This window comes from Squalius cephalus (assembly GCF_949319135.1).
Source record: "Squalius cephalus genome assembly, chromosome: 23".
In the NCBI taxonomy this organism is placed as follows: domain Eukaryota; kingdom Metazoa; phylum Chordata; class Actinopteri; order Cypriniformes; family Leuciscidae; genus Squalius; species Squalius cephalus.
In genome coordinates this window covers 17,664,458-17,725,405 of record NC_137144.1, presented here as the reverse complement: position 1 = coordinate 17,725,405, position 60,948 = coordinate 17,664,458, and the positions used below count along the sequence as shown (strand labels likewise).

The following is a 60,948-nucleotide window of genomic DNA, read 5'->3' as shown; positions in this document are numbered from 1 at the left end:
AGAAAAAAATAACCAAAATGGCTGCAGCCTCAACCGCTGATCCCGTTAGCCTCTGCTGGTAGATGTCGTAAATACACCATCTGACTCTAACAAGCATCTTTTTAGGATTGATGGTGTCATCATTAACAATTAGATCTAACCAGTAAGTCCACCTAAAACCCTTACGGTTAGCCCTTTGTAATGCCTGATCAAACAAAAATGTATGATACGTACAAAAAAGCTAGCGTACTAATTGGCAAGCGGTACACTTGCGTACTAATTGGTAGCTGTTTATGACGCCTGATCAAACAAAAAAGTAAAAGTAATACATATACAAATGAATAATTGAACATTTGCAAAGGATATAGGCTAAGCTAGCAGACTATTTGGCTTGCGGTATGCTAAGCTAGTTCACGGAAAAGTTGCTAGGATAGCGTTTTTTAACGCCTAATCAAACAAAATAGTATAATTTATAAAAATTTTACATTTGCGAAGCTAGCGGACTAATTGGTTAACAGCATGCTAAGATTGTTCAATTAAGGGGTTGCTTTGGTAGCCGTTTTAATGTCCGATCAAACAAAAATGTATAATTGAACTTTTGGGAAGGGTAACTGTTAAGCTAGCAGGCTAATTAGCTATTAGAATGTTAAAGTGCCATCCTGAATAGTTAGCTAGCTAAATTTAAGCTAAAAATAACAAGAAATGTTTGATTACACAATATATTGTTTTGGTTATATAGTATATTACAGAATATTCTATGTAAATGTAATTTAAAAGACTTTTGCCCAGGTTCACAGACAAGGCTTAAGACATGCATGTTTGAGCTGTTTTAACTGAAAGCAACTTGTATTGATATATCTTATAATATGTCAGTGCTATTGTGTTGTCTCAAAATACACTGGTAATGTTTGTACTCAAACCAAAAAAAAGGAAGTACAAAATCAGTAGAGGAAGTTAAAAAAGGCATACTTACAGCCATATACTCCATTTTATTGTAAGCAAGCTATATACCAGATAATATCTGTGAACAAAAGCAATACATGCCCTGCATGATTTACTCAACTGTTAATATAAAACAAAAACAAATCAAATAAAACATCAAATTAATAGTCAAGGGAGTTTTTCATTTGGCACTACAAAAAGCACAAAGACATTCATATTGACACAAACTACAAAAATGACACAGGTTTAAAACACAGAAGGCCATGTGGACAAAGAAAAGCATTCGCGCTTTTCGCTCAAACTGTGCGGCTACTACGAAAAGCCTGTGGCGGTCAGTAAAAAAATGATATTTCCAACACAGTGGTGATGGTCTGCACTATTAAGGCACAGATTCAGCCTTGAAAGGCACTGATGGACACAATCCGAGGCCAGAACTGCCTCTCAAAAACAAAAAACCTCACAACTGGGGAGACTGGAAGTGTGGAGGGAAAACAAAGGAAAGTCCCACAGGAAGACAAACTTTGAGGGGGGGAAAAGAAGTAGGGGCGCGCTAATGTAGGTCATGATGACAGTACAGCCACGCCTCGAATCTCCTCAATACCCCCTCCTCCTTGTCTTTGGCACGCTCAGTGGAACTCAGGCAGAGGAAATGCTGGCAGGCTACAAGCCCCCATCCCCCCTTTACTCTCCATAAAGTCAAAAATCAGCAACATCTGTGTAATGCAAGCCAGGCTCCACAGGGAAGAGACTATAAACCCCGCTAAATGTGCGTGAGACAATTTATTAAGCCTGGCTTTTCTTTTAACCCTGCACTTTCAGCAAGACCTCGACACAGAGTTTGCGGTTTCCTCCATTATTGAGGCTGGTTAGCAGAGGATGTGAAAGAAATGTGCTGATCTAAGCTTGTTTTCATACATCCAATGTTTCCCACAGTGTACAACCGAACAGTTCGGGCTCAACAGGAAAACGGAAACCTCGCAGACGGACGACTCACTTGCAACATCACACACAACCGTAAAATGACCACAAAACAATCAAAATACTATCAAAAGTGCAAATTCTATGTTGGGAAGAGGGTTTTTGATTGGATGAGCACCATAAACAATCGAATGACAAGGTGTGTGTGTGCAGAAATACTTGGCTATTGGGTAGCGAAAGTGTGCGAACTTTGTCAGACCCACTGCTGCAGGGACCTTTTGCAGTGAACTAACACTTTGGGCGTCTGTTTCCTCTGGAGTGTGGTGATTATGATGTATATCACTCCCAGAATGCACAGCACCAGAACCAGAGGCACAGTCACCAAGATGAGGGTCATGATGTGTTCATCAGTCTCATTCACTCTTAGAATAACATCTACTTCCTTTTTCTCGTCCTCTTTGTTATCATTTCTGTCCTCTGTATCTTCTTCATCACCATTTCTGTTGTCGTCAGGGTCTTGACTGTTGTTGGTTGTCTCTGGCGATCGCCGGTCTGGATTTACATTCGTTTCCACATCAAAGTGCACCCGGCAGCCCATGAAATCATTTAAAATTGATCTCGGGTATCCAGCGTCAACCTTCATTCGTTTGTTATCGAACCTCCAGTACTTGGTGTCTTTGTAGAAGTAAGTGTACGCTGTATGGAAAAGAGTTAAAATGGGAATTAGTGTAAATAAATACACTAGTGACTAATGACATGTCATGATCACCAAATGTTTGATCAAACGAGATTCTAGCCAATCGTAGGCAGGCTCCGAATTCCAAAGCTATAAAAAGATGTGCCAAAGACAATCATGAACAATGGCGTGAAATTAGAAGTGAGAGGAGAAAATTTCCAAGTCAAAGGTCTTGTTGCGCCCCAGTTTTTCAGCAATGAGGTCACATTTTCCCTCTCAGCTTTGGATTAATGGACTTGTTTCTCTTTTTTCTTGCATTCAGCTGTGACATTTTCTCGGGCAGCCGTCCCCCCAGCCTGACTCACCTCCATCATCGCTGAGGAAGGCCCCTTTCGGGGAGCCGGGAATGGAACCCCACACACTCACTGGTTTAGGGTAATCTTTATCCATGACGCGGGATTCTTCACTAAACCGCCAATATCTTCAAGAGAAAGCAATAATGGAAAACATTTACAACTTCTCATTTTGAATTCTCTAATATATGCTAATGCATAAAGCGTTAGTTCACCCAACAACAAAAAAATCATTAATGAACAAAATTTTAAATACAGCACTCAAGTCATAAAGACAACTTTTATGGTACTTTGTCTGTCCAGATCATATCTCATTCCATAATCAAAAGAAAGAAACTAGAAACAGAAAATCAAGCTTGCTTTTAGGAGCATTAATAAGTTTTGCATTGTGGTATTATTGTTTTGACAATCTTAATTTTTATCATCGTAAAGGAAAAAGCTCAAATGTATTAAATACATTTTATACATATATAATTATATATTATACAGCAGTGGCCAAAAGTAATGAACAGAGGGGATAGGTTTGGGGATTTGTTTTTAATGACCCAACAAGTCAGTTTTATTAGTTTTTTATTTTATATACAGTATTAAATTTGTCTTTAAGCTATGCTAATTCATATTAAAATAATACATTATTAAACCTTTTTTTCGCATTGCAGTAATGATAATCCCAGATCAAACTGCATTCTGAAGCAAGATTAAATTAAATATTATGTCGTTCTATTGACGGCTCTGTTGATATCTAACTCCCAACCACTTGACACATCTGGGATGTTTACCTGTCTCCTCTGAAGAAGTAAGTATAGCCAGATGGTTCCCACCACACTGCCGTGTCCACTCTGTCAGGCATGCCTTGACCATAACGAAACAAGTCCTGAGGGTATCCAGGTTCCACGTCTGCTTCTCTGAAAAGCCAGTATTTACTTCCTGCAGGATTGATACAAAACACAAAGAGCCATATTAGAGGGAAAGGGAGGGGTTGCATGGCTGAGAGATGATATCACAGTGCGCTCTATTCAACTGGTGAGATTGCACAAAAGATGTTTTGTGTTGCATGAAAGCAAATTTCCTTTCAAGCAAATGCACAAATGAAACATGAAGTCTCACAATCTGCATAAAAACAAGACAATAACTGTGGCTCTTTCCACTACACATTCCCCACTGCAACTTCTCAAGGTTTCTTCTCTCAGAATGACAACAGAGCAATCAGCATCTGGAGCTGAAGCTGACGCAATGCAGACGAAGTCTTGTGATGCTGCCAGACTTTCCTTCTCTTCTCTCTGAGTGTTTTACAAGTGACATAATTTGACTTCAAGATGCTGTTACAGCAAGAACAGATGTTTAAAGGAGAAGAGGATTGATATCTAGGAAATTTTTGAAGATGTCAGTCTATAATTCTCATTCAAACAAGATGCACATTCTCTGCTTTTTGGATCATAATCTGCAGCTTCACTTCAACTGTAAATCTGTAAATCTCCTTAAAAAAAATAAATACTTGAGAAGCAAAACTGCATAAGATAGTAGGACTTTTTTTTTTTTTTTTAAGAATAAACCTCACAAAAAATTAAGTTCTTAAATATTGAATTCATGACTCAGACCTTTAAAGAATACAAATTTCCCATCATGCCGTTCATAGGCAGCGTCTATGTTCTCTGGAAGCCCCATCCAGAAGAAGGAGATTGGCATTGGGTAATTATCCAAAACCCGGTTCCTTCTAACCCTCCAGAACCAGCGACCCTGAAAAAGCAAAACAACATTCATTTATTCATAACACCAAACAGAAAGATGTGTGGATTTGTATGCTTTGTTGGAAAAGTTCAACCATCTTCTTGCAGACACCTGATCCAAATTGCTATCAAAACCAAACAAAAGACATCGCTAGTGTTTTACAAATGTTCTTATGCAGTTGCTAAGGTGTTCAAAGTGGTTTTTAGCACTTTACTATGTAGTTGCTAATATGTTTTTTTATCAAGAACCACTATAACTGCATTTCCTGAAGATCACTCTTTCTAACCTTGAACACAAACATCTCCCCTCTCAGCATGGTGACCGTGTCAAAGTTCCCCTCGCAGATGTCAGGTGCATCCTGATCCGAGCGTGCCGTGGGCCGGGGTCTATGGGTGGGGTTGACCGGAGGCACCCAGGGCTTGGTGGGCTGCAGCGAGGGTCTGGTGGTTTTTGGTTGGGCCACTGTAGTGGTTGGCTCTGGCTCGGCAGTGGTTGTAAACAGGGTTGTGGTGGGAGTTGCTTGAGTGATGACAATCTCTGGAGGGCCTGTAAATACCAAACCATAATGCATTTTCACACTTAGCTAATCATACTCTTTTCCACACTGAATAGACTCAGAACGCGTCACACTTTTCCATCCAGCACCAGAAGGCCCATGAGGCTCATTCAGCCTGCAGTGGAAGGCTTTCAAATGGAGAAAACAGACTCAAACAAAGACACATACACTGAGAAATTCGTTGGTGCAGAACCCAATGCCACTGCACTCAAGCTCATAAAATAGAAAAACTAAATTATGATCCACGTTGTGAGAGCTGCAAAAAAATTTGACTGCAAAAGTGTCATTTGGACTTTTGCATAAAAGGGGTATTCACACTGACAGCAATTAAAGGAGAAGTTCACTTTTAAAATGAAAATTCTGTCATCATATACTCACCCTGATGTTGTTTCAAAGCTGTATGAGTTTCTTTCTTCTGCTGAACAGAAAGGAAGATATTTAGAAGAATATCAGTAACCAGACAGTTTTTGGGTCCCACTGACTTCCATAGTATATTTTTTTCCTACTATGGAAGTCAATGGGACCCAAAAACTGTCTGGTTACAGACATTCTTCTAAATATCTTCCTTTCTGTTCAGCAGAAGAAAGAAATTCATACAGCTTTGAAACAACATGAGGGTGAGTATATGATGACAGAATTTTCATTTTAAAAGTGAACTTCTCCTTTAAATCTTTTACTTTCTTTATCTTTCTTTACTTTCATTAATGTGGCGTTCCACATGTATCACTCTGGGTCGCTTGTCTGTGTTAGTGGTGGGGATTTTTCAGTGGCTCTTTTTGCAGGTTTCACTGTTACACCAGACAAACGACACTAAATCTTCACTCAAATGATTCATTCAGAATTACTGAACAAAACAAGTGACTTTCATCATGAGTAAAACATTGAATCATTCAGTTAACTAATTCATTCAACATTCTACAATTCAAGTAAATCACTCACATATGCGACCACATTTCATGCTAGGCAACAACAACAAAAAATCTTTAATTAGCCAACGGCTACTAAATTGTACGATTTGACTCGCCTGTGATTCATTTAGAGGCAAAAAAATTAATTTAGCGCAGATATCATTTCATTGCCTAATGTTCCGATCGGACCAGTGCCGCATTGTCATGAAAGTTTATCATTGGCAAGGCTTAAAAAAAACACATGCAAAAGTAATGAGAAAGGACTTGAAAGGACAATTTCAAACAAAATGATGTCAACATGCCTGTCTTAGCTAGCATCCTAGTAAACATAGTTGGTTATGTCTTAAGTGAATGAAAACAGTGGAGAAAGACCACGCATGTGTAACAGTATCAGTATATTCCGTGCATTGTCTTAAAGTGATTTAATGTTTTTAATGTTAGTCAAACAACATTAGACTCACTGCAACAACAAAAAAAATCACTCTTATAACTTTTGACTTAATAACTTTTGGGTGACTCAAGAAAACAATGGCGACTCAAGCTTCAGAGTGTCTGTAGAGGGTTGTCATTAAAAACACTGATACATTCAGGAACAAATCCCTTCATATCTCAGTAAACCAATTATTAAGAAAAAAAAAACATTGATTCACTCAAGTAGGAAACTGTCTTTTTGAGTAAAAGATTGAATCATTCACTTATTTATGAACAACGCACCACTACTGTGTGTTACTCGCAGACACACAACGTTTGTGTTGTTGCTTTGTTTGGAACTTATTTGTTGGCAGAACAAAGTAACTGTCAATATTGGTTCTCAATGTAAGTAACTCAATATTAACCTCTCGTTTCCCGAGCTGTTCTTTAAAACCAGTATCACACACACAAATGAATGTGAATTCATATCATGGTTCTAACTGGAAAAAAAAAACCTGAACTAACTATAATGGATAGTAAGATAAATGAATTGAAACAAGAAGTATATTAGACTAGCTTACCATAGATCTGGTGAATGCCATTTATATCATCTTCAGCTAATGAGAAGCTTTGTGTGTCCATCCACTGGTAGAAAGGCGACATGATGGCGGAAAGGTCGTTGGAGTGCTCCAACCCCAGTGCGTGACCCAACTCATGAACAGCGACCAGAAACAAGTCGACACCTACAACCACAAACAAAAACAGTGAACCAAATTACTACACCATATACTAAGAAAAAACAAAGGGTTAAATCTTTTGGTGAACATTTTAAGACATTTAAATGCTTCTAACATCTAGAGGTTCTGTGAGAAAATAAATGCTTAGCTAATATAAAGTAAATGTTCTTTGAAGTAGGAAATTGTTCAAACCTGAACCCTCCCGTTGGTTCAAGGTCCATGGCTCGTCTATGTCAAAATGTGTGTCTCCTCCCATTCCGGGACCAGGGAAAAAAGCATGTGCCAGAGACCCTCCTTCCCCATCGAAGAGAGACATATCGCCATGATACCCAGAGGCAAACAGTAGTATTATGTCAGGCCCCTCACTGCCATTCTTTATCTCATGATATGGGACCTCCTCGAACCGCAGAGGCGTTACTTTCTCCCATACCTGAAAGGCTTTGCGAATAGCCTCATAGGTCTGCTCCTGGCCAACTTTGGGTGAGTGGTTCTGAATACTTGAGCAGGAAATAAAGACGTTTTTTCTGGTCATTATTGACTTGATAAATGCAAGTTGAATTTGTTGTTGTGTTGATGTTTCATTCACCTGTAAGTCAGCTTGTCCTGATCCCACTTGTGGCCAGTAAGCGCGTACCGCTTACGCCGAGCACCTCGCTCCGTTGACTCCTCAAAACGATCAGGCACTCCACAGCGAGGTCTTTTCATGGCTCTGAAAAAAAGAAAAAAGAAATAAAAATAAATAATATATATATATGTATGTGTGTGTGTGTGTGTGTGTGTGTGTGTGTGTGTGTGTATATATATATATATATTAGGGCTGTCAAACGATTAATCGCGATTAATCGCATCCAAAATAAAAGTTTGTTTTTACATAATATGTGTGTGTACGGTGTATAATTATTTTCTATATATAAATACACACACATGCATGTATATATTTAAGAAATATTTGCATGTATATACTGTGTATATATATATTTATATTATATATAAATATTTTACATATAAATAACACATTTTTCTTAAATATATATGCATGTGTGTGTATTAATATATAGAAAATAATTATACTCCATACACACACATATATTATGTAAACACAAACTTTTATTTTGGATGCGGTTAATCGCGATTAATCGTTTGACAGCCCTAATATATATATATATATATATATATATATATATATGTGTGTGTGTATGTGTGTGTGTGTGTGTGTATATATATATATATACACATATATACATACACATATATACATACACACACATCCATACATACATATACATACACACACACACATATTTTAACATAAGTTACATATAATTCAAAAAATAAAAAATTATTTCTAATTATTATCTATATTATTTTAAAATAAGTATAAGCAGTGTTATTTTAGTATTAATTATATACTATCATGTACCATGTGCTTTTTTTTACCAAACATATTTTGAGTTTTCAATTTAATTTTAGTTTAAGTTTTAGTAATTATGTATGTGCTTTTGTCATTTTAATTAGTTTTTTGATATTTCTATTTAGATTTAATTTATATCGTGTCCAGTTTTAGTTTTAGAAATTTTAGTATTTGAACTTAAACTTATTTAAGTTTTTTGGTTGTTTTCTTTTTTCCATCTAACACTAATATTTTATTGGATTTAATTTCAGATTTCCATGAACACATTTTTTCTTAGTTTTTAGTTAGAGTTAACAATAACAACACTGGTATAAAATATTATTTTCTAAAAACAACAACAATAAATATAAATGCATTTTTAAAATAAAATTATTATTACTGTTGTTATTAAAAATATTCATTTTAATGATAATTATTAAGTATTATGGATAATCTACATGACCTAGTTACACTGTAGGACAGTAACTCATGAGACTTTCAATTTTCTCAGTTAACTCCACACAATTAAAACAGACTGAGCTCTTGTTGTTGTTCCATGAGCAGTTGAATAAGAGGAAATCATACTTCAGAGTGGCCAAGTCCATGTGTCCGGTAACCTCCAGGCCATAGAAGCGCTGCATATCCTTGATGGCGCTAGAAAGGATCTGGGCTGACTGCATGGTGGACATCTGTCTGCTAGCCTGGGACAGGTAGCCATATGTCCTCAGCCATGACTTTAGGAAACAACAGACACAGATAAAGTTGGAGAGTGAACAATGTATTGAAACAATTACTACCAAGTAGTGTGGTGAGGATGGGATTACACAGCAACTATCCATTAGAATCCAAACTCAAACCATATTTTAAAAATTCCACCAGAGACATGTTTTGAATGTTTGGTTAAGCGCTGGATATTAATAATCTGAATATGTTCACAGTTAAGACTTCTGCCACATGGTCAGGCTATGAGTGAGGACAGCTGTAAACATACTTAGGCACATCCTTACACACAGATGTTCACCAGGGGTTATATTGTATGGTTAGTAAACAGACAGGATAAGATTCTGAGTTGTTTCTGTAATACAGCCCTAGATTTACATGTAAACCAATAAAATCCTATATGATCCTATGAGGAGCGAAAAAACACTTTAAAATGTGCTTTTATTTTAAAAACTAATAAAAAAAGCGTATAAATTAAAATTCTAAGCTTAAAGAGAGATATATTGAGATTGCTTTTTTTTATGTCAGATACTGCTTATTTTTATGTATTGGTTATGTCCAATAACCAATACTTGGAACCATTTATTGATGCTTTCTGATGCAATTATAGAATGATCAATAAACTATGATAGAAAAAGCTATAATATTTTTAATAATAATAATAATAATTACTATTGTTATTTATACAATATAATTTTTATTCAGAGTTGTTCTCATTTATATGACCATACATATATTTCCATCTTTGTTTTGGGATGTCTAATTGTAAATTGTCTGCATTTCTCACTTTACAGTGAAAGGCTATTTAAGCCTGATATTAAAGATTGAGAAGTGAAAAGTAGGAATGTCATAAAAAAAACACCCATCTCTAATTGTAAAGTTTTCTTAAATGTGATGCTTTTCCCCCTAAACTGAACCTAAAACTCATTTTCTAATGCGGTCAAATCGATTAATCGCATCTAACATGAGTTTTTGTTTACATAATGTGTGTACATATTTATATAGTGTGCGCGTCTGTGTACATATGAATGTATAAATGTGTGTATATACACATACACACACACACATATATATAATATATATATATATATATATATATATATAGCAAAACTTTTTAGATGCGATTAATCGATTTGACAGCACTATCATTTTCCAATCCTGAGCACCGAAAAATACAGCCAAACAGAATTTCACATCTTAGCATGAACAAATAATAAAGCCAGTTTTTTTTTTCGTGTATTTTTTATACAACACTCAAAACGAGGTAGTCTACAAACCTCTGCGTTGAAAGCTTCTTCTTCTGCAGCTGTTTCAGCAATGTTGACAAACAGCAGGATGAAAATCATACTAATGGATCTCAGCGAGCGATGCGATCTACTCCTGCGGGCTGACATCTCTCCACTCCCGGGACAGCAATGAGAAATTAACACAATCTTCTCCCCGCTTAAATGGAAACCCGAGAGATTGTACAGTCTTTTACCACCAAAACAAGGTCATTGTTCTTCTTTGACTACAAAACCACCAATTTAGAGCACGTTTCTCTTCTCCGGTCAAGTTTTCCCTCGTGCAAACAGTTAGTAAAGGTCTCCAGTGGCGCGCGCACGCTTGTAAACTACATTAGCATGAGCAGCAGCTATACCCATTAAATATTGAATAAAAGAGTACTTCTTGATATTTGCATTGTCTATGTTGATGTAAGTGCCGCCTGGAAACCCATCCAGAAATGTCGAGGACCAGGCGGCGCGTCCTCGGAGTGATCCTCAATTGTTTTTTGCAGGACACCAAATATGAGCATGAAATCTCACCAGGATCTCATGCTGATCTGCAGCACGCAGCCGCACCCGATTCCCTGCCCACTTTCTCGGTTTACCCCTGTGATGTTTTTGCTTTTATAATACACAAACCACATATTTTAAAAGACAATCTAGATGAAGGGAACAGTACAGAAATCGGTTTATTTACAGAACGAAAAAATTAAGCAAATTTGTTTCAATTTTAGTTCTCACTGCCACCTGTTGGCCATATTCAGTACTGCAAAAATAAAGTTCGATTTATACGCAAAAAAAAAAAAAAAAAAAAAAACTATTAGTAGCCATGATTGATCAATATGCCTCTCTCTGGAAATCATATTCAAGCTTATTTTAAGTCAAAAACTGAATTTTCTTGACAGAGCATTTCAAATGTGTACGGGCCCATCATGAAGAGTTCACGCAGGACTAACATTCCAATAGTTAGCTTGTGTTGGGGTAGCTTTTGTACCAACACAAACCACCATGTGTTGGGTGAAAATTAGTTTTATTTAGGTGTTTGTCATGTGTCGTCTTATTCCAGCTTTAGCGATGCTGATAAGGACGAGAAAGAAGATGCCCAGAGTCCAAATCACTCCCAATGGAAGCACCAATGTGAGGAGATCTAAAATGAGAATCCATACAGTTCAAACATGATATAAAGCATTGCTATGGTATTTATCTATTAAACACCATATATAAACATACTTATCTTGGGTGTAACTGGTAGCTCTCGTCTGATTGGTCCATAAGATAGTAGGCCTTGAGCCTGCTCCTCCACAACAACCTCTCTTTTGGATATAGTTTTACATTCCTAAAAATAAATCAGGTCAGGTTAAAAATTGAAAACGTGATTGTACGAATCCTAACAGGTTAAAAAAAAAATGCTTACAGGAATACAAGACTGTCCATCCTCAGGTGTGCAGAGATGCACAGTGCAGTGCAGGTAGAAACTGTGAGGCTCGTTTATAAATCGAAACATATCAAACGAGTAACGGACAGTCGACCCCTCACCGTTTCTTCCTGCAGGGTGCGGCGTACCATTACCAAATGAAGTCGTTTTGTCATTTGCGCACCTTAAAGACAAATAGGAAAACGTCAAGGCATTTTCTGAAGGGTGAAATATTTATTTGGAAATTATTGCAACTCAATCTCGTGAGAAAACGTAACTATTTTACAAGGTGGTGATTTCGTACAAAATTATGGAAATGTATAAATATTAGGAAAGTAAGCATGAAAGCAAATGGTGCTCCCTGCAGAGCCAAATGACATCCAGCTCCCCCTCTCTGGATGTCATGCTGACCAAGTCCAGCTAATCTATCTTTCTTCTGGGTGGAGGGATAGAGTTAAGGATAGGGTGTAGTTGGACCTTCTAGCTCCACCATTACACCCAAATTACATGTAACCATCACTGGGACGCAAGCAGATTATACAAAAAACATACAAATTAGATTGTGTGAGTTCATATGAATTCGAGTGCAGTCACATTTACCACTGTTTGGCGAATTTTCGTAAGGTTTGCCGAAACATTTTCCTTTGCATATCTCCCATTGGATTCAAGTTCGTTGAACTTTAAGCAAATTCGCTGTGTTTACCAATATAATTTGGAAGTGACCTCCGAGCAAAGGTCCAATCACACTTTTCGGCGAAATTTCGCATTCAATATCCAGTCATTTAAATCGAAATTTGCATGATCTGGAGTTTTGTGTGAGTGCAAAAAAAAATTGTGATCTTGCTTGTGTTCAAGTTGGTCACACAAATTTGCCATGCTGACCAACAGAAAGCTGCTTGGTTTGAAAGTGACTTCTGAGTGAGCTGTGCTTCATGCATCGCTATAATATTGACAATACTTTTCCTAATGAGATCCACACCTTGCCAATTCGCCAAACCAAGTAACGAATCAAAAAAGTTACGAACTGCCATGAGAGTGTGTTATTGATGCTAATTAGAGACACTTGGTCTTGGATTTAACATTTAAAGATAAAACGATTTCCAATACTAGCTCACCCGTTTGCCAGCAGTGTGTGGCTAAAGCCTGACTTATCATTAGCTTGAGGAGTCTGCGAAGCCCAACACTCATTGATTTTCAGATGGAAGAAGTCTTCTGGCTCCGTCACTTGAATCTGCACGTAGATTTGATCCCCGAGCTTAATAGTAGGTGGGCTGGTGAAAGCCTCAATGTATGTGTGATCTTTGAACAAACTCATCTCCACCTTGGCATCCACTTCATCCACCTTGAACATTCTTTCACTTTAAAAACAAATCAAATCGGTTGAATGCACTTCCTTTATCAATGTAGTTGAACATCAGAGCATTACCTAGAGAAAGAGATGATTGGAAACGCCAGGCTGACTCTGCGGATGTATGGATAGATGCACTTGTACTCAATCTGCACAACCGGATCTCTCACAATGTTCCCGTAGACAGGTGGGTCAGACATCAGTGTTAAAGAGTAAACAATGTGCGTTATGTTCTTCTGTTAAGAAGAGTAGATGCCATTTAGGAATATGTAATATAAATGCTTTTTTTTAAATGAGAAAAACAGTACTTTACCTCCAGAGGTTTACCTCCACAGGCAGTGTACTGGTCCATTGGTGTGTGCACTGTGAAATAAGCTGATCCAGAGATCTCCTCTCTATGTGCACGGCAGCTGGCGTTAGTCAAATGAACATCTTCAACTCCCACATTGTAGTATTTGAAGTACTCTTCGTCCACCAGGATGGAAATGAAGTCTTTTCCACACGTCACATTCATTATTGCGACTTGAAAAGAAAATTGTCCAGTTAAAACAACATGACAAAGAAAACCGCTGGTTTAGTCTTAGCTAGAACTTGGCAAAGAGATTGGGGCCAGTTGCTTAAACAGCCACTAAGTTAAGACTGTCTTAAACTAGTCTGACCAACCAGCAATTAGTGAGGGCTAATCTGTCATACTTTTTAGCCCAATCTACCCTTTTTAATGTAACTTTTTCTAATCTAATCTTTAAAAAAAGGTTATGACCAGTCTTATAAGAAAAGTTAGATGACTAACTTCTAAGACTAGACCAAGCAGTTTATTCAACTGGCCACAAAACATTCTTAAGAATGAAAATCTTATAAACTTTTCTTTATTTTCTAATTTAAGAAATGATAAACTTTTTTTTTTTTTTTTCATTCACACAAATACCTAATGTTCTTGTCTTTTTTCTTAAGACATTAAAAATCATTGTAAATAACTTATAAGATGATTACCTCCAACCTAGAGCCGTTCATTTTATATTTAATATATTTTTAATAATAATTTCAAAACGTAAGATGTGTTCAATACCTGCTCTTAGGATTATTTAAATGAACATTTTAAGATTTTTCAAATTTCTCTTAAGCTTTTCGTGAAACCAACCAGCTAAACGCTAGGCTGGGAGATAAGTTTAAAACAGCTAAGCAAATCAACTGGTTTAAGCAGTCTCTTTCAGCAAGGCTGACTGTCCTTTACCCTGGTCACAGAGATCTCCGAAGTAGCCAACTGCACATTTACAAGTTTGCCTCTGCGACAAAATGCAGGTGGCCGGGTCAGAACATTGTGATATCTCACATTCACCTGGATGAAAAATGGCTTTAATAACTAGACTTCACTGAGATGACACCATTTCCATCACATGTTACCTTACCAGAAACACTCCCAACAGCACAAAGTAATGCTGCAAGATGCAGAAACACCTGTGTGAGGGAAAATGACATGTTAAATCTTACACTAAAACACTGATATTGTATTTCACCCCAAATAAATTAAACATAGGAGTTCACACCTTTGATTTCTGATAGCGTGCCATTTGTGTTGCAGAATCCTTCTTTATTTAGAGTTCTTTCTTTTTTTGATAAGCTTTTGGAAAACTGTTTTGTAAAACAGCAATGTTAATATAAGTAGCCTAAAATTTAGTCTACATGTCAAAGGGTTCTTATTGAAGTAAACATGGATTAAATACTTCAAAGACGAAACACTAAATGAATTTGATGAGTGACACCTGCTGATCGGTGTATTAGGCTACATCAAAGTACCGCGAGAGCGATTCGAGAGCAGACGGTTCCGTATGCTTTTGAATCGCTCTCGCGGTACTTTGGTGTCATACACCGCTTCAAGTCGAACGCACCTAACTAGTGAACAGTGCAGTGGCAGACGTTAAACCACCAATCACACTCTTTTGAGGTCGGTCCAGCTAAACAAACAAACAAACAAACAAATAAATTAAAAACTGGCGATTATTAAACAGATATACTTAAAAAGACAACATTATAAATAATAGATAGCCTATAGGTCATATACAATATGTACAAATATACACACAACAGCAAGAAATAAAAGAAATAAAGAAGTTTTTTTTTTTTAAGGAGAAATAAAACCTCAGCCATTTATATTTCTGTAGCAAAATTAGTAAAAGTTGTATGCTGTTCCGAATTCAGCACCAGCCATGTGATTTCAAAGAACATGTGACTCTTTTGACGTAACGTAATCAAAACAAAATCCATTAGTCGGAGCTCGATTTACCAGGCGGTGATGTTTGTAGGAAGTCATGTGAGCCGGGATATATGGCGGCTATGGTCAATTTCTTACATTGAAAAACACTGCGATCTGCTTCTGTCATCACTGGCGATGAAATAATTATCTGGTTTATGTTCTGTACAGAAACAACCGCGTTTTCCCCCCGGATCATCGGCTCTAAATTATTTAAGTTATAGAGGTGTTAAGGCTTTTATTCTGCTTTGGCTGTAACTGCTCATCATCTGCTCTCCGCTTTCAGTTCAGTGTCGCAGACTGCAGGTCCTGTTATTTTATAAGTGATGCTTGTGATGAGATTCTGCCTCGGAAACAGATTTTAGGGCGCCGTTTTTGTTCGTAACAATACAAGCGCGTGATGACAAAAATCTCTTAGATGAAATATTAACACAAGTATTCCGTCATACACTGACCGAACTGTCATCTAATGATACTTTCTCTTTATTAACCCTCTGAGCTGTATTCAAAGATCAACTTTATCATTCATAGTTGTGTCCTGTGCGTAAGTTAAGTTTTTTTTCTGAAATACTTTGAAAAAATGAACACAGAAAAGGATTTTTCTCCACTGACACCAAACATTGTGAGAGCTCTCAACGACAAACTGTACGAGAAGAGGAAGGTTGCAGCCCTTGAGATTGAAAAGTGAGTTATAACCTATTGTTTGGTAGGTCAAAATACTCATAAATAAGAGGATATGCTTTTCAATGGATATAAATATCATATTGTTTATTCTTCCTTATTGCACTGATACACATTCTACTGCATGCAGTAGTTTAACATGTATAGTTAGTTTCTCTCTGTAATAAGTCGTTGGTATTTGTTATTTTGCCCAATGAAGAGCTGGTCATCTGACATGTCACATGAACTCATTAGTCATGCTTATGATCAATAGCCCATAGTCCAAACAGCGTCTATTACATAATTACAAGTACTCTAGAAGCCCAGCCAGTATTTACAAATGAATTATTAGAATGCTTTCCCCCAATCTTCTGCCAGGCTTGTGCGGGAATTTGTAGCCCAGAACAACTCTGCACAGATCAGACATGTCATCCAGGTACTGGCCACAGAGTTTGCGCTGTCCCAGCACCCTCACAGCCGAAAAGGAGGCCTCATTGGGCTGGCGGCGTGCTCCATTGCCCTGGGAAAAGTATGTGAACTAATTGTGCAAAACAGGAGGTCTTTGATTCATTGATGCTTATTGAAATTGACTGCTATACGTTCAGTGTGCATGCTTGTTTATCTTATCTTTTGTGCTTCTCAGGATTCTGGATTGTACCTGAAGGAACTCATTGATCCGGTTCTCACCTGTTTCAATGACTCTGACAGCCGTCTGCGCTACTACGCCTGTGAGGCCCTTTACAACATAGTGAAGGTTGCCAGAGGAGCAGTGCTGCCCCACTTCAATGTGCTGTTTGATGGGCTTAGCAAGGTAAACGGATGCCCCTTCATGTCTAGATGCATGCATGAAAGGTAGAAAATGAGTCACATATGGTATTTCATGCTAGTTTTGAATAGTTTAGTAATCAGTACCATTTAAGTATTTAAATAGAAAGTAATATTTCTTAGGGGTAAAAAATTGTGTTGTCGTCACCAAATAAAGGGTTATTTTTTAGTTAACTAAAACCATAAAACACATTGTTTGTTATTTGAATTAAAAAACGTTAACTAAAATAAGATGTAAAAAACTTAAATGACAACATGGCTTATTTTCTTTTTGTTTACTGTGATGTACTAATTTAGTGTACCTGATGTTACTAAAAATAAAACTGTGTGTTTTTACAAACAAACACTCAAGGAAACTTGTTTATGGTCATTAAAATAAAGCTGAAATGAAATCAAATATAAATATTAGGTCAAAAACTTAAAGGTATAGTGGAGGATCTTTCCTAATTTTAGATAAGACCCGCCCTCTCCACTTTTTGAAAAGTTTGATTGATTCACCAGAATGATTGACAATTAGGAGGACCAATAGTATAGGTGATCCACCCGGAAGTAAAAAAATCCTCCACTATACCTTTAAAGAACTTAAAGGGTTATATCACCCAAAAATGGAAATTCGGTCATAATTTACTCGCTCCAAACCTGTAATACTTTCGTTCATCTCTGAAACACAGAGCCTAAATTAAATCTGTTCATCATATAAAGTGATCGTGTCTCTTCAGAAAAATTTGGATTAAACCGCTCAATTCATATGGATTACTTTTCTGATCTTTTTATGAACTTTTTGAAGCCTCAAAGTGGTAGATGCTTAGTTGGCAATGGAGGGAAATAAAGCTCTCAGATTTCATCAAAAAGATCTTCATTTGTGTTCCGAAGATGAACGAAAGTCTTACGGGTTTGGAACAACATGAGGCTGAGTAAATTATGACACAATTTTCATTTTTGGCTGAACTAACCCTTTAAACGACAATTAGAAATGCTGCATTAACTGAAATAAGTTTAAATACTAAAGTTATCAGAACTAAAATAAATCAATTTAAGCTAAATAGAAATATTTTAAAACAAACTTAAACTAACGAAATGGCAAATGCTCAAAACAAAATTACAAAAATTGAAACTGAAATTAATAAATAGTAAAATAGCATATAAAATAAAACTGAAATAACACTGGTAAAAAAGTTTCTGTTGTAATATTTTCTAAAAGACTGAATGATAGGGAAAACGCGTGTTACTGACATTTTGAAAATTATTCCTTTTATAACTTTTTCCTGCTGTAAAGTCAGTTTTTTGTTGAGTGTCGCATGTGATCTGCTCTTTATAGCTTGCCGCAGATCCTGATCCGAACGTAAAGAGTGGATCTGAACTCCTGGATCGGCTTCTTAAGGTGAGTTTGATGAGAGATGTGTGGAATCAGTTGAAATAGTGACATAATCTGATTAGCATTCGTCTTTTTTTTTAAGGACATCGTAACAGAGAGCAACAAATTTGACCTAGTGGCTTTTGTCCCACTGTTACGTGAGAGAATTTACTCGAACAACCAGTATGCCCGCCAATTCATTATCTCCTGGGTGAGTTGAGCACTCTAATAGTTTTAGTTCACGATAACAGAATTGATAATAGTTGCGTTATGTTTTTGTGACTTCCTGTGATGGTTTGACTCTGCTCCAGATCCACGTGTTGGAGTCAGTTCCTGATATCAACCTCCTGGATTATCTGCCAGAATTTCTAGACGGACTCTTCCAGATTCTTGGAGACAGCAGCAAAGAGATCAGGCGGATGTATGTCTTACCGCCTCCACCTATACCTGAGATCGTCTCTCCCTCTTCCTCTTTTCTGCTTCCTTTTTTCAGTTTTAAAGAGCATTAACCGTTGCTGTTCAATAGGTGTGAGGTGGTTTTGGGGGAATTCCTGAAAGAAATTAAGAAGAATCCATCCAGTGTCAAATTTGCAGAAATGGCCAACATTTTAGTCATCCACTGTCAAGTGTCTGATGAATCAAAGTCCAGTGAGTCAGATGTAAAAATATGTACAAGGAGTGTATAGGCAAGTAGTGTAATTATCTATTTTGTCTTTCTGCAGCTAATGATCTCATCCAGTTGACGTCTATGACATGGATGAGAGAATTCATCCAGCTTGCCGGGAGAGTTGTACTGCCGTATTCCTCTGGCATACTGACTGCAGTGCTGCCTTGCCTTTCATATGACGACCGCAAAAAGAGTATCCTACACTGCGTTTGCATATACTCAGTCTCAGCACTGCATTTTATGTTAGATGTTTTTGTTAATATTAGGTTGTCACCGCTCAGATCTATTTCCTCAATAAACTCTCTCCAGGTACTAAAGAGGCTGCCAGTGCATGTAATCATAGCCTGATGAAGCTTGTGACCCCTGAAGATGATGAAGATGATGAAGAATCACAGACCAAAACTTCTCCTCCAAGTGATGAGACTCCAAAGAAAGAGGGAGATCTGAATGGCATGTTTTTTATTTGTATTTTTTTGGTACATTTTATTTGTACTATTTTATTTCTATTTGTGGAAGAAACTTGAGATGAAGGGGTAAGAAAAAAAAATTGACTGCATTGGCCGGGAATCGAACCCGGGCCTCCCGCGTGGCAGGCGAGAATTCTACCACTGAACCACCAATGCATATCTGAGAAGACAATGTCGCCCCCTGGCTATCAATAAAAGGAATGGAGGGATGGAAACATGCCACCTAGTGGTCAAATATGGTAATTGTCTTTGACAGGGGCCTCACTTTGGAAGCCAGAGGGCGACATTAGGATTTCAGGAACGCATTGGTGGTTCAGTGGTAGAATTCTCGCCTGCCACGCGGGAGGCCCGGGTTCGATTCCCGGCCAATGCATCCAAATTTTTTCTTTTTGCACATGCTCTTCCATATTTTCTAAATAGGTATTTTATTTACACTGTTCGGGTCAGTTTTTTTTTTTTTTAAGCTAGAATGCATTAAATTGATTAAAATGGACGTTTTACATTCTTACAAAAAATTATAGCTCAAATGCTGTGCTTTTGAACATCCTATTCATCAAAGAATCCTGAAAAAATGTATCATAGTTCCCAATGTTTCATTGATCATTATAAGAAATTCAAATTTTTAGAGGATTATGAGATCCTATGGTAGTGTAATTAATAAAATAACGCATATTGCATAATGTTAAGTATATTGCAATACTTTTAGTAACATTGCCTGCTTTGATTTGATATGTCTGTTTTTGATTTTAGATTCCCTAAATGAGTCTCAGGACTCTGTAGGCTTCAGCAACATCTCTTTCTTCACTCCAGCAAGGTACTTTTTGACATTCACTGACTAGAAAACACTGTATGTCTTAATTAATACTAATTGTAATAGAAGAGTCGACCAGTAGCTTTAAACCTGAGTAGCTTACTCCTCGGAATAAATGCAATATCAAATTGTTTACTCTATGCTGTGTAGTTCTGACAGGTCTGTGGTAAATCTGGATCTGGATGGCATAGTGCAAGTACTGGACAGACATTTACACGATTCATCCACCGGAATGATGACTCGCATCGCTGTGTTGAAGTGGCTGTACCATTTGTACATCAAGACCCCTCGCAAGGTTTCTTTAAATGTCCTTTTATAGGGATAGTTCACACAAAAATGAAAATTCTGTCATCGTTTACTCAGCCTCATGTTGTTTCAAACCTGTATGAGTTTCTTTCTTCTATTGAACACAAAAGAAGATATTTTAAAGAATGTTGGTAAACAAACAGTTGTCGGCACCCATTGACTTCCACAGCAGGAGAAAAATACTATGGAAGTCAATGGGTGCCGACAACTGTCTGGTTACCAACATTCTTCAAAACATCTTATTGTGTTCAGCAGAAGAAAGAAACTCATAGAGGTTTGAAATAACATGAGGATGAGTAAATTAATTTTCATTTTTGGGTGAACTATCCCTTTAAATATGCAGTTTCAGGTAATACTAAAACATGCAATGCTAAAAGTGATTCATTCCACTGTATGTCCTTGGCAGATGTTCAAGCACACAGATAGTTTGTTCCCCATGTTACTGAAGACATTATCAGACGAGTCTGATGAAGTAAGTCATCATAACTTCCAATAATCTCAGTGCCGATCTACCAAGGCAAAAGCCATTTTAAAGAACAAATATGTCTCACAGGTGATTTTAAAAGACTTGGAGGTTTTAGCAGAAATTGCATCATCACCTGCTGGGCAGACGGACACTTCTGGGTCGTGCGACAACTCTGATACCAAAACAGAGCTCCATATTCCAGGTGGGGTCCAAGATGGACAGCCAATGGTGGTTGGTGGGTAACCAATTTCTAGTACTATTTATATCTGGCTTTAAACCAGAAAAGCCAAATAATACCAAAATTGTGATTTGTGAAATCAAACCAACCATTTTTTTTTATTTGACAGGATCTAAGATGACAGACTTGTCTCCCTCAACTCCCAGTATGAACTCATACTTCTACAAGTTCATGATTAATTTGCTCAAGCGCTTCAGTTTAGAGCGGAAACTTCTAGAAGTAAGAGGGGCCTTCATTATCAGGTAAAACCGTCCTTGTTCCTTTTAACAAAGACTAGTTCCTCAAAGATTTAATCCTGTGCGAATTGCAGTAGTTCAAGAAGAAACTCCTGTAAATCTGAGGACACCACTAATCTTTCAATGTCATAGATTATTTTAGTAAGTTTCCTCTACTTCCTAACAGGCAGCTATGTCTCCTCCTGCACGCGGAGAACATATTTCACTCTATGGCGGACATCTTACTCAAAGAGGAAGATCTGAAGTTTGCCTCCACCATGGTGCAGACACTTAACACTATTCTGCTTACCTCAGCCGAACTGTTCCAGCTGCGGAACCAGCTCAAGGACTTGCACACACAGGTAACATTTGCTTTGAGGTCTAGAATCTTTAAAACAGATCCAAATCCAGTCAATCCAGTTGTGCTAATAATTATTATTCTCAATTTCTACTTTTTACCCTTCAGGAAAGCTGTGCTCTTTTCTGCTGTCTCTATCGCTCTTGGTGTCACAATCCAGTGGCCACTGTGTCCCTCTGCTTCCTGACCCAGAACTATCGGCATGCCTACGACCTCATCCAGAAATTGTATCCTTGCTGTAAAATCTATAATATATCTTTCTATTCCAGACTGACTCCATATTTTGTTTGCTAGTTTCTAGTTTAAAGTTTAAGATTTTTGGGGTTTTTGAAAGTCTTTTATGCTCACCAAGGCTGCATTTATTTGATTAAAATACAGTAAAATATTACAATTTAAAATAACTGTTTTCTATGTTAATATATTTTAAAATGTAATATATTCTTGTGATGACAAAGCTGAATTTTCAGCATCATTACTCCAGTCTTCAGTGTCACATGATCCTTCAGAAATAATTCTAATATGCTGATTTGCTGCTCGTTAACAAACATTTCTTATTATTATCAATGTTGAAAATAGTTGTGCTGCTTAATATTTTTGTGGAAACCGTACAGGATTCTTTGATGAATAGAAAGTTCACAAGAACTGCATCTATTTAAAATATTTTGTAACAGAAATCTGTTATTAGCATCTTTACTGCCACTGTAATCCGTCCTACTTTTAATTACAAAACACACCTTTATTCGAGCTGATCAGCGGAGATCTGGAGGTAACTGTGGACTTCCTCATGGAGGTGGATAAACTTGTGCAGCTAATCGAGAGCCCCATCTTCACCTGTGAGTGTTTCTCAAACTGTTTCTCATATATTCTCAAACTGTCTCTCCACATTAACACTCACTCTCTTTGCAGACCTTCGTCTTCAGCTACTGGATGTAGAGCATAACCCATATCTCATCAAGGCTCTGTACGGCCTGTTGATGTTGCTTCCTCAGAGTCAGGCGTTCCAGCTGCTCTCGCATCGGCTCAGTTGTGTGCCAAACCCTGAACTCATGAGGACCGTGTAAGTACCACACTGAACAATCAGAGTCGGTCTGTTCTCATAGTACTTAGTTAAAAGTTTGATATCTTCTAGATTGAATAGTCGGCCTGTTCTCACGTGTTTTAATTTTCCAGAGATCACCCAAAGGCACCCGTCAAGGACAAACGATTGGCCCAGCCGCACATCGACTACAGTGAACTGCTCCAGCACTTCGACCGAGTCCAGAGCAAACATCTGGAAGTGAGGCATCAGAGGTCAGGTCGCTCTGAGCACCCAGACAGGAAGCTGATGTTGTAAAGGGTCACAGACAGGATGAGGATACGTAGCCTTTGTCCAAAAACTATGGTACATGAGTCTCAGTAGGACCTGTAGTAGGCATTCATGTATCACCTTGTTCAGATTTGTATGTATTTGAGCAACTATAGGCATGAGGGACTTTGATGTGCTTTATTTTTAAGATACGTGAAATGCTTTATGTTCAGGTGCTGGAGTTGTTGCTTTATGTACCACATACACACTTGGACATAATTTGACTTGGTAATCTGTTACAGATTAAGGGCCGATGGTTATAACATTCCCAAATCACTGGTTTAATGTAACCCTCCCTAGAACATTTGTACAGCTCACCTTGCACGTCCCCTGAGTGATTATTATTCAGAACTTTTAATCTCAAACATGACATGTACTGTAAATGTGTCTTGAATGGATAATGTCTGTTTTTGTATTGTGATTTTATCCCACACAATCCACATCCAATAATTTTCTCTCTGTTTTCTTAGCATTCCCATTGGAGTCTGTTTGTTCATTTCATCGTTCTTTCCACATTAACACATTCACTCTTGGCCTTATGTACATGCAAGCCTTTTCTCTGTAATGTGAAGACAAAGTTACAATAAAGTGGAACATGATAATTATTTCGTTTTTGTTGTCTTTAATCTGACTCTTATTCATCTCAAGAACCCCAGAAAATCTCCCTTTTTGCAATCCAGCAGATGGCGCTTTTGTTTTACTTTTTCTAAGAAAAACCTTCCAACATCCGGCTGTAAGATTAACATAATTTCTCACCGAAAATCGGTAGACGACGCTTCTTGATTGATTAAAGTTAATTATAGTTCGAAGTTATGAATTTATTTTACGAGGAATTTAATAATTTCACATTTCCAAACGTTGTTCTAACATTTTTTAAAATACCCATAAATAACACACACTCGCTCCTCGTTAGTATAGTGGTAAGTATCCCCGCCTGTCACGCGGGAGACCGGGGTTCGATTCCCCGACGGGGAGAGAGGTTCATTTTTTTTTTTTTTTTTTTTTTCAAAGGATGGTTCACCCAAAAAATTTAATTTACTCATTTACTCACCCTCAAATTGTTCCAAACCTCTTGAGTTTCTCTCTTCTGTTGAAAACAAAAGATATTTTAAACTATGTTGGTAACCAGACAGTTGACGGCAGATTTTCTTTTCCTACTATGGAAATCAATGGGTATGACTAAGCTTGTTTATAGTTTAAACACTTAAAAAAGAAGAAGAAGAAATACAACACATACATAGTAGTTTTATGATTTATTATTGTATTAAAGAACAGCTCTATCCGTGTGCAGGGTGGAATGATATTAAAATAAATCAATGGAATAATGGAATAAAAAAAAATCCACTCGGAATAGCGCCATGAAAATCACTTGTGGCCAAAAATATATCGCATCGGTAGTGATTAGCACTACCACAGAGAATGAATGGGATACGTTTAGGGAAGATAAGCATTTAAGATCATCTGTTTTCAGATCCCAGACCAAGGTTCGACTCCCAGACGGAGAACATATAAAATAATATAATGTGTTATGCATAGTATTCAGAACTGTGCTGTATAAAATTACTAAAATTGTCTCACTGTTTCATTCAAATAGTATATTTTAATGTTACACAAAAATATACCCCATACAAAGAGTTACCATGGTTACTAGATTCTACCAAAATACTGCAGATCACAAGGTTAATTTGATTTATGGGCCGTTGAATGCTTGAATCTGATTGGTTGACGAACGTTCTATGGTGTGCTGTGTGTGCAATTATTTTCAGGACGGCTAAATTAGTTCCAGGCAGGTCTTGACCGCATTACAGTTCCATATCACTTCGCGTAGTTAACTGTATTTACGGAAAATAGGATACAATCACTGATCTATATGTTATTATATAGATCAGTGGATACAACTCATTACAAGAAAAAGCATGCACTTGATCTGCAATTTTCGATGTCTAACTTCACAATCAATGGAAACATGCAGTTTAATTTTAATGAAGTATAGTCCTATCTATAATCAAAAGAAAATTAAACTGAATATATAAATAAATTGATAGTCCTGCTGCACGGGTTTTTGTAATTATTGCAGATAATATAACAAATAAATAATTATTGATGGGCCTTGTTAAAAGGGCTTTCTTTGTGTTTCATTTATTAGGCTAGTCTACTGCCAATAATAGAAAAAAAGAATGAATTAATTTAAACGAATTGAATTAATAAATAAATAATAATATTGACGCACATGCCTCTCTCTCTCTCTCTCTCTCTCTCTCTCTCTCTCTCTCTCATAACTGCATAAAGCCGCTGTAAGGCCGGTTATGAATGTAATTTGATACTTATGATGACTGATCATGCCCAAACGCGTGTTCAGCGCGTTCAGCCTCTGTTCACAGTCGGTGTTTAAAATCTGCAGTCAGTCTTGGAATATTCATAGTCGTTAAGTGTGTCCCCAGCATTAGTCTGCAATCAGTGGCTCAAACCTCCGTTACTAACTCTAAAATTACGTTTTGGAATTAGCAACGGATGCATGGGATTAGATGCATAAGAAATTAGTCCTACATACAAGAGCGTTTTAATGACAAAAGCTTAACATCATCTGAACAATGTTTCGAGGTGTGGTAACTATAAGCGGAATGATTGACTCCGGGCCGTTGAATTAGAAAAATATTGCACACCCGAAGTGTAACGGCCACTCCGCTTCATGTCGTGACTGCATTACCACCTCGGGTGTGCATTATTTTTTCGGTCTGTCGTCAATTATTGCTTACCTCTTGTAAAAAGGGGTTTCATGATGATTTTAAATGCATTAATTCATTGTGTTTTTTAATACCATTGTAATTTTTGTAAGGTAGCCTAAGGCTAATGTTATAAAATGCATTTAGTCTATTAAGTAGTATTTACAATCTGTTTTTAGCTTTTAAAACGAATAGGCCTACATGCTTGCACTATATAAACACGAGAACACGAAACTGCCCTGTTTGTCTGAAGTAGACATGAAGATGTGCTTTTGAAACTTCTCTTTTTCCTCTTGCCCTTTGATCATGGATTCTTTTGAACATTCTCCATTCCGCACAAAAAAATGTAGCCTAACTTCACATTAAACATAACACTTCTCTCAAGTCCTCTTATTGCAGATTCATCCACCCACTGAACAACAATTTGGCCCAGAATAGTTAAAGTTTTCACCCTATATGCTTCTATGCTCTATGATCAAATGAATTTCAATATTTTTAACCATAATATCCCGTGTAGCCCTGGGCATACCGGAGAGAAGCTGTAATTCAATGTGATTTCTGGTGATTCACTCTCCACATGAACATTAAATATGGGTGGAATGAGCAATGTGATCACACTGAGAGTCTTTGAATTATCTATAACTTACAAGGACATTCAAATTATTATTTTTTGCTACAGTAGCTTTTGAGGAACTGTTGGCCCTCTGACGGTTAAAAAACAAAACTGCATGCATTTTGCGGAAGAACATTGTTTTGGTTGTGGTTCAGCTCTGCATGACTGTACAGATGAATATGTTTTTTTTTTCTCATAACAACAAAAAGAAAGAGAGATTATCCTACATGCTCATAAAACATTCACTACTAGGCTTAAGAGATATAATCAGTTTAAATGGAAAGGATCTCAAGATGACTAGCACATTAATAGACACGGTATGTCCTTGAAAATAAATTCAAGCACAGCGCTATAACAACCCATAATGAAATGTTTCTTCACAGTAGATCATGCTTTATAACTCTGTTAGAGACAGCTTTACATATAGCTGTTCAATAAAATACTTTATAGGCTACTCACCGTGTCGCTTTTACAACATTTCAAATCCCTCAGTTCCCGCCATCTCCGAAAAGCCAAACTAATGTTGATTCTCGTCTTATCTGTCGCGTTCTCTTTTTGCCTGCAGACTTTCCTCTGTTCGGTGTGTTGTTGATTTTTAAATGTGCGATTCCAAGGAGGTGTGCGATAGCTGCTCCATGTCAACCCTTCTCGCTCGTTGTGACAACTAACCTGGGCCACTCCCACACCAATCATGCGGCAAAGTAGCCGGAACTTTCTTTTTTTTTTTTTTTTTTAAATGCTTAAAGGACAAGTTCGGTATTTTACACTTAAAGCCCTGTTTACAGATCGTATCTGATGAAATAGAACGGTTAAGATTAAAATTTGGACACATGCTCCTGTTCCGAGAATTTTAGGCTTATTTCGCTTCCCCCCCCCCCACCCCCACAATGGTTGTCTAGGTGCACTGGAACATTCCTTCATAAAACACATTCAACTTTCGTTTACAAAGACGTGAAACTCACCGAGTGGTCAGGGGTGTTCACTGGTATGCTCACTCAAAAATCGCTGAAAAAGATGCATTCCAACGGGTGTTTTACCATTAGTTGTAAAACTGTGGACCTATTTTTCCAAACGTCTCACACCCGTAGATTCTTCCGTTGAGAGCTTGAATAATAAACACTCCAGCCAAGTTGGTGGCGACAATGCACATTTGCCGATTGCAAGCAAACCACTGGCATTTCACTGAATACACAGAAGAAGCAGAAGAAGAAGCGGCGGAGTAATACCGTAGGCTACCTCACACAGCTCTTTCAATACAAGTCAATGGAGTTGGACAAAAACTACGATAAAACCTGTTGGAAATCATCTTTTGCAGCGATTTTTGAGTGAGCATACCAGTGAACACCCCTGACCACTCGGTGAGTTTCACGTCTTTGTAAACGAAAGTTTAATGTGTTTTAGGAAGGAATGTTCCAGTGCACCTATACAACCATTGTGGGGGTGGGGGGGAAAGCGAAATAAACCTAAAATTCTCGGGACAGGAGCATGTGTCCGAATTTTAATCTTAACCGTTCTATTTCATCAGATACAATCTGTAAACAGGGCTTTAAGTGTAAAATACCGAACTTGTCCTTTAAAACAATACACAAGTAATAACAGATACCAACATAATACAAAAAAAAAAAAAAAAAAAAAAAAAAACAATGGGGGAAATAATATAAATTAAACATTAACAAATTATGAGAATTACATGACACTGAAAAAATTAAAAGAGTTACAAACAGATAATGTTTTCAAGGCTTTTTTGTTCTCAGACAACTTAATTGAGAAGAAGTATTTTTCAAGTTCTTTCACAAATATAAGAAAGAGAGGTTTAGTATTACGATATTTAGATTTATGAATATGGAATGTTGCTAGTAACAAGATCAGATTAATCACATAAAATGACCTTTTTTAGATCAACAAAAATCAAAATCAAAATCAACAAAGCCTAGGACCACATCCTTCCAATACAACACACATTCATTATAGATTTCATACCTAATAAATTCTAAAACATATTGCCAAAACATTTTCGTGACAATACCAAAAAAGATGAACTACAGTTTCGTCAGAGATGTCACAGAAAGAGCAACTGAAATATCCTTCTTCTATGAACTTTTTCATGTAGGCTAGCCTATTGGTTTGCAGGGTAGCATTTATGAATTATTTGAAAAAAAAATCTCTTTTACTTTATTTGTTAAAAAAAAGAGATGTGGAAGCATCCACACTTTTTTCCAACAGATATTACCAACTACATTATTCCAGTAAGCGGTCACAGGCGGTAAAGTAACAATGTCTTGCTGAAATAGTGAACGGACTGATCTATTATTGTTTTTATAAGGAAAAGCAAAGCACAGTTTGCCAACAGAAGTATTGACCAAACTCAAAGAGACTGAAAGCAGAGATTGAGTTCCTCTCAATAAAGCAAGAGCACCTGATGGGATTGATTGAACCCATAACTATTGAAAATTCTTTGGGAGAAACAGGAAATTGAAAATGATCCAGAAATTCCTTATATGAAAACAACAATCCTTGAAAATTAATTAATTGACTGACTAACAAGATATTTTTATCAAACCAATTCTGAAAAATATAGATTTATTCTTGTACAAAATATTACACTTATTCCAAATAAAATATTTATGAGGTGAAAAGTTGTGCTTAAATATCAAAGACCAAGCCAAAAGAGAAAAGCCCATGAAAAGCAGATAATATTACTGGTAATTTTTCAATTTTGCAGTTACATAACAGAAGAAAATCCAGACCACCAAACTAAGAAAAAATATAATTAGGAATAAAGTTCTACAAAGACCCTGGGTTCTTTCTAAACTGTTTCAACCTAATATTCATTATAACAAAAACTTTTCCACAAAAACTTAAAGAGTATCTGTTTTTGTATCTGTATATATTTTTACCGAGCTTTGACTCCAAATGAACAGATTGAGCAGCATAAATAAGCCTTGAGAGGCCTTCAGCCTTCGTAAGAAGTACCCTACCTCTCAAAGAGAGATCTCTTTGTAGCCACTGGTTAAATCTCTTCTGAATTTTATCCGTAAGGGGTTGAAAATTAAAAATGCATCTTTCTTTTTGGTCCTTCACTATATAAACTCCTAAATAACAAACCCTTTCTTTCACAGGAATACCGTGAATAAAGGAGTCATTGCAGTTTTAATGGCCAAAAGCTCACATTTTTGAACATTTAAACGCAGGCCAGAGGCTTTGGAGAAAGACTCAATAACACTGCCAAAGGGATCTGCATAGCATCCCTAAGAAAGAGGGTCGTGTCATCAGCAAGCTGACTGATAATCACCTCTCGTTCAGCTATCCTTTCAGATTGCTGGTTTTTATGTGAACACAGAGAAGCTGAGCAGCGAGAAGAAAAAGATAAGGTGAAATGGGCCAACCCTGCCTTATTCCCCTTGAAATTTCAAAATGGTGGGTAGCACCATGATTTAGAATAACAGAACTACAACAGAAGACCCTTTTGTGTATAAAGTTCTTATGGCACTACAGAAGAAATCTCCAATTAAATAATCATTATTTAATAAACTTATTGGGCGCCAATTGTCAATAAAAAGCAAATCTTTGTTCTGTTTAGGAATGAGGGAAATTACTCCTTGAGTCATACTGGGAGGGAGTTTGTGGTTTTTAATACTTTCAATAATAATTCCAAAAGAAAAGGGGAAAGAATATCTGAGAATTGTTGGTAGAATTCTGCTGTAATGCCATCATTGCCAGGTGACTTGTTACATTTGAGATGTTTTATGGCACCAGCTACCTCTTCTAATAATATATCCTGATCACAAAAATCTTTTTCTATAGCACTAATTGAATTTACACTTTCTAAAGAGTCTAAGACGAAAGTGGCATTATCAGCACAATAGCTGGATTTGTAAAGATTGGCAATGATGACAGAAGTAAGAAATAGTTTGACAATCATCAGTAACATGACCATTGTCATGTCAAGTGGTGAATTGTGTTACGCTTACCCCGCTGTCTCTCAAGATTGAAAAAATATGATTTTTAAATTTATATCGTTTTTACGTCCAAGTGATCTGCACACGTCACACACCAGGAAGCGCGCGGGCCCTCAGATCACTTGGACGTGGTTGTGTACAAGAGGTAAAAACGATATAAATACTATTCGTTTTCTCACACAAACCGCTCGTTTCGTGTCTTAGGCCATCAATGTGTACTTACGATGGGGAATTGTTTAATTTGGACTTCTCTGTGCATGCTCTTTGAGGTGGTGACCACAGACCTGCATTATATGACTGACAGACAAGAACGGTTTGACCTAAAAATATCAAAATTGAAACTACTGCGGAAACAAAGACACCTACATCTTGGATGCCCTTGAGGTAAGCTAAAACATACCAAAATTTAATTTCAAAGTGAACTATCCCTTTAACTCTCGACCTGACAAAGGCCCCTTCTGCTTTGCGTTCATAGATCTCATCTAATTTATATTGTAGACTAGCCAATCGCAATCTCTCCTCAGGTGAGATCTTGTCAGGAGACACCAGAGAGGTGATTTCAGACACAATTTTCTCCTCTGAAATTCTGTTTAGTTCGGAAAGCAAAGCACCATAGGACCTTAGATATTTACCAACTTCATATTTTAAAAGTTCCCAATATCTACCAAAGGCTCCTTCCTTTTGTGCCAAATCACAATGTACAGAAATCATTTTTTTAAGTTCTAATTTAACTGAATCGTGCCTTAAGTGAGAAATGTTCATTTTCCAAAAGGAACTGCAATGTGGCAGCCGGAACTTTTCTCCATTAGGCAGAGACACGCAAGTGACGTATGTACGCAATTTACTTTCGAAAACCATCCAAAATATAAACACTTATAAATAATAGGCTTAGCATAGTGAATCAGTGTAAGACAAAAACATGTGTTGGAAGAAGAATTGATGATGTAGCCTATCTCATCATTTAAATTTTGTTCATTTTTAACTACAGAAAAAGTTACAGCGTATAGGACCTCCCACCCAACAATTCTATCAAAACTATCCCAATCAGGCAGCCCACAAACAAAGGTTTAACTAGCCTACCTGTACGTCAGCTTACCACTGATTTATGAACCAGCAATTAAAACTTAGGGCAAGTAGGCTATAACATTTCTCTGCCTTCCAATGGCCAATGAATTGTCTTTCTACTTTACGAGCATGGAATAAAACAAGGTCAAGTTGACTTTTTCTTTAATATTCTGCTTAAGAGTAGGCTGCTGAAAGATAAAGGTAAAAACACCATTATTGACTTAATATATAAGATAAGAAACCATGTATCACCATTCACAGATCAACTTCAAGATTAGTGGCTCAGATGTTCAGAGCAACATTTGCAGTCTACACAGACAGAATAGTAAATAGAAAAACAATGAAAAGTCCAGTAGTAGGCTAGTGCAGAGAGAAAGTCTCTATAGAGAATGACAGTGTAAATGGTTTGATAAAACATTTATTAGTTAACTGAAGTCATGCACTCCATGTGGAGATTGTTATGCATGCTATGTTATGTTTGTTATTTGCTCTGTAAGGTTTAATTGGCTCACTAGGGCTTTTTTATCACACACTGATTCTCTCTAGGGACATTGTAGAATGCACTCCATTAAAAACTTCAAAAAGGAAAAGGGAAATACAAAAATCTGGAGTGAACGAAAGCTTCACTTGACTGATTTTTAGCAAACTTGACTCATTTTGGCAGTGTTTGTGCCTTGATGAAACTGTGGACATAAGACAAATGGTAGAATGAGAAAACTGCCATTCTCCAGTGGCCTATCAGTGATATTGGATTGCAGGAGATGATCTTTGATATGCCGTGTGCAACTGTTCTTTGTCTGTGCCCTTGCTCGGTTCAGACTGCCTCCAGTGTTGCTGTTCTAGCGGAGCAGAAAACTTCAGATATTCATCATTTCCCACTCCTCAGGCTGTCAGGTGCATCTTGTTGAGTTTCAGCAACACTCTCAGACTGCATTTAATCCGATCTTGTGGTAAAAAGACTGGTATTGAAGATGAATGAAATCTAGATGTAGACTGATGTGAACAAGGTGGGTTTATCTGCTTAACCCTACTGGTAAGATAATGGAACTACGCCATTCTGAAAAAACAAAACAAATCTTCCTCCAATTCATTCCTGTATTGAAAAGTAGCCCTGAATTCTGACTAAATTATCATTTTTAAAAACATATTTTAATTCAAATTGAATGAATTATTTCAAAATAACAATACATATAAGTATAAAAATAGGCTATATGACAAAATGCAGCTGGGAAATGGGTGATCCAAAACATGAACGAAATTTGTTTATCATGTTTGAACTGGTTTTGTGAATGGCACATTTTGACTTAAACCAACTTAAAGAGCTTGCCCAAGCACGAGCGAGCAGGAGATAAAAAGTGAGGTTGTACGGAAAACCCTTATATGGACGTGTTAGCTCCGGACATGCGTCATTTATTTAAAATCATCAACATTAGAACAAAGGTAAAAACAAGTGTATGTTTCAAATCTGTGTGACAACTTTTTTCTGCATACATAAATATGCATAGCCTATTAAACTGCTTGTGAATGAGGCCAAATGTTTTGTTTATGACTGAGATGATAATAACATCAGTTCATTATAATTAAAATCAAGTTACCATGAAATAAAATGGGCAATTCTCATTTTCTATGAAAAATTGCAAGACTATTGCATCTTCATGCCGACATTAAACGAACTCAAACGAATTTAGACATGACATAAAATCAGTTGTTAGAAAAGATGCATACTCACTCCTAAATGAATATGAATAACACAATCCTGTGTCACTTTCGCTAACATTACAATAATAATTTGAATGAATTTCATTTTGAGAAATTTTGGAGGCGTAGCCCACCCCAGCACCCTATAAATCCAACCCTGAATGGCCCTATGCAGCCTCTCTTGGAGAATTTTCCCTTCAAACTTTATGTTCCCCACACACAGGCTCATAAGTTCTTGTTAAACCTCACCTTTGCAGGTGAGATCATTCAACTATAAAATGAGCGCAGGAAGTCATTACCCATTTCCTCCAAATCCCATAAAGAGGTTGACTTGACAATAGGAGACATGCTCAAAGAAAAGCTGCTGTTCTCTGTCCAGGCCTAAGATGATTAATAGGCGGCAATATCTTGCTTTGTCTGAATGAGAATTGTTGTATATTGCTTTCCAGGATCCTCTCACTGTGAGCAAGTCCTTATATATGAGTGTGTCTCAGTATGAAGGTCCTGGGGGCTTTTGCTTTGTAGAGAGATGACAAATGACCCTGTAGCCAGTTCCCACTTTCCTTGCTGCCCTCAGGCAAACGGTTTGTTTTTTTTCTGCTCAGAGTTATGCAATGTTTGTTTATTTCCAGATGAATAAAACTGTCTGAAAATACTTTGCCGTGCATCATTTTAATTAATACCGTTTGTATCATGTCTTTTTTAATTTTCATGCAGTTTGAGAGTAGGCCTAGGCTACACAATAAAACAATCAAGGTTAAATAAATCGGAACTTTCACAGAGCTTATATGAAGCCATAAATATGCTAGTGTACTCATAAACATTACGTTCTAGGAGATAGACACATTTAAAAACGTTTGTAACGTTGGCACCAATAGCCTCATGGGTAGCGTGCCGACATATAGTGCCGTTGTGCTTCGGGTGACCCGAGTTCGAGTCCCGAACCTTTCCCGATCCTGTCCCCCGTCTCTCTCCCACCTTGCTTCCTGTCCACTCTATCCTATCACAATAAAGGTAAAAATCACAGAAATAAATAAATAAAAAATGTTTGTAACTTCTGGGAAACTGGATCAAAAATATTGATGACTCATCCTACACTACACAATATATTGTCCAATCAAATGCTATAAAATGAGAATGCTCCCACTGACCCCACCCCCGGTAATGTGTCTACAGGCTATTGGCCATTTAAAAAAAAAAAGAAAGAAAGAAAGAATAAAAAGGAAGAAATAACGAAAGAGCCCTTTGATATGCCATGGCCAATATTCCTGTTTCTAAAAGAAAGGACAGAAAACGGTAAAACCTGTAAAAACACTTTTTTATGCTCTATTTGTACAGAAGAATTTTAATAGATTCAAAAGATTAAGGTAACATGAAAAGTTCTGAACCTTTGTATATTGCGTTCAATAATTGTGCACTGATGCAGAAATAATCAAAAACTGCTCTTTTATTTATAGCAGATCAGAGTAGACATGACCACTCTAAACACTGACTGCTTTACAGTATCTCTGCTTCCTTTCACAGTTGAGAAGTCTGGGAAATTGAAATAACCACCTTTGAGTCACATCAATACAAGTTATTTGAAATTTCTGCCTCATAAAACATCTTTCTTGATAAGGGAAAAAATATGAGGGTAAGTAAATGTTTACTCAACCTAATGTTGTTTCAAACATGGATGACTTTCTTCCGTGGAACACAAAATAAGGCAGTGCAAGACTTTTTTTGTGCCATATTAATGTTTATTTATGCCATCTTTATTTAATTTTTTGACTTCCTCCCTAATACGGTCCCTGCATTAAGCAGTCAAGGATCCTCTTGCAGCAGTCTCTTAAATCATGTGCCGAATAAATGACAGAAAATGATTATATTTCTTGCCAGGCGTGGCACTGCATTTTCACCCTGCTCTGAAATACTAATCATAATGACTCAGTGATGGAGGGTTTTGTCTAGGCTAGCAGTTTCATAAACCATAGTTCCTTCAATGATCAATAAATAATTATTTATAGAGATGTGGCACGGCAAACTGCGTATAGTTCTGTTGCTTCCTGATGATCCAATAGAAGAATCTCGTGCCAGAGAGGGTTTGCAAACAGTTTTTCTTCTCACTGTTTGCAGTATTCACCTTGCTGTGACAGAAACTCCGTTATTTCAAACAAACACACCATCATTTGTTTGGCCTCTATTCTCAAGATTGGTTCCTGCCTCTCAGTGGAGACAAATGATTGTGTTCTTTTTTCTGACAAGCAGTCAATACTTCATTTTGTTACACCTCAGCTCGTTTTAGACGCACAAGGTTTTTCGGGTAAAAATCTGCAGTGCCTTGCAGTAGACCTAATTCAGCTGGTCTTTTCACCTTTTAAAGAAACAGTTGTTGTTAAAGTCTAAAAATCACTTATCACAAGATAAACATTGCCAAATGAAGATTAGAAGTGAAATTCATACAGAACTCTTGTACACTGTAAATGATTTCTGTTGTTTTCACAGCATTATACTGTTTTTCTCAACAGTTTATTGCTGTATAACCTATGTACACTATGTTACTGTAGATTTAGTTGCTTTCACAGTATTATTTTGTATTTTCAACAGTTATGTACTGTGCACTCAGTTGACAGTATGTTACTGTAGATTTTCAATGCATTCTGGGAAATTATTAGTTACTGTAAATCTAAATACAGCAGTGCAAATTGACCGCGAAAAACACCACACACAATTCCACAGGACTACTAACATAACATTATCCTTACAAAAAACATTTCCAGGACTGGGTCCTACAGTCTAACAGTCTTAATTTCTGTCAGTGGGGGTGCAGGAGAGCGCGTTTACTTTGAAAGAGTTTTTCTGGAACTTCGTCATATGGTAAGTAATAAATCTTAATATTTGTATGTGTTCGAACTTCTAGCTAATAACTTTAAAGTTTTTTAGAGAATAGCTGACCACGATTTCGATGTTTAATTTATTCTCAACATTTTACTATAAGCTGTCTACAGTATGATAGGCTACTCTATGTTTCAATGTAGTTTGGGACATGTTAACCTACTGTAAATTTAAATAGAGTAGTACGAAATGACCGCGAAAAATAACCACAAGCTGCCATTTTATGAAGAAATCTTTAGTTCCCTGAGTAGCCTAACTTTGAGAGCGCAGGCCTTTGCATCGCGTCGCTGTGTCTGTCGGCGAAGTTTTCGCCATAAATATCTGGTTAGTGATGAATCTTTATTATTATTTTTTTATGCAAACTAAATAGTAGCAGGTTAACGTTTAGTTTAGAAGAAGAACTGCCCGCGGCTTATGTTCTACGCCTCGTTTAAGTCAGAAGCGTAGGCCCTATTTCCTTCTTGTTGATAGCTAGCCTACTTGATTAATAAATGTGATTTTATTAACATAAATTGCATATGTAGCCTCTTATAAGGTCAGAATGATCTAATAATTTTGTTATTTACCATTTTAAGTCGGTGGAAGTGCCCGCGCGTTCATTATTTTATATCATACGGTTTATATCAAATCGATCAATATATCCTGAAATCGGATACCCAAGGTTAGGATTCGGATTCTTGTTATAAAATTAAATTTTCGATTCCTCTTATTGATTTATTCGCGCTTATTTTCGTCTAAATCAGAATTTTCTTTTACACGCCTGTGAGGACCTGACCTGGCGATCTGCCAGGACCTTGTGCAGTTGACTCAGTCAGTGTTCATTCATACACTTTTGTTACAAATTGATTTCTATTAGTAACACTAACACCAATGGGTTTTTATTTTGCACAAGTGATGGTTTAGAGCTTATCCCCTATTGTGATGTGACTTATTACAGATTATGCTATATTGTGATCAATCTTGATTCAGTAAAATATTTGTTATTTTTTTTGTAGGTTTCTTGTCAGGATAAATCCTGAAAATTCGAAATACACATCACAGTTCCAGGTGAGCAGAAAGAGTGGGAAGGTTGTTCGGAGGAAGACCATGGCCTTGAATCCACACGTTGCATCTTACATCAGGGACTTTGCAGAATATGATTGGCACAATCATTAAGGTAAGAGTAATATTAGGGATGTGCAGTGGAGTCCATATCTGTAGAAATGATTTGTGTCTGAATCTGTATTTAGAAAAAATCCAAAAAGGGTGGAAATGACTTAAACCATACATTTTTCAAATTGATAGTCTGTTTTAAAATGTAATTATGTTCCCTTTACAGTTTCCATTTAACAAATATGCCTTGTATAAGTCAAATAATTCATATTTTTATATTATAATTGTAACATCTCTTTAAATAAGTTTTAATTAAAATATGAAATGGTAAAAATAGGGTTGAGTGATATGGTAAAAAATCATCTTGATAAAATGTTTCATATCAGTCAGTGTTGATAATTATCACAATCAATGTCAAATATTTATTTCTTTTAAGTTTTAAATGTTCTCAAACATACATTAAATAATGAAGACAACAGGTAAAGTTGTCCTGAAATGTATATGTATATTCATATAATGAAATGTAATAGGGGTGGGAATCTTTTTGATTCTACGATTCGATTCAAATCTATTCTTGGGGTCACGATTTGATTCAAAAGAGGCAGTACTTTTGAAATTGGGAATTCTCTTTTGAATCAAATTTCAATTTGATATACGGTATGCATAGAATAGAATTAAAATATATGATCAAATCTAAAATCAAATCTATGCATATCTTAATGAAATTTGATTCAAAATCGAGAATCGAACAGCAGAGAAATGAACAGCAGCTACTGTTAGTCCTAATCAAGTGGGAGTTATTTAGTTTAAATTAGACACACCTCATATCTGCGTTAATTTAATCTAACCCGCTGCCGCTCAGCGTTCACATTAGCCTCTCACGGCGTGAGCTCACGCACGTCTTTTTCATCATTAAAATGAGTAAGAATCAAATCGACAGACATGACTATGAAAGGAACTGACTATAGTAAGCATCGTAAGCCTAAATTGATCGTAGAGACCATTGGTGGTAATTGTTCTATAATCAATTTAAGGTTACAATACTTTGGGGAAACGCAGCCCTGATCAGTGACCGATTGTTTGGAGTCAGAGATATAGAATATGGGCCATTGCCTTCTCAATATTTATTACTTTAGCTTCTGATACAGGACATGTTCATTCTCTTTTACAGAGTATTTGTTTACCACAGAAAACCGTTTGCGTGTCCATGTTGAACGTGTTTCTTGTATGTAAAAACTAAAGTAGCCTACCTAAGCTATTTTCTGTGAATGTGCGAGACTTCCGGTTCATTACCCACTATATGGAAATAACGAGATGAATAACAAAGTGCTGTAAATGATAAAAATATTTGTGCTATAAACTGTTGACAATTATGACAAATTCAATACATCAAAATATCAAGAAGCATAACAAGCTTTTTTGTACTGCTAGAAATAACTGTAAGCAGATGACACCGGAAGCCAGACACATTTCATTTACAAATGGCCATGCCCACTGTAAAAATAAGGTGGATACCATAGACAAAAAAAAAATCTCCTAAAAAGGTGTTGATAATGTGAGTTAGGTTTTTTTGATTATTAATTGTATGTTTTGCCTCTGATTGATTTGTGCTTATCATTCCTTGCAGGATTATCAGAAGTGTTGTCGCTCTTCTTCCACTTGACACCATCACTACCCTCCTCACCTGGCCTTCATCCTCACCTGTCTTGCTTTCTTTCTAAGTTTCTTTTTTACCTGTTCAGGATCATTTTTGCATGAATTGAAATACATGAATTGTTCACTGATTTTAATTATTAATTATATATTGTTCATTAGTCTTATTTTAAAGCAGATTTTTATTGTTGTGTTATATTACATTATTATTACTAATGTATTGTTTAAAAATACACAATAAACCTTGTTGTGCAGTTAAAGCTTCAATTGTTCTTTTTTCTATTTCCCATTAACAGTTAAAATAATATTCCTATATTAAAATAATATTCCTATAATAAAATATTAAAATAATAATAGCACTATAAAAGTCATAAAATAACATTTCATAACTGTATAATAGTATACAGTATTATTACAAATCAACGGTGTAATACTGTGTTTTAACATGGTAAAAAAATACAGTAAAATAATGTATTTAATTTTACAGAATGCTTAACAGTACTGTATTTAGTGTTACAGTAATATTACTGTTGAATGAAATACAGCAACTACTGGATAATTGTTGACAGTAAGTTACTGTTGATTTGACAATACATTTTTTACAGTGTAGCATGTTGAATGATAATGAAGTTTGACTTTTGTTTACTCACCATCATATCGTTTCAAATCTGTATGAGTTTCTTCTGTGCAACATAAAATGAGAAGGTTTGATGAATGTTGGCTACTGGGTGGTAAATGGATGGAGACATTAGCTATGTTTCCATCCAAAGATGCGAATTTATCTTATGCACAAAATTGGTATATCGCATTAAACAATTGCGAATAAAGCAGTGTTTCCACCCCATGTGTTCAAGAGAACAAAATCGTCACTTCCTGGGAAATTGGTGAAAAATATCTGTAATAAAATGGAAGTTGCTGCAATCGGGAAAGCTTGTAGCTCTTCTTTCCTTGCGTCTCAGAGCGTGCAGATGAAACGAATAAACGTTGTCACGTTATTTTCGCATGCTGGTGTTTGGGAACGAATGAGACACTTCTGGGAGGGAATTAAACCAAATCATTTTGATGACAGACAAATCAAACCATCATTTGAGAAACTGTGTGATGAAATTGGTCCGCTGGTTATCCAATCACATCCACAGTTGAGGCAAAGTCATGTGAGTTTTTTGCTGCGCATCGAGGGATTTATAGTGGTGTGGGTATGAAATCACTCTGTTGGCCAAATGCTAACTCGCGTAAGCGAGTTAGCATTTTAGCATGTCCGGTTCCATCGTCCCGAAATCAATGGGTTTTTTGAATGGGATTTTGGTTAAATGGCTGAAATAAGGTCTTTTTATAATTGTGCTCTTATAAACTATTCTAACTAAAACTTTCTGGGAAAATGTACTTGGAAAATGTAAAACTGAAGGAATTCGAGGGACCGTGGTGTAGTTCGTTTGTAGCCCGTAGATTTTTACATATTCTGGCGACTGCATTTAGGCTTCACAATTAATAAAAGTTGTGTTCATCTGTGAAAATTATCTTGATGGACAAAATGTGTAAATATCATAAACTTTTGTTGTTCGCAGAGCTTTTTTTTTTTTTGTGCCATAATCCAAAAGCCTATGGGTTGTCGAGGGAACTATGATGCTAACTGCCGATTGGTTTACAAAGTGACATCATACCTGCACCACTCTATTTGGTAAATGTGTTTCCATCATAGTTTATGCACGTCTTTTTATCGTTATCGGATAAAACATTTATAAGCCTTAATTGAGCGTGTTCGTTTTTTATGCGCATTTTTAGAATGTATGGCTTTTCTATTCTCCGTGTTTTTATGCAATATCCCAAAATGTACATAAAAATAGGTGGATGGAAACATAGCTATTGGCATCATTTGTTAACAAGTTATTAATAATTTAAAAAGATACAGATAATTCAAGGGTAACAATTGAAACTACTGCAAAATACGACGTGAAATGCCCTCTTAAAGGAATGGGACATGGATTTTTTTTTTTTTTTTTATATGTTCCTTGAGGTTCACTTATGTGAATCAGAATCAGTTGGGTCTCATAGACACAAGAGTGGATCCTGGCAACAGATTTCGAGGAGTTTCATTTCCACAATTCACCCCTGCAACCACATTCAATCTCCACATTGTGGTGTTCCCTACAGAGATATGCAAATAGGTGCTGACATGATTCCCTAGTGATGATGCACTAGGTAATGAAATGGAGTGAATGCTTTTGAAAACAGATTATGAAAAAAAGAAAGAAAAAAAAACTTTTGTTCCTTGTGTATTCATGAGCTTCACTTCAGTATTACTGGAGGACAGGACATTTATATCTCTTTGTCAAAGAAACTGAATATATTTCATGGGCTTGATTGGTTTAGAAACCTAATCATGCCATCAACTTAAACTGAAGAAGAAGGTCAAGAGTACTTTTCATCACAGAAACTTGTTTACTAAAAACTATTCAGCAAAGAGGTAGCAAAAACACAACAATCAAATATGGTCAAATAATGTCACAACATCAATTGTTCTGCTTTATATGTGGCTAAGTAACCCTTTCCTTTATTCATTTTGAATTCGTGGCACATCTGAGGTGCTTCTTAGGTATAATACTAGCATAGAGAGGAAAAAGACTGCATTTGTTCTCTGTAAACAGACACGTCTCGCCACCTCTCCAGTTTAAGAGGATGACTGTTCCTAGGACAAAACTCTGGCTCTGGATCAACCAGGTGCAAGAGAACCGCTCGCTTTCCCCAGTCTCAGCTTCTTTGTCACCTGATCTTCATAGACTTACTCAGCAATGTTCTCTCAAAGGTTTAGTCTTGTTGACATGAAAAGGAATCACAAAAGAACTCACTTAAGAGAAAATAACGTAGACGTACACAGACTGAAATTGTTGGAAATACAAACACATCGTTTATCTTGTCAATTATACTGTATATAATGTGTGCAATGCTGCAATTTAAAACTTTTTATTGATAAAGAATCTGAGACGTGCTCCGAGCGATGACTTTAAACTGACTTTAAAAAAATGAGTTGAATCTTGTAGCCTATAACTTAACTTATTTTGTAGGGGGGCGCTTGTCTGAAGTTTAAAATCATTGGTTACCCGCAAGCCAATCACATAACGTTTGGTTATGGCGTGTGTTATGCGCATGCTCAGCCGCATCTAACTTCCACAGTATAAACACATGTATGATGCGAAAACAAAACCATCGAGCGAAATACCGGAGTGAACATGGCTGTGAACGACTTTTGCAGATTATGTGAAGTAAATCTACGCATCCACGGTACAATCAGCGTGTACGTCACGGCTCTCAGCCCGCCCTCTGTTCGTTGATTGGCCGGCTGTTTTAAGGCCGGAGGAAAACGGGGAAAACGGTCGCTATCTGAGACTGAGTACAGAAGCCAAATGAAATTGAGCGGAAGTACGAAGTCTGACGTAGTCAGGCTACTTATTTTGATGAGTTAAAGCCATGTAAAAACATATGCTGTCATAACTTATAAATCATCTTTTTTTTTTTTTTTACAGTGTGTCCGATTTAAAACAAGTCAAGAAATGAGAGCGATATGATCCTCAGAGCTTGAGTATCTTGACTAACAATTTATTATATTTATTATTTATTTAACAAAAAGGTATTTTGAGCAGTAGGATTGAGTATAGCAAAACAATAATACATTTATTGCAATTTTTTAATAACTTCTGTTCTGTGGATAACAGTTGGGCATAATAGGCTAATCTTATTAATTATGATTTTCACAGCCTGTTTGATACGTCTATTTCTCAGAACATTCTCTATTCAAATAAAAATTCTATAGAGAGTTGTTTGCTTGAGAAATCATATCCATGGTCAGCTGAGTGCAAACAGACAGAACTCATTCAAATAAAAGCTCTGCCTGCAATCAGCACAATTCAGAAAGACGGGCTTTGAACTTTTGCTCCTTAGTCAAAAAGCCCTGATCTGTGAAAAGACTTCTTCTATGAGAGATTGGATTTAGATCCTCCAGACTTCAAATAGAGTATTTTTCTGTCTCTATATCGCTCATCCATTCACTCCCACACATTAGTGCCACTGACAAGCTTAGCTCAAAAAAGAACAGAGAAACATTTTCAGTTTGCATAATGTTATGCAGATCTGTTTCAGCTCGGTTTACTTAAGCTATACGAATTCCAAACAACACAAAAGTTGTTTATCTTCATTAAAGAGGTGAATTAAAGGAAATTGACTAGTCAAAAATGATTTAGTGCACAGGCATTTCACTTCATTGCTTTTTAGCGCAGTTACAAGAGTGGAACAGAGGAGCAGCGAGATAACAGTGTATATTACAATACTAAAATCATTCACACAGGCAGCACATTATTGATTGCTGAAAGTGGAGGCTAACATGGTTTAATTAGTAATAGATATTTGATCTAGGCTAAGCAACAATAACACTTTTTTTTAATAGCTGTTGGCATATTTAAAGCATACGGTGTCAACAAGGCGGTTATATAGTTTGACAGTTGCAGGCACACACACCTTATTGTAAACTGCAAGTAGAATTTGAATCTTGCATGTATGAAGATTTTATTTGGTACATTAGTTGAATGTTCTTGAACTAAGCTCTTATGTCATTACACATTGTTTACATTCCTGTAAATGTGGATAAAACATTGATATACATTCACCTTGAAATCCAAATCCATATTTACTCCCTAATTAGAACTTCTTGTGACTTGCAGGAATATCTCTTCTGGCAGACAAATTCATGAGCCGGGCATCTGTACAAACATAGATGTCCAGCATATAGTAGTCTTGTTTTTTTTCTTGGATGTAGTTTGCCTCTGGCCATCTTTTCCTCATTAAAACTGTTTATTCTTTTTGTGAGGCAATTAAATCACTCATGCACAGATGTATAATGAATATTTAATTATATAGAGAGTGCTTTTTTGAATAGCAATTTATGGCTTAGCCTACAACTCACTCATATTAGAAAATTATTTTGAACAAAAACATTTTTGTACCTGATATCAGTATAATATTGTTCTTGTGACTATAAACTGTCAGGAAACACAGACTCATGGATATACAGTGAAGCACAAATGTGGTTTATTGGTGATTACCCTTGGAGGAACTGGAGACAGGAGATAATACCTGGAGGTAGCAGAGATAAAGAAAGGTGAATGATGGCAGGTGTGGATGATTGAGGAGTGTATGCAGGTGGGAGTCAGGAGGGATCATGGGAAATGTAGTGCGAAGGGGACAGGTGGTGAGGTGACTGGATATCATGACATTAACATTGTTAGTTGATTGTTCAGAAGCATTAACATGTCTTTTCTCTACCTTTTCTATACATCCTCTTGACGATGAGCATCACAGGAACTTCACTAAGCTGGTTTGAGTCCTACCTTACCCGTAGATCTTTCAAGCTTTGTGAAAATCACATCAACTTGTTGCTGGGGTACCTCAAGGTTTGGTACTCAGACTCTTTCTGTTCTCTTTATATATAACATGCAGACTTTATATAGGTAGTTCTTTAATAAGTTCTTTATAGTTTCCACTATAAAACTGTATAGTGTTATTGTAAGTCACCTTCACAAAATGAATACATAAATAAAAATATTAAATAACACTATTACATCTACTGAATGTAAACAACCTGTCTATTGCCCACAACCCACATGACCCCATTGACTTCATACTAAAATTCTGGTGCACTACAATTATTTAAAAATCTGATATATTTACTATGCTACATTTTAAGGCATCTCACATGCTACTGTGGCTCCTTCCTTACTGACAAAATATGTTGGTGTCTTCTGACTGACGCTTGTTTAATTTGCATACTGTCCCATGCAATGTGTCTGAATCAATATCTTGTTTCATATTTCCTGTGTGAATATAAAGCATCACAAACAGAAGTATTAAGAAATGCCCAAAGCTCATGAATAATTAATATGAGTCAGCTGAACTGCACCATAATTAATCAGGCCCTGGGCTTTCAACAGCACAAAAAAAGAAGAAAAAAGAAATGGATTGTTCTCTTAAACAGGTGCCTTTTAAAGTTTGATCTTCAAAAGAGCATTTTTGTACACCTTTAAACATGATAAGAAATAAACAACTTTAAGTAAATTATATATATACATTCAGTATATTACATCAACTTAACTTAAAAAAGTGAAATTAAAAAGACACTCTTTCAATGAGCTTCACTCATTTATTCCTCACTCATTTGAAATGGAGGATGGTTTAGGTTTCACTGTATACACAGCAGGATAAAAAAAAAAAAGTTACCTGACAATTTCCATTTCAAGAAAATGCGCTTAACAGGGTTTTGTTAGCTTTGCTCTTTGTAAATTGGATCATGATATAAAATTTCTTTAATATTCAGGAAAAATGTCAAGAATTAAATATTACTATTTCATGCAGAACTTGATGTTATGCGATTTTCTAAATTTTTTTTTTGGCCTTGTCTCTTGTTGTTGTTCTGTTGATGTGTGAGTTTTACCCGCTCATATGAAACCATTCATCTTGAGGGTCGACAGGACTGCAGTGATCCACGCTGTCTTGTTGATATAACAGAGCTTGAATAAATATGTGATATATTTGCAACCATTACACCGGGAAAGCATTGCCATACTGATGACGGGGGCAGCGAGCAAAGCCCACAGATACATCAGAATGGCTTTATGGTGCTTCTATGCAGAATAATTATTCAGACAATTTGTCACAATTCTTCAGATCCATAAGAAAATCTGCAATACTGCAAGAGACACTTAGTGAGGCAGCCGTCCTGTGCGGTTTAAATCATGGTCCGAAATTGGCAAAACAAGTCAGTGATTCACATGCTTGTAATGTGAACTTAATAATCACTGTAAGGACATATTTTATTTGAATATGATAAATATTAATACATGTTTATTTGTTCTTACTAAAGACATTATGGAGGAAATTACTGAATATTAAAAACCATTTTTATATCTTCTAAGATGTGAATAGAAAACTTGCTGCCATGATGCTGGTTTCCAAGGTGTTGCTCTTGTCCAATTGGATGCCGTCCCAAGTCTATTATATTTTGGTCTCTAGATATGGATCTGGTCCCCATACCATTTAAATTTAAGGGATGAAATGATCATTGACCTAAGAAAATGTTGCTAAAGGAAATAAACAGCTCACAAAAACTCCAAAGTTTTTAGGCTCCAAAGTTCTAAAGTCAAGATGACCTTTGCCGAAGTCTTGACTTGGCGTCGTTACCTGAATTTATTGACCGTCATTAATGGATGGGAAGAGCGTACTGAACATATTTATGCATTCACATAAGCCTAATTTATCACTCTGCCATCCTTTTCTCTTTCTCTCATTCTCTCTCTCAGGACGTGTATCACCTCTTTCTATAAACACTCGTTCTATAGCAATTATCCATCATGTCAGAGGATGAACTTCAAACGCTACACACACACACACGCACGCACACACACAGGGTGATATGCTGATACAGTCTCTGTACCAGGTAAAAGTAAAGCCACAGTCATTTAATTTGTTTTTAATGATCCCATGCAATGCCAAAAACATGGTATGGCATAAGTAATGACTAAATTCAAAGCAAGCATATCATTCATGGAGCATGCATGGGGTAATATATTTATTTTTTAAAGCTTTCAGGTCATTTATAGAGTTGACACAGGCTTGCCATTTAAAACTGCTCAGAGAATGTATTAGTGCCATTGCAAATGTTATGAGTGAACACATTTCCTTAATCATCAGTCTGAATTTAAATAACATTTGCTTGTGAAATATTGTTGAGGAGGGGCTGCTTTATTTCTCCTCAGCTGCCTTTTAGCCAATTTGGCTTTCTTATGCTTTATTTAGGCATGAAAACAATACTTCAAAGCTTCCTTTCATCCCACATCCCTGTCTCTTGACCTTTTGTGGTGACCTTTTTCCATTTGGCCAGTATTGTCATTAAAACATGTTTTCCTCTGACATTTGCTTTCCAAACAAGCGTACTGATGTCCTAGGAGCTTCAATGAGCGTCCACATCAAACTGATACGTGTTCAGAACATTTAATATTGGACCTGAAATTATCCTCAATATTACAGTACAATCATTGTTTGTATTCAAAAAGAGCTGCTCGATTTCTTGTCCAACCTGAAGGCTATGAACTCAGCTGACTCAAGGATTTCAAATGTGTTTTTAGACTAGCGATTCTCGTTTTATAAGTAAAACAAGGGTTTTACTTGAGGATACTTTTCAGTTTTGTTCTACAGCATAAATGATGTACAGTCATACCTCAAATGTGAATTTGCACTCTAAAAACTCTGTTGGCCTGTCCTATTTGTCAAAAAGAAACTTCCCAAAACCATACAGTGGGACACATATCAATTTGCACTCTAAAAACGTTGCTAACAAGCTAACAATGCTACAGAAGGACTCCAATGGCCTGTAGGTACAACTGACACTCAGTTTATACCCCAAACGTAATTTTTTATGTAAAAACATTGCTTAAAAACAAGCTGGTCTGTCTGATTTGTAGAGAAGAAACTTTCCAGTTTAGTTCTACAGCATAAAAGTTGTTAACATTCTAACAATGCTAACACTTCAATGTAAACATGTAAACTTACATTGTATTAGTGCTAGAAATCCACCATTGTAAAAATCCATTCGAAAATGGCAATGCTAAATGTCTTCCAGGGATTCGGACTTCAAATTGAAAAGATTTTAGAAAGCTAGTAATAATAGTGTTAGTTATGCATCAAGTGATGGCCAGACATTTTTCTACACTGTTGAAGCACTTTCCAGTACCTGCGGGTGGCCGGTCGTAGGTCTCCGTAGTGATTGGAGTGCGTTAATGGCTTTGCTATGGAGAAGAAGTGGAGTGGATTTAGATGAAGCTCTCCACATGTGGTCAATCAATCTGCATTACAGTAAAAGTGGCTGTGAGAACAATTAATCAAGTTCCTGTGATGTAGCATTTGGTGGGTGGAGGCGACATGTGCAAGGACCCTATTTTTCCATTTTCTTTTTTTCTCAGCATAATGTATTGTGTGTGTACCTCTCAGAGGGAGGGAATTGCATGTAAGTGCGTGTAGTTCAGTGTGTACGTGTAGTGTGGGCTCTGGAGACAGCTCACCCTCTCCCTGGGTCTCTGAATTACTCCTCAGGTTCTCTCTGCCTGCCTAATGATTTGAGTTTACAGCCCATTGCCTCCCATCTCTGCATGCAGCACATAATCTCTTTGTAGAGATGATAATTATGGCTTCATAGTTCTCGGAGCTCTTTTCTGAAGCAGTGCCTTGCTGTCTGGGATGGAGTTAATGAGAGAGGCAGAACTGAGTTAATCCATCCTGAGGACTCGTTGCCCTGTGTTTCGTGTGTCTGAGGCCACAAGCAGCTGTGAAATCAGGTAATAAGATACAAAACACCACATCTTAATCTCCGTTGCTTCGGCTCTGACTGTGATGAGATTCTAATGCCCATTTATGCCTCAGGAATCGGTCTCATCGTAAGAAAATGATAAAAAATAACAACAAAAACAGTTGGATCTCAGAATACATAAGAAACAACTTTGCCTCACTGATTTGGGATTATTTCATCTTTACTGGATCTCAGAACTTTTTAAGGTACAAATACGTCACCGATGAAAGTGTTTGAACAGTGCACATGTAAATGAATGGATAGAGGCTATATATATACACTACTGTTCAAAAGTTTGGGGTCAGTAAGATTTTTTAATGTTTTTAAAAGAAGTATCTTCCGATCACCAAGGCTGCATTTATTTAATAAAAAAAAAAAACAGTAATATTGTGAAATTTTATGACAATTTAAAATGCTCTTTTCTATTTTAATATATTTTAAACTGTAATTTATTCCTGTGATCAAAGCTGAATTTTCAGCATCATTACTCCAGTCTTCAGTGTCACATGATCCTTCAGAAATCATTCTAATATGATGATTTGATGCTCAAGAAACATTCATTATTATTATCATCAATGTTGAAAACAGTTGTGTACAAATTTTTTTCAAAATTCTTTGATGAATAGAAAGTTCAAAAGAACAGCATTTATTTAAAATAGAATATTTTCTAACATTATAAATGTCTTTTGATCAGTTTAACTCATCCTTGATGAATAAAAGTATTGATTTATTTTATTTCTTTCCCCCAAAAATAAAATTAAAATTCTTACTGACCCCAAACTTTTGAACGGTAGTGTTTAATGTTACAAAAGCTTTAGATTTCAGATAAATGCTGTTCTTTTGAACTTTCTATTCATCATAGCATCATGAAATAAAAAATGTAAATAACTGTTTTCAACATTGATAATAATTATAAATGTTTCTTGAGCATCAAATCATCATATTAGAATTATTTCTGAAGGATCATGTGACACTGGAGACTGGAGTAATGATGCTGAAAATTCAGCTTTGATCACAGGAATAAATTAAACTTTACTATATATTCACATTGAAAACAGCTGTTTTAAATTGGAATAATATTTCACAATATTACTGTTTTTGTTTGTATTTTTAATCAAATGCAGCCTTGGTGAGCAGAAGATACTTCTTTTTAAATATTAAAAATCTTACTGACCCCAAACTTTTGAACGGTAGTGTATATATATATATATATATATATATATATATATATATATATATATATATATATATATATATATTATGTATAGTACATACAGGACTTGTCATTAACACCCGTCAACCCGCCAAATGTGGATGGATTTCTGCAGTGAAGAGTTTCGGCGTGGGATTGAGCATACTGTGCATAATTTTACTCATTACTGCACATTTTGTGCTCACACCCAAAGTGCACATGCATAAAGCTGCCTCTCAGTACTAAATTGAGTTATTTTTCGCTGCTTATTGCGCTTAAACAGTAAATAATGTCAAAATGCCGTGCTTGGCAAGTATTCACATAAATACAGTTATGTTTTAAAGTGAATGTAAGCCGTTAAGAAAGTGAACAGTCTAAAACTGTGAGACAATCAAAGCCATAATAAACAATCTGTGTTCCAAATTTGAGGTTGATATCTCAGAAAAAGAGCTTTCAGTAAGATTTTGTTTGGGCGCAGTACCAAACCTTTTCATTTGTTTCCCATTCATTTCCAATGTGGTCATTTTTTACCACGAGGAGCACAAGTGTGACAAATTTTTTCAGGACCATTTAACCCTTTCAAATCATGTCCATGATTTCTTTGGTCTACAGTTGTATTAATATGAACTTACATAGAATTGCACAAAAATAAATATTTTTGCAGTTTTTCTAGTCCAACTGAGGTAGTTCTGAGTGCTTAATCCACCACGGATGTGGATGTTGGCCCAGTAGCTCATCAGCATCGTCATAATTACAAACCTAATCAAGAGGTTTGCAGATTTTATGATTCACCACATCATTAAGTAAAGAATCTCAATCTACTAAATCATTTTCAGAGTAAATATTTTTATTCCTTCTCTCTGTTGTAGTTGTAAAGGAACCAAGACTCCTGCTGTATATGGCAGTATGGGGAGCAAGGAACAGTGAAAGAGTTCCCTTGTTCACCATAGCAGGATCTTTCTGTTCCTAACAATGCTCTGCTGAGCAGTAACAATCCCATGAAGTGGATGAGAGACTGGACATCATTCTCTGCCAGGGTTTTGAGGCTTTGAACTGAGCATGCCATCATGATTCAAATGTATCTTACATGGCATCTTATTTATAGCAGGCGCAATGCAAATACTGCAGATGTATATAATATTCTCAACCACATAAGATGTTAGTACAGAAGCAAGAAGCCAATGTCTGTCTCGCTTCAGAATTTCAAAGCAGAAACCCCCTGAATTTCGCCATTATGGATGAAATTGTCCAGAGGATGTTTACTTGTGGAATTTCTTATAAAAATGGAAGAACTTACAGCAAATAAACTGTGAAGGCAAAGCATTGTAAGTCTCCAGTATCACAACTAACACAGACTATGACAGGACTCCTCTCCAAGAAAACCCAGGGTAGAAAAAGGATGTAATTTCAAAACTTTATGACTTTCTTTCTTCAGTGGAAGATTCAAACTAAAAGCGGAACAAATATGACATATACAGGTATGCCTCCGCAACATTTTATGAGGTGAGACAAAGAAAGGACCCAATAAAGTCTTCCAGCTGGCATGGAATATGATTCTGAATGGCTTCTGATTTTTTTCTATCAAGTGGCAACATGGTTTTTAAAGTGTTTGCTGAGTGTTTCTATTTAGTTTCATTTGTTATAAAGGCTATGCTTTTCACAGGAAGCAGTTTACTCATAAATAGCGTATATGAAATCGGGTCATCATTATATGTAATCACTGAACAATCAGTGCCTCAATTTTTCCTTCAACATGTGTGATTCAACTGTTAGTTAATTCATATTAACAGTGGCTTTTGGAGTTAAAATAATTTTAATCAATTCTGCTGGATGTATTTGGCTGAGGGGGAAACATTTAGCTATTTGTTGCTTTCTGCATTATAATATGTGAAAGAAAAAGCATTTCACAAATGAAGGCAGAAATATCCTTTCGCTGATGATTAGTGATGCATGGTTTAAGATGAGAAGAGCCTTGAAATATCGGATTATGTTATGATTCACTGACTCATTTTCAGTAATTGTGCCAGTGTTTTAAGAGCATAATTTTCTGTTGAATGCATTTTATCATTTTTATTTTAGTTTCGACATTTGGCCCTCTCTTGATTAAATGCATTAGCTCTCCTGTACACTTATAAAGTAAATTACCACAAAGTGGGAGTTTTATTGAGTTCCTCATCCCATAAATAATGTATCTGCAATGTCTTTGAACCAAATGAACTTGATGAAAAATATAGGCTATACCTGACTGAAAAATATACTGCAATAACGTTTGCCTAAAAAATATTCAACCTCAATCAGCAGATTTTTTTTTATTGAAGGACACACAGTACACATCTATTCATGGTTGCATAAAAAAGGACTCGAAATCACAATTTAAAAATAAAATTAAGGCTTTTCCTAGAGAACGTGAAATTATATTAGCATGGCCTATTACAAAGCTTGCTGTACCTCGATGACAGTGTTATCATATCGTCTGAATGGGGATGAAAGCCGGACTCTCTGTGTTTAATGGATTCTGAGGAAATATGATTCTCAGGCAGGAACTTCTAACATTCCCTTATCTTAAAACCGCCAGGAACATGAATACAAACTAAACAGATTTTCATATCAGAGAACAGACTTGCACAACAGAGACTGTCTCATAATTCACTGAATATGATACAAGTTTGCATCTGTAATAGAAGTAATGCGTTTCATAAATTAAACTGTATGTTGACTGTATTGTGCATTACAGAAACACATACTGTAGCTACAGATTATTATCAGTAGCATGTCTTGTTCTCGATGGAATTACACCTGCTTTCCATCAGAGTATGGACAGTCTTTCAATGTTAAATAAGCTCAGCCGTTTTGAATTGATCTGACCACCATCTGATTTAATTCACTAAAAGTCTCTCCGCAGGACAATATGACCCAACATTAGCATTCTCAATTGATTTTGCAATGTGAAGTCCACATTTGCAATCCCAAACCCTTCTATTATCTAAAATGACATCTAATTCAGTGTTGGAGGAGCCAAAACTGTATCTTGCAGGCTAATCATTATTTAAAGCAGGGCTATGCAGTTTCGGGAATTTCTTCGCTGTATTCTCGCTTTTTGCTTGCAGGTTTCTCTATAGAGCTCCCCCTACAGCTTCGGAATAGATATTTGACAACACTGTCGGAAAACTCGTTGGCAACTCTCAGATACCAGAGGCTATAGATCAACGACATCAAAGCAGATGGGACATTCTTTAAAACAGCTTCTTCATTCGGGTTCGAACAGCGTGAGGGAGTGCAATAATGACAGAATTTTAGCAGATTTTTTTGCCGTAAAGCAATTCGTTACATCGCGAGACCTGATATCACGCGATACTTCCTGACGCTGAGGCCGGCGGCCTGCCGGACCAAAGTTGCAAGGGTGGTTTTTCGGGCTTACAGGCGCTTGGGGGTGCGAAACGACCACCATTCAACCCGAAAAAAGTCATATAACTATTCCAATGACTCCAAAGCTGTTCGGTTAAGGTAAAAAAGTTACTTAGTTCACCTTTAAAGCTGTTAAACTAGTCATGTTATACACTATGAAAAAGTAAGGCAAGGCAAGTTTATTTTTATAGCACATTTCATACGCAATAGTTATTCAAAGTGCTTTACATAGAAAATAATCATAGAATAATCACAACAGATGCATAATAAATAAAAATATAATGCATAACAACTAAAAATAACAATCAGTAAATTCAGATAGTCAGGAATTTAATCAAACTAAATAATAAAGTGGGGTGCAGTATATTTTAAAATCTGAAAATCACATTTTAACTTACTTCGCAAGTTAAAAAAGTATGTTCTATGTAGTATGAATGTAATCCGGACGTACTACATCCTCCATGCTGTTACTGTAACACAACCTACCAGCGTCAGTTGCGCCCCTTATCTGGCATTCATAAATCCTCTCCTGTGGCCTCATGGGATAGTAAAGTGTCCATCGAATTCACACTTCAGAGTCTCGCCGGAAGTAGTAGGTCACCCGGGGACTTTTCGCCTACTGTTTTTCGAATACTATTTATTCGGACATACTACTCTGTTGGCGTACTGTTAGCATACTATATAGTAGGGAAGTATTTGATTTCGGATGCAGCCTATGTGTTGGCTTTTAAGTTCCACAGAGGTCACACCTTTAAGTTTGGGCTTGACCAATGAGAAAGGTGCAATTTTCAAGCGGGAAAGTTCCTTTGTTTAAAAAGCTGAGCTGGCAATTTGTGTCCATTTATACTCTGATAAATATATAACAAACACACACTGCATTCTATGAGATGGTAATGTCCACCAAAGTGTGAGTCATTAAACAAGGAGTATTTTGAGGAGACCACCTATGGGGCAACATTAACTAGTTCTATCATCAGGACACTATAAAAATATACAAACAGTAATAATATACAAAAATGCACTAGGGGAAATGTGTGTTCATTTATTAGACAGATTTGTCAATGAATTAGTGGAGAGAATTCCATGGGACTGCATGCCTGTACTTTTTTGCTAACAGAAATAAAATAAAATATATATTAAAAACAGATTTTATTTCAGCTATATTTCTCATTTTTATTTAGTTTAACAAAACTACTAAAATAACTCTAATTAAATTTACAATTATATGCTTTAAATTAATATTTATAAAATTATTATAAACATTGTAAAAGACAGAAACTAATAAAAATGACAAAAAAAATCAAAACATGAATGAAACTATAATATTATCCGAATAATACTAAAACAACACTGTGATGTATGCAGTCATTTGATCCATTTAGACCCGATCTCTGCAAGCTCACATTCATCTGCCATGCCCAGTGCAATGCCCACATCTCAAAATCCAATGCACAGAACCAATGAACCCAGAAGTCCCCACCCCTTCATTTTTTCTTTTTCGATAATCTGTTACACTCGGATGTGTCACAATATGGAAGAATTTTTTTTTGATACTCCTGTTTCATTGTGACTTTAAAGGAACTCTGGGATTCTGGGATGTCTATCACCCTCTGTGGTTGAAACATAGAATTGCAAGTGAACAGTTTTCCACTTGAGCTTCAGAGCATCTTTTCTGCACAGATGAATTTACCAATTTGAGGTAGGCTACTGTCAGTAATTTATTTCTAGCAAAAAATCCTTCATAATATCTTCAAACATATCTTTTGATTCAAACCAATTACACCGCATCTTACACAGCTTAGTTCACCCAAAAATCCCTTCTGTCTTTAAATTACTCACCCTCATGTCGTTCCAAAACCCATAAGATCTTCGTTCATCTTCGGAACATAAATTAAAATAGTTTTGATGAAATCCGAGAGCTTTCTGAGCCCCCATAGAATGCAACGTTATTACCACTTTCAAGGCCCAGAAAGTTAGTAAAGACATAGTCCACATAACTACATTGGTTCAACCTTAATGTTATGAAGCGAAGAGAATACTTTTTGTAATATTTCTATTTTATAATCTGTCAAAATCAAGGGTCAATGCAAAATACCATTTGTCTCAAATAAGAATAAGCTAAAACAGCAGTAAAACAACAACTCCTAAAAACAATGGGAGGATTTCCATGATTTTCCCCCCAAAACTAGTTAAACGTAAACCCGCCCCGTGACCGATTTCATTGATCACCTCAATGCAGTCTGTCAGCAAAAGTTCAGACTTCTGTCAAGAGTTCAGAAGGAAATCATGGATGGATCTGATCATGGCAAACAGTAATGCTAGGCTATATATCAGATATGCTACCAATGCTTATGGTTATGGGGTTAGTATTTAATCAGTTCTGTGATGACCAATGGTTTCTTTTGAATCGGCTGCTGAGAGACGGGGTTTGGCAACTGGTTCGAGGGGTAAAAAACATGCAGTGCATAATCCTCCACATGTTCTGACATTCACCAAGTAGGTCAACTAGTTCTCATGAAAAGCAATCAGATTAATGCACCGTCGCATGCTCTGCATCAGGACTATGGATTCTGATTAAGGAAATTTCACATTGCTCTTCTGGGCAAGAACCACCATTGCTATTGATATTCCAGGCAGTGTCTCCTTCCTTCTGTTATATACCCTAGACCTCTCATTTTAAATTACAACCCAATAATATCTCACTGCAGTGGGGGCTGTGGCAGACAGAACGGAGCGTATTCTGTCTCATTGATCTTATGTATAGCTGAGTCATAGGCTCCATGCTTAAATACATTGCCACGGGAAGTCACTGCTGGATGTGTCAGTAACCAGGTGGTGCAGAGTACATTTATCTTTTTTTAAGGATGATCAGACCATTTTAGTGTAAAACAAGTCTGAATAGCGATTCAAAAAACGTAGGTGCTCTCTAAAGCGATACGATTATTTCAGCAGGTGGAGCATATAGTAGATAAAAACTCAAGGTTCTCACCTTTTTTCACCATGCTTTCGTTAAATCTAAAACTAACCGTGGCATTTTGTCTTTTAAGATCAGTCATTCATAGACCTTTGGTCTAGATCCCCTAGTAAATAATTACTTAGTCCTAATTACTTAGGCCTAAGTCTCTACTGAGAAATTCTCTATCCTTTAATATTTCAGTGTCCATTCATATTTCATGCATCATTTCATGATCTGGTGTCTCTGTGTACATTTGGGTAAACTAAACAGGTGAAAGAGTTGGCAAGCCAAACACAAAGATCAAAGCCAGCACCTCAGGGTAGTTTGCTTCTGATTCCATCTGTTAATGTAATGTTTCTCTGATGCTTTTTTTCCCTCGCTTGATCAGCCTGAAAGCCCTGAATAGGGAAGGCTGATGAGGAGCATCTTTGAAGGCTGTTTCGATTGCACTCTTTCATTTGAGTTACAACCTGACCGTTTAAGGGAATTTGGCCTCCCTTGTCTTCAATCAGAAACCCTCTAAATATTTAAAGGCATTCATTAAAATGCCTTTAATCTCTGTAAGAAAATAATCACAAGAGCACTGTCAGATATTTAAAACAGTAAATCACAAAAATATTGCGCATCTATCAAGACATTATGTCAAGATTGCTTGATTGACTTCCTATATATAGCTACGCTAGAATATCTTTGTAACTTTAAAGGGTACATAACATGCACAGTTTCACCTAATCTCATGTTAATCTTGAGTACCTATAGAGTAGTAGTGCATCCTTAATATCTAAAAAAAGTGTTTAGTTTTATTAAATTTATAAAAGAAAATACAGCTTTCCGATTCTCTCCGGAAAAAGCCGAGGTCCTGGAGGCGGAGCTATAGAGTCAAGCGGTAGTTCTTGATTTCCAGCAAAAGACAGAAATCTGATCCAGTTGTACTTACATGAATGGGGTCTTTTATAACTGGGACCACTCCACGTTTTAATAGCAAACGATTTGCAAATCCAGCGTCGACCTGAGCCTTGTTAATAAAACATTCGTCACTGAAATGGCCAGACACACAACCGCACTTCCTACACTCCGTTGCTGCCCCGGAAAAACAAACTGCATCCACTGTTCCTGTAACACTGGGTTCTTTGGAAAGCTGGACACGGTAAGCTTTCCCTCACATCTAAAAACACACTTTTTTGGAGACATTCTTGAACAAATCCTATGCAGTGCTGGCTGCCGATGATTTCCTGTTGAAGCGCGTTGATGTGCGCGGTCTCGTTCTCCTCTGGTCGACGTGCGCGCGGGCGAGCTTTTCCGAGAGAAATGCTCATATAAGGAGTTCCACTCTTATCTACGTCATTAGAACCACGATAAAAAAAAAAACCAGCCGAAACTTGTACCAACCCGGAAGTAAGATTTTCAGCACAGAATTCTCCGTTATTCGTCCAAAATATTTTTTTTAAAACTTTGCCCATGTTTAACATGAGAATCCATCTCTTTAACACTGTAAACAACTCTGAATACATGAAACACCATGGTACCCCCCCCCCCCCCCCCCCCCCCCCCCCTTTAAATAATATGATAAAGGATAATCTACTAGAAATAATGTAGGGAAAGACTTGATTTTATCCATCTGGAATTGATTGGATTGTAGAAATTTAGTTCCATACCGGAATGGAGTGATCCCTCCTGTCATCCAAAACAAGGAGTCAAAAAAGGTGTGGTGGTTCCCATGAGAACAGACAGGTGAGATCAATGGGAATGATAATGAATAGCTTTCTCCAGGTATGTCATCTGAAAAGGAGCATAATTTCAGAAACAAGCATTTTTTATTTATTTTTGGAATAATGCACACAATATGCTCTTAATAACTTTCATCAGAATGCTTTAGTTTTAATAGAGGTTTGTTTAATTGATGATTTTATTTACAACACATCTCAACAACAGTTAAAAATAACACCTGCTGTAGTGTGGAGCAGATGGGGTGTGAGTCAAATCAGTGATCTCAACTGATGTGTTAGGATCCAAAAATAAGTTGCAGGTCTGCAAGGATAATAGGGGGAAAATGCAAATAAAAAAATGCAAAACATTTGAAATTTAAATCAAATAATTGCATGATATGATGACAAATGAATAGCATATTTTGGTGAGAAAGGTCCTCAAACAAGGATAAAAGACATTATATGATTGTTGCAGACTATACAGTCCACAGCAATGTGTACACTAATGGTATCAAACTAAAAGAAAATATATAGCCTACAATTTCATCATGAATATTGGTAGGATTACAAAACAAAAATATTTACCGTTTTGTTTTTTGTTTTTTTAAAGAGGAGAAAACGTTCCTGTTGTTGTTCCATATTTGTTGTCAGTCAAAGGCCGTGCGCACGGTCCAATCATTTTGGCGCTTGGAAGCTAGCCAAATTAGGCAAATTAAAAAATAACATAACAACATACAATTCAATGTTTGACCAACGACATTTTTGCCTAGTAAACAATTTGGTATTATTCCTCACTGTATGTCCAATGTAAAATCTGAGTAAAAACCAGTTCCATTAGTGCTGTTGAACTTCATTGGCTGTCAACAGAAGCGCGCGCTGCTACATGGTGCGCGTGTACCCCTGGCTCATGACGCCGTCAAGCAAGCAGTGCGCGTGTTGCCGAGCTGTAAACCTGCTGTCAAACAGTGCGGACGAGCGCGAGATACACCAGCGCCTATCCGAACAGCTGCTGCTTCCTGTCACATATTATGTCCTGGACACGCAAAGCCGTAACGTTATACGGGAGATCATTCCGCCGGGCTGTATGAGAGCAAAACCGCCGACAAACGCGTAACGGATTTGTGCCTGTTTCTGCGCGCGCTGCGCACGTGGGGATGTTGCGATGGCATGCACGAGGAGAACCAAAACTTTGGTGTCCACGTGCGTGATTTTAAGCGGCATGACCAATATTTTGTGTCTGCTCTACGTCGGATGGATCACCAATTATGTGTCTAATAACGGCAACGTCAAAGTTGCAGGGAGGACGCATGAGAAAAAGTTTGATGATGACAACAGAGGAGAAACCCTTAGGATTATTGAGAGACTGGACAGGCTGGAGAGTGTTGTTAACCAACACATACAAGGTAATGATGTTTGTATATGGCATCCTATGATTTATAATAATCGCATGTTCTCTCTTTACAGTAGCTTATTTACAGTAGACATGAAAATCAATACAGGTTTAAAGGGGCTTGCACTTCAGATGCTGATGAGCCTCTTTTATGGCTCTGTTTCTATACATCCATATCACATTTTTGTGGAGATGCAAATAGCTTGAGATACCGATCATAATTCTGTAGCACCTCTATCTGGACTAATTCGTCTCCTAACAGATCTCTGTATTCAGCTGGTGCAGTGTAAGCTCAGGTTTATTGTAGCTAGAGAGGGGGGCATAAATTTAGCACTTGGCAAAGTCCTCACGTAAACATCAGTCCTGCGGCTGGTGCCATCATGTTGCTTTGCTGGACTCAAACAGGACAGCTGGGGAGTGATGATATCCTGCAAGAGTTTGAACAGCCTCTCATCCTGGATGATTAATCATCATTAGTGTACTGTTGATGTGAATCTGATTCAGTAGTGTTATAAATTCTGGCCTTGGAATTCAAATAAGAGGGTGTTGTGTCCTAAATAAACTCACATATATGCCTTAACAGGCTTTGTGTGAGGAATTGTATTTCTGTAATGTATTAATGCATGCATTAATCTTGTTGAGAAGCATTTGACTGGATTTATGGGATATGTTGGCATGTACTATATACAGCTCCTGTGCTGAGCTCAAGGTCTTAAAGCTTGCTTGCTCAGAGCAGTCACAGTGAAGCCATAAATGTCAATCAAAATATACCCTGCACACCTACACGGTTAGACACTTAAGCAATTGAATGTGTCATGCTACGGTTTCACAAGAAGATATCACATTGTGATGCCTTCCTAGCTTGACGTTAAGTATTTTATTTTTAGTGAAATGTGTTTTTTGGATTTTAAAACGCTGTACAGAGAAAACCATTCATCGTCTGATTTCCTTAAAAAGTGTAAACATTGTGGCTCTTCTTTGGTCCTGTCAGAATGTTGTGCTTTTTGATTGAGCCTCCTGATTAGCCCGACAACAGGTCAGAAAGCCCTCGGATTTCATCAAAAATATCCTAGTTTGTGTTCCGACGATGAATGAAGGTCTTATGGGTTTGGAATGACATGAGGGTGAGTAATTAATGACAGAATTTTCTTTTTTTTGGTGAACTAACCCTTTAAAATATCGGGGGCTACTTATATATTTTAGTTCAAAGGGCTGACCAAAAAGTTGGAGAATCCCTTTGGGAAGTGAAATTACACATTTAATCTTTAATGTATTCAAACTCCCAATTCACAAACTGCTCCTTTGTACTATAAGTCAAAGACATAAGTCATAGGTAATCAAGCCGCCTCTGATTTGCTTGCAGTCTCCTCCAGTTTTACGATAACTGAGTCAGTGGCTCCTGCCAGAGAGTCTTATTTCTCCAAAATCCATTAAAAGGGAAGAGTCCGGTTTTCACGCCCATCCGAACTGTCTGATTGCATTGTCATTGGCAGAGACTGAAAACAGACCTTCAGTTTGGGTTGGCATGAGCAAGATGTGCCGTCTTACTGAGAGAAAGAAATGTAGTCAATTCTTCCCTTGTAACCCAGTTTCAATTAGCAAATGTGAACTTTGGTTAGTGGAAGGTCACTGTGGAAATACCATGTTTATTACATGGCTTTTTTTTACCAAATTGGATGAGCAAGGAGCGTGTATGAGAAACCTGCTAATGCAATTTTAATTTAATTTTTAAATTTGACACACTTTCCACAATAAAATCCATTCCACAGATTTCCCACCCAAAATCAGTGCTTAAAATGTGAGTTTCCACCTGCTCTTGGCCAATTAAACATGCTTTCCCTCCTCTTTAAAGCCTTCAAAAGCATGGCCAAGAACTGGATCCAGTTTATGGCGAGTACAGTAGAGTCTTGTTGGATTGCTCATGGGTGATTG

At 36.7% G+C, this 60,948-nt stretch overlaps 4 protein-coding genes across 7 annotated transcripts in view; 2 read left to right on the top strand and 2 right to left on the bottom strand.

Moving 5' to 3' along the window:
- Positions 1 to 1,251: 1,251 nt before the first annotated feature.
- Positions 1,252 to 10,722, bottom strand: mmp15a (matrix metallopeptidase 15a). The gene is made up of 10 exons (XM_079858580.1): positions 10,596 to 10,722; positions 9,184 to 9,332; positions 7,795 to 7,917; positions 7,401 to 7,705; positions 7,053 to 7,214; positions 4,883 to 5,142; positions 4,467 to 4,605; positions 3,648 to 3,795; positions 2,881 to 2,996; positions 1,252 to 2,535 (listed from the first exon to the last, which is right to left on the bottom strand). The coding sequence occupies exons 1-10, from the start codon at positions 10,710 to 10,712 to the stop codon at positions 2,093 to 2,095; spliced, it is 1,962 nt and encodes a 653-aa protein (XP_079714706.1). The 5' UTR covers positions 10,713 to 10,722; the 3' UTR covers positions 1,252 to 2,092.
- Positions 10,663 to 15,100, bottom strand: zpd (zona pellucida glycoprotein d). 2 transcript variants are annotated; one of them, XM_079858581.1, is made up of 9 exons: positions 14,890 to 15,099; positions 14,752 to 14,800; positions 14,577 to 14,681; positions 13,659 to 13,867; positions 13,424 to 13,581; positions 13,113 to 13,355; positions 11,998 to 12,181; positions 11,814 to 11,919; positions 10,663 to 11,730 (listed from the first exon to the last, which is right to left on the bottom strand). In XM_079858581.1, exons 1-9 carry the CDS (start codon positions 14,911 to 14,913, stop codon positions 11,618 to 11,620), a joined length of 1,191 nt encoding a protein of 396 aa, XP_079714707.1. In that variant the 5' UTR covers positions 14,914 to 15,099; the 3' UTR covers positions 10,663 to 11,617. The 2 variants fall into 2 exon arrangements, with proteins under 2 accessions (XP_079714707.1, XP_079714708.1); XM_079858582.1 differs by lacking the exon at positions 14,577 to 14,681 and having other exon boundaries at positions 14,890 to 15,100.
- Positions 15,101 to 15,608: 508 nt separating this feature from the next.
- vac14 (vac14 homolog) lies at positions 15,609 to 23,910 on the top strand. 3 transcript variants are annotated; one of them, XM_079858442.1, is made up of 20 exons: positions 15,609 to 16,277; positions 16,632 to 16,782; positions 16,897 to 17,064; positions 18,397 to 18,459; positions 18,536 to 18,643; positions 18,744 to 18,853; positions 18,959 to 19,080; positions 19,155 to 19,292; positions 19,409 to 19,549; positions 20,317 to 20,380; positions 20,528 to 20,672; positions 21,090 to 21,155; positions 21,237 to 21,384; positions 21,497 to 21,629; positions 21,790 to 21,964; positions 22,069 to 22,187; positions 22,714 to 22,793; positions 22,867 to 23,017; positions 23,131 to 23,341; positions 23,776 to 23,910. In XM_079858442.1, exons 1-19 carry the CDS (start codon positions 16,174 to 16,176, stop codon positions 23,291 to 23,293), a joined length of 2,349 nt encoding a protein of 782 aa, XP_079714568.1. In that variant the 5' UTR covers positions 15,609 to 16,173; the 3' UTR covers positions 23,294 to 23,341; positions 23,776 to 23,910. The 3 variants fall into 3 exon arrangements, with proteins under 3 accessions (XP_079714568.1, XP_079714569.1, XP_079714567.1); XM_079858443.1 differs by having other exon boundaries at positions 21,237 to 21,351; positions 23,131 to 23,909; XM_079858441.1 differs by having other exon boundaries at positions 23,131 to 23,909.
- Positions 23,911 to 58,590: 34,680 nt separating this feature from the next.
- Positions 58,591 to 60,948, top strand: part of galnt18a (UDP-N-acetyl-alpha-D-galactosamine:polypeptide N-acetylgalactosaminyltransferase 18a) — a 53,965-nt gene continuing 51,607 nt past the window's right edge. The window contains exon 1 of the mRNA XM_079859484.1: positions 58,591 to 59,029. Within this exon, the coding sequence (XP_079715610.1) occupies positions 58,789 to 59,029 (241 nt within the window). The 5' untranslated portion in view covers positions 58,591 to 58,788. The remainder of the gene's footprint in view (positions 59,030 to 60,948) is intronic.

What these genes read in the sequence shown, in the direction of transcription:
- mmp15a (XM_079858580.1), bottom strand. Translation starts at nt 10,712, where the DNA reads ATGTCAGCCCGCAGGAGTAGATCGCATCGCTCGCTGAGATCCATTAGT. An exon ending in ATGGACTTGGCCACTCTGAA is followed by an intron (nt 7,918 to 9,183) that starts GTATGATTTCCT and finishes TCTTTTTTTCAG; the next exon opens with AGCCATGAAAAGACCTCGCT. An exon ending in CTTCCTCAGCGATGATGGAG is followed by an intron (nt 2,536 to 2,880) that starts GTGAGTCAGGCT and finishes TTTTCCATACAG; the next exon opens with CGTACACTTACTTCTACAAA.
- vac14 (XM_079858442.1), top strand. Translation starts at nt 16,174, where the DNA reads ATGAACACAGAAAAGGATTTTTCTCCACTGACACCAAACATTGTGAGA. An exon ending in GCAGCCCTTGAGATTGAAAA is followed by an intron (nt 16,278 to 16,631) that starts GTGAGTTATAAC and finishes ATCTTCTGCCAG; the next exon opens with GCTTGTGCGGGAATTTGTAG. An exon ending in TGTTTGATGGGCTTAGCAAG is followed by an intron (nt 17,065 to 18,396) that starts GTAAACGGATGC and finishes TGCTCTTTATAG; the next exon opens with CTTGCCGCAGATCCTGATCC.
- zpd (XM_079858581.1), bottom strand. Translation starts at nt 14,913, where the DNA reads ATGGCACGCTATCAGAAATCAAAG. An exon ending in CCAATCATCTCTTTCTCTAG is followed by an intron (nt 13,356 to 13,423) that starts GTAATGCTCTGA and finishes TTGTTTTTAAAG; the next exon opens with TGAAAGAATGTTCAAGGTGG. An exon ending in ACCAGTTACACCCAAGATAA is followed by an intron (nt 11,731 to 11,813) that starts GTATGTTTATAT and finishes TTCTCATTTTAG; the next exon opens with ATCTCCTCACATTGGTGCTT.